This window comes from Ornithorhynchus anatinus, chromosome 13, assembly GCF_004115215.2.
Source record: "Ornithorhynchus anatinus isolate Pmale09 chromosome 13, mOrnAna1.pri.v4, whole genome shotgun sequence".
Taxonomy (NCBI): domain Eukaryota; kingdom Metazoa; phylum Chordata; class Mammalia; order Monotremata; family Ornithorhynchidae; genus Ornithorhynchus; species Ornithorhynchus anatinus.
Window position 1 is genome coordinate 487,196 of NC_041740.1, and position 67,070 is coordinate 554,265.

General features: G+C 57.6%; 4 protein-coding genes across 7 annotated transcripts in view; 2 read left to right on the forward strand and 2 right to left on the reverse strand.

The window, feature by feature from the left end:
- Positions 1-1,946: 1,946 nt before the first annotated feature.
- Positions 1,947-9,077, reverse strand: MYD88 (MYD88 innate immune signal transduction adaptor). Its single transcript, XM_001508301.5, has 5 exons — positions 8,658-9,077; positions 4,488-4,619; positions 3,447-3,627; positions 2,889-2,980; positions 1,947-2,646 (listed from the first exon to the last, which is right to left on the reverse strand). Exons 1-5 carry the CDS (start codon positions 9,007-9,009, stop codon positions 2,492-2,494), a joined length of 912 nt encoding a protein of 303 aa, XP_001508351.3. The 5' UTR covers positions 9,010-9,077; the 3' UTR covers positions 1,947-2,491.
- Positions 9,078-13,772: 4,695 nt separating this feature from the next.
- LOC100083301 (mitogen-activated protein kinase kinase kinase 3-like) lies at positions 13,773-36,778 on the forward strand. The gene is made up of 17 exons (XM_003428648.4): positions 13,773-14,233; positions 22,117-22,210; positions 26,080-26,189; positions 28,370-28,410; positions 29,337-29,436; positions 30,364-30,474; positions 30,718-30,823; positions 30,995-31,128; positions 31,448-31,521; positions 32,048-32,112; positions 32,372-32,464; positions 33,805-34,002; positions 34,227-34,375; positions 34,747-34,878; positions 34,994-35,123; positions 35,358-35,535; positions 35,875-36,778. The coding sequence occupies exons 2-17, from the start codon at positions 22,207-22,209 to the stop codon at positions 36,101-36,103; spliced, it is 1,854 nt and encodes a 617-aa protein (XP_003428696.4). The 5' UTR covers positions 13,773-14,233; positions 22,117-22,206; the 3' UTR covers positions 36,104-36,778.
- A 1,261-nt stretch (positions 36,779-38,039) lies between these two features.
- On the forward strand, positions 38,040-45,957 carry ACAA1 (acetyl-CoA acyltransferase 1). The gene is made up of 12 exons (XM_029077639.1): positions 38,040-38,303; positions 39,230-39,323; positions 39,510-39,567; positions 40,751-40,830; positions 41,190-41,232; positions 41,791-41,889; positions 42,415-42,495; positions 43,771-43,961; positions 44,115-44,294; positions 44,761-44,816; positions 44,933-45,078; positions 45,604-45,957. Exons 1-12 carry the CDS (start codon positions 38,130-38,132, stop codon positions 45,677-45,679), a joined length of 1,278 nt encoding a protein of 425 aa, XP_028933472.1. The 5' UTR covers positions 38,040-38,129; the 3' UTR covers positions 45,680-45,957.
- Positions 45,958-46,113: 156 nt separating this feature from the next.
- DLEC1 (DLEC1 cilia and flagella associated protein) overlaps positions 46,114-67,070 on the reverse strand; it is a 23,401-nt gene continuing 2,444 nt past the window's right edge. Inside the window, exons 3-38 of one of the 4 annotated variants that reach the window (XM_029077636.2) lie at positions 65,547-65,703; positions 64,472-64,585; positions 63,860-64,047; positions 63,106-63,449; positions 62,370-62,451; positions 61,283-61,370; positions 60,578-60,751; positions 60,236-60,372; positions 59,983-60,075; positions 59,708-59,798; positions 58,755-58,917; positions 58,232-58,418; positions 57,755-57,813; positions 56,765-56,927; positions 56,014-56,107; positions 55,776-55,903; positions 54,544-54,702; positions 54,270-54,409; positions 53,144-53,297; positions 52,935-53,045; positions 52,721-52,851; positions 52,251-52,433; positions 52,056-52,120; positions 51,727-51,878; positions 51,233-51,351; positions 50,143-50,213; positions 49,612-49,841; positions 49,222-49,359; positions 48,710-48,832; positions 48,063-48,157; positions 47,887-47,971; positions 47,337-47,531; positions 47,040-47,201; positions 46,797-46,950; positions 46,478-46,601; positions 46,114-46,322 (exon numbers count right to left, since the gene is read on the reverse strand). In XM_029077636.2, coding sequence (XP_028933469.2) covers positions 46,199-46,322; positions 46,478-46,601; positions 46,797-46,950; positions 47,040-47,201; positions 47,337-47,531; positions 47,887-47,971; positions 48,063-48,157; positions 48,710-48,832; positions 49,222-49,359; positions 49,612-49,841; positions 50,143-50,213; positions 51,233-51,351; positions 51,727-51,878; positions 52,056-52,120; positions 52,251-52,433; positions 52,721-52,851; positions 52,935-53,045; positions 53,144-53,297; positions 54,270-54,409; positions 54,544-54,702; positions 55,776-55,903; positions 56,014-56,107; positions 56,765-56,927; positions 57,755-57,813; positions 58,232-58,418; positions 58,755-58,917; positions 59,708-59,798; positions 59,983-60,075; positions 60,236-60,372; positions 60,578-60,751; positions 61,283-61,370; positions 62,370-62,451; positions 63,106-63,449; positions 63,860-64,047; positions 64,472-64,585; positions 65,547-65,703 — 4,977 coding nt within the window. In that variant the 3' untranslated portion in view covers positions 46,114-46,198. Of the gene's footprint in view, positions 46,323-46,477; positions 46,602-46,796; positions 46,951-47,039; positions 47,202-47,336; positions 47,532-47,886; positions 47,972-48,062; positions 48,158-48,709; positions 48,833-49,221; positions 49,360-49,611; positions 49,842-50,142; positions 50,214-51,232; positions 51,352-51,726; positions 51,879-52,055; positions 52,121-52,250; positions 52,434-52,720; positions 52,852-52,934; positions 53,046-53,143; positions 53,298-54,269; positions 54,410-54,543; positions 54,703-55,775; positions 55,907-56,013; positions 56,108-56,764; positions 56,928-57,754; positions 57,814-58,231; positions 58,419-58,754; positions 58,918-59,707; positions 59,799-59,982; positions 60,076-60,235; positions 60,373-60,577; positions 60,752-61,282; positions 61,371-62,369; positions 62,452-63,105; positions 63,450-63,859; positions 64,048-64,471; positions 64,586-65,546; positions 65,704-67,070 lie in introns of all 4 variants that reach the window. The other 3 variants (XM_029077635.2, XM_029077637.2, XM_029077638.2) reach the window with 3 other exon arrangements.

Sequence of the window (67,070 nt, forward strand, 5' to 3'; positions counted from 1 at the left end):
GGATTAAGACTGTGGACCCATATGAAACGAGGACTGTGTCCAACCTGATTACCTTTTATCTACCCCAGTGCTTGGAACAGTGCTTGGCACATAGTAAGCACTTAACAAATACCTCTATTATTACTATTATTAGAAGCCTCGGCAGAGGGCAGTCCAGTAATAATAATAATAATAATAATAATGGTATTTGTTAAGTGCTTACTATGTGCCAAACAGTGTTCTAAGCGCTGGGGGAGAGACAAGGTAATCAGGTTGTCCCACTCGGTGCTCACAGTCTTAATCCCCATTTTTACAGATGAGGTAACTGAAGCAAAGAAAAGTTGTGACTAGCCCAAAGTCACAGAGCTGACAAGTGGCAGAGCTGGGATTAGAACCCATGACTTCTGACTCCCAAGCCTTTGCCACTAAGCCACACTGCTTCCGGTAGCCCTCCTGTGCTCACCCAGCGGCCAGGACAGCGGCAACACGTTGGTGTTCGTCCTTGGGGAATCGTGTCCTGCCATCAACAGCTCCCCATGATCCCACTTTTCCCCTTCCGAGGGGCCGTGGGGGCCAGTGTGGCTGCTGCATCTGCCCCTGCTTTAACGCAGCCGACGTAGAGGCCAAATGTGTGGCCACAACAGGGAGGCAGCTCCATCCCTCCCCAGAGAGCCCGGCGCAGGCACCAACACGAGGGTGCAGGATGACTCCAAACCCTAATCCCAGCTGGCCATGGGGACGGACCCCAGGTTTACCACCCGCCCTGCCCTCCACACCATCCAGCCAAGCTGCTGAGGGTCCTGGTCCCTACTCTTCCCTGGACAAGTTCTGATTTACAAAAGTAAAAACTTTCACTGAACTTGAACTGCCCCTTGGTGAAGGGGATGAGTCAGGCTGGCGGCTCAGTGTATAGTGGCAGGGAGCGGCAGGGAGGCGGGCGGTGCCCCGGTCACCCTGGTTACGCCTGGCCCAGAGGCAGCAGGAGGGGAAGGGCAGCATCTGGGGGAGGGGAAGCAGCTAGGGGAGGGTGGCCCGGGTTGGAGCCACACTGAATGAGGGGCCAGTGGGGAGGTCAGGATGGGGGTGGGGGACCGGGTTGTTGGGGAGAAGAAGCTTAGCCAGGTGGAAAGACCACAGGTCTGGGAGTCAGGAGTTCTGGGTTCTAGCCTCGGCTCTGCCACTTGCTGCATATATGACCTTGGACCAATCACTTAATGGCTCTGTGCCTCGGTTTCATCCTCACGCTGTGAGCCCCAAGGATGGACAAGGACTGTGTCCAATCTGATTATAGCTACCCCAGTGCTTGGCCCATAAGCGTTTAACCAACACCACTGTTACTTTTATCATTACTATTATTAATAATAATAGTAATAATAATTACACTTGGGTCACAGACCATTTCTCAGCAGTCCAGCCTGCTTGAGCTCTGCACTGTCCTGGAATGTTCTGTAGATTGGAAGCATCCTGTTTGGATCTAAAGTGCCATGAACGCAGCAGGGAGTGCACACCTGGGCAGCCCTGACCTGCAATGAACACTCCCCCTCACGCTCCCCCCACACAAACACACACTCTCTCACTCTCAATTCCTCTCTCCCTCTCTCTTTTTCCACCCCCAACCTCCTCTATCAAGAAGAGACCAGAGAATCATCTTGTGGCTGAAGGCTGATAAGGGAAAATCCCACCCAGGGACCTCCGGTATATGGTGGACACCTAAGCAACCAGCCCAAATGGACATAGGGCAGCAGACCTAGGTCACACACCCAAAACCAGGTATACCCTATGGCTTCACTGGAACAGGCCCAAGGTGTCACCCTCCTGTTCAACCCTCGTGGTTTTTGAGGGGTGGGACACGGGAAATAAGATTGTTTTACCCTTTGCGGCCTTGTCCATGTCCTTGTCCAGGGGGTGGAAGGCAGAGGAGCTCCAGACCACAGGAGGGGTTGCATACACAAATGATAGGGATAATCCAGAATACAAAAATGTTTGTTTTTAATCTGGCTATTTTGGGCAAGTGAGGTTTTTACCGACTTGCAATATCTCCATAATTCAACCAAAATGCAGGTCAAGACCATGGAGGGATGGAGCTTATACTGAGAGGCAGCAGCTGGCTCCCCTGTCAAAAATGGGGGTCACAGGGGCTGATCGCTGATGGCCCAGGGGTTCCCGCTGTCCAGCAAGCGAATAGAGGGGGAGTTGGGAGTCCAGAAACAGATCTGTTGCCCCAGCTATCTCCCACTCGCTCCCTCAGCGTTCCTTTCCCCATCCCCTCACCTGTCCACCCAGGGATCTCCCTACTGGCCTTTGGGGGTGGGGGCAGTGCCCACAGGTGACCGGATGGAAGCAGGGGCAACTGCCAGGCAGAACGGGGCCAGTAGGGCAGGTGGAGGTGTACAATGGGACTACAGGCTGGGAGCAAGAGCGGCCCAGAACTTCAGAGGGGTTTGTGGGGCAGAACTGAGGAGGAGATATGGCAACGAGGGGAGAGGTGGAGTAGAGATCCCCTCAAGGCCTGTCACGGCAGGGCAAGAGCTTTGGCGAGTCGAGGCCAAAACCAGGCCTTGGTGCAGGGGTTTGTGTAGTCGCAAACGGTGATGAAGCGGAGGATGCTGGGAAAATCTCTCTTCATGGCTTTGTACTTGACCGGAATCAGCCGCTTCTGGCGAGCCCCTGCAATGACCGGGAGAGGCATTAGGGACCGAGCAGATACCGGCCGGCTGGGACAGAGGACAGGGAAGCCCATCAGGTCTGGCCCCTCCCGGTGTCTGCCCCCTCTCATTCCATGGTCAAGGTGGCCAGAGTCAGGGTAGGGAGAAGGAGGGGGAGAAGGGCTTTCCAGTCTGCCCACAACCCCGCCCCCGGAGCCTCCCACCTCCCCAGCTCCCCGTACCCGGCTTGGCGGACACACTCACCCGGACAGAGGCTGAGCGCAAACTTGGTCTGGAAATCGCACTCATTGCTCTGCAGGTAGTCGTCCGAGATGACCACCACCATCCGGCGGCACCTGGGGACAGGGCAGCTGAGACGCCGGGCCGTGGTGGGGGCCATTGCCCCAAACCCTCGCTGTCCTAGTTTGTGTCTTTCCCCCTCCAACTGCCACCGCGTCACTGCCTATCCCGCCTGCTCCGTCCTTACCCTCGTGGCCCCAGCTCCAGGCCTCCTCCTTCTGGGAGCCCTCCCAGCCTACAGCTCACTCCAAGACTCACTGGTGGCACCAGGTGACACAGGGCCCCCTCTATCCCAGATGTGTGTGTGTGTATGTGTGTGTGCGCATGTGTGTGTGTGTTGCCTCCCATCAGACTGGCAGCCCCACTGTGGCAACCCTTCCACTGTGGGAGGAGGGACCTTGTCTCCTCCTCCCTGTGTCCCTCCCGGAGGGCCCAACATAGTTAACCCTCTTGGTCCAGCAGTAGATCCCTGCCCGCAGGGCCAAGGCATAACTTGCACCCAGAGCTCCAGCCCCGCCGCACCTTTTCTCGATGAGCTCACTGGTGATGGACCAGACGCAGGTGCCGGGGAGGACATCGCGGTCCGACACGCATAGCTTCAGCCCAAATTCGGTCTGCTCCAGCTGCCGGATCATCTCGTGCACAAACTGGATGTCGCTCGGGCAGTAGCAGATGAAGGCGTCAAAGAGCTCCGGCAACTGGCCTGGAAATGGAGCCGGAAGCCAGGGGTCGGCCAGTGGACAGTCAAGGGGATTTCCTGGGTTCCTGCTGCGTGGAGACCACGGGGTCCCGGGCCCTCTCTGTGCTCACCCAGCAGCCAAGACAGCGGCAACACGTTGGGTCAAACACTGCAAACTACCCTGAGTTGGGGCAGGAACTGATTTTGAAATCAGAAATGTCAGGCTCTGGAGGATGTGGGGAGGTCATCAGGTCCATACCCCTGCCCGCAGGAATGCTAGCTGTCCTGCAGGTCAGACTCATCTGCCTGCACTCCAGGCTCTGAAACGGACAGAGGGATATGGAGATATTTTTTTTTTAATGGTATCTGTTAAGCACTTATTATGTGCCAGACACTATTTTAAGTGCTGGGGTAGATACAAAGTAATTAGGTTGGACATAGTCCATGTCCCACATGGGGCTCACAGTGTCAATCCCCATTTTACAGATAGGTTAACTGAGGCCCAGAGAAGTAAAGTGACTTGCCCAAGATCACACAGCTGACAAGTGCAGAGCTGGGATTAGAAGTCAGGTTCTTCTGGCTCCCAGGCCCATGCTCTATCCACTAGGCCATGCTGCTTCAAGATTAATCCTAGACCTAGAGCCAGGGTGGCCTGGAGTGTGAATCACCCCTTGGCCCCCACCTCAGGCCTGTCACAGCCTTGCTCGGCATTCATAGCCCACACAGGCCGGGGTGGAGTGGGGAGCTCAAGCCCAGAGAGGGAAAATGGCCTGAGACACTGAGGTGCTCACCCCTGAGTGGCCCACCCACCATGGGGCTGGAGAAACATGGGGAGGAAGCCCGACTGATTGAGTGATTGATTGATTGATTGATTGGGGGCTCACCCAGAGGGTCATCCCTTGTGGTGATCCCTGAGAGCTCTGCCGTCCTCGGGACGCTGCTGTCCACGGCCGCGACCTGCACGGGCTTCTCGGCCTCTTCTTGCTGCTTCAGAAGAAACTTCTGGCAGTCTTCCTCTGCAAGCCAGGGGACCAGGAGGCAAGGGGGACAGCGGGAGAGGAGGGGTCATCAGGCCGGTAGCTCAAAGTCTTCACTGTCTGAGGAGCTGCACCCTGGACCTCAGCGCGACTCCCCGTGGTCAGTAATATCCACCCCTACACAGTACAGTGCCTGGCACTTAGTAAGGACTTAACAAATACCATTATTATTATTATTATTATTAATACCTGTTCTCCCCTCCTCCCCACCCACCCAGGACATGGCTGCCTTGGGCTCAATAGTAATAACAACTGTGATATTTAAGTACTTACTATGTGCCAGGCACTGTACTAAACATTACTAAGCACTGGGGTGGGAACAAGCAAATTGGGTTGGACACAGTCCCTGTCCCACATGGGGCACACAGTCTCAATCCCCATTTTACAGATGAGGTAACTGAGGCCCAGAGAAGTGAAATGACTTGATCAAGGTCACACATCAGACAAGGGGCAGAGCTGGCATTAGAACCCATGACCCTCTGACTCCCAAGCTTGGGCTCTGTCCGCTATACCGAGTCAGTGCAGCCGGACCTAAGTGTTCGGGCCCCACCAACGTTCGGCCTAGGGATGCTCCAAGTCCAGGGGACATGACTTGCACTACCCCTGGGACCTGACTGAGGGGCATCATGGGTCTCTTCCAGGAAGTCCTCCAAGGTTCACCCTGATCCTGTCCAATCTGGCCCTGATCAAAGGACCTGCCCTTCCTTCCTTTCATGGCTTGGTCTGTCCCGAGGGTGGGAGGGTGCCTATCTGTTCCTCCCCTTGCCAGACAGGGGACCCCAGGGTGCAGGACTGGGTGTATTCAAGCCACCTGCCTTTGCCTGAGACTCCCAGACAACGGAGCTGAATTTACTCGAAATTCTCCATCTCAGCGGATCAAGGATTTTGGATCAGAAAATGTGCTGCCCAACCCCGGCTCCAGACGGAGTATGGCTTAGTGGATAGAGTAGGGGCCTGGGATTCAGAAAGACCTTGTTTCTAATCCTGGCTCTGCCACTTGCCTGCTGTGTGATCTTGGGCAAGTCACTTCACTTCTCTGTGCCTCAGTTATCTCACCTGTAAAATGGTGATTAAGACGGTGAGTGCCATGTGGGACAGGGACTTTGTCCAACCTGATTAGATTGAATCTACCTCAGCACTTAGACCAGTGCTTGACACATAGTAAGTGCTTAACAAATGCCATGATCATCATCAACAGCTGGGCACATGTCAGTTGAGCAGCAGAAGAAGGCTTTTGAAAGAGAGTGTGACTGTGTATGTGGGTCTACTATGGGTGTGCTATGTGTGCGGGCATGTGTGTACCACGACTAAACATCTGAGTGGAGCTGATGTGTTAAGAGTTCGCTCCCTCTCCTTGTGGCCCAGAAAGGGACAAGGAAGGGGCGGGCGGATGAGGGGAAGCAGGTGGGTGAAGGTTTCTGTTCTCAGGAAACCCAGCACCACCCAAAATGGGGAACCAGATTGGAGGGAAGGAGGAGGTGAGCAGAGCCTGTGTGGAGAAAAATCTGGCCAGGAGCCATGAAGGGGAAAGCCATGGCCAGATTTTATAAAAGCAGCTCTCAGCCAGCTGGAATCTGGACTGACAAGGAGGCAGGGCTAGCAGTGGGCGGGGCTGGACAGGCATGGGGTAGCCCCTGAGCAGCGCCCCACTTCCTGTCAGATCGGGTCCTTACAACCAGTTCCAGAAACACTGCGAAAAGGGAGAGGCTTCGGAGGTCCTTTCCCTTTCTTTATCCACACATCCCCTTGTCCTTCTTCTCTGATCTGTAAACGACTGCTGACTCGGCCTCTCCTGCTTGGCTGCAAACTTCTCCCGGGCACAGGCCGTATCTACTAACTGTATCATACTCTCTCAAGCGCTTGTTACAGCCCTCTGCACACAGAAAATAGACAGTAAATACCACTGGTGGATTGACTGACTGGGAAAAGGCAGGGAAGGAATATGCAGTAGAATGAGACCCTCAGTAGCAGAGCAAACCTAGAGCTGAGGGAGTCTTGGCGAGTCGACCCTGGGGCCGAGAGAGGGAGAGAATGTGTGGATGAGAACATGTATATGTGGAGTATGTGTGTGAGAACATGTGTATGTGCAGTGTGTGAGTGTGCGTCTATGTGCATACTGGAGAGAGAACGTAGAAGAGTTAGGGATTTGGGCTGTGAGCAAGGGATTTGGACTGAACAGGACTCGGTGTTGCCCGAATTCACATACAATCAATCAGTGGCATTTATTGAGCACTTACTGTGAACAGAGCACTTCACTAAGCACTTGGAGAAGTACCATGTAACAGAGTTGGTAGACCTGTTCTCTGCCCACAACTATCTTTCAGTCTAGAGCCTCCCCTCTTCCCCAGAAGGGGCAAGAACATGAACAGGCCTCTAAGGAGCCTGGGTGTGGGGAAAACACTGGAAATTTCTGACTCCAGGACTGTAGGTGGAAGTCCCTGGGTGAATCTGGAAGAAATCTGGCCAGAGTTTCCAAAAGGCCTACTCGCTGAAGCTCAGATAAATTGGAAACTAGATGGGCCCCTGAACTGGAGGGGCCATTCAATCCACAGTGCCTGGGGTATTACGAAGATGCAGCATAGCCTAGTGGAAAGACCGTGGGCCTGGGAGTCGGAGGACCAGAATTCTAATCCTGGCTCTGCCACGTGTCTCCTGTATGACCTTGGGCAAGTCGCTTCACTTCTATGCTTCAGTTTCTTCATCTGTAAAATGGGGGTTCTTTATCTATTCTCCCTCCTACTTGAACTGTGAGTCCCGTGGGGGACAGGGACTGTGTTTGATCACATTATCCTGTAGCTCTCCCAGCGTTCGGTTCAATGCTTGGCACATAGTAAGCACCTAACAAATACCACTATTATTGTTATTATTATTATTATTGTTATCCTGTCTCTCCTGACAAACCAGGTGTCCCCCAGGTCAGGACTGTATCCATCCAGCGGGCCACACCCCCAGCCCCATCCACCCTCAGCACAGAGGCACTGCCACAACCAAGTCAGAGAGACCAAGGAGCCCTGGGCCCCAAAGGCAGGGACGGGAGTGCAGTGGATCCTGAACCTAGAACCGAGAAAACTATCCATGGTGGGCGAGGACGCCCCCTCAGGAAAGATCTGACTGGACAATTTACTCCACGATGCCCCGCAACCTGGGAGTCTTGGACAAATTTGTAATGAACTTCACAGTGGAAGAGCACAAATATGTACTGACGCTCCCCAATGGAAGAGCACTCAGGAGGTCATCTCATCCATCCCAGTGACTCGATGTAGGTCCATGCCAGCCATCCCATCTTCTCTGCGTTGGGATATGGGCAGAGCCAGTCTGCCCAGGGCAGAGCCCTGAGCTGGGGAATGGGCCAGAGGGAGACACAGACCCTGCCCTTGAGGGGCTGCCATTCTGATGGGGAGACTAGACACAGACATGCACACCTACACACACCCAAACTATGCTGGGGGCCAGGGGTAGGGCATACAGAGGAGGAGACATGGTCCCTGTCCTCGGGGGCTGCCAGTCTGATGGGGAGACAGTAGCGAATGTGCATGTACACACACACACACACACACACACACACACACAGACCCCAAATATGAGAACACATCAGATCCACCAGGGGCACGGTGAGGGAGGTGCCATGCCGAGACCCCTTGGGAGCTGGGATAAGTAGTAATAATAATAATAATTGTGGTTTTAAAGTACTTACTATAGGCTAGGCACTGTACCAGGTGTTTGGGGTAGATACAAGCAAATCGGGTTGGAAGCAGTTCCCGTCCCACATGGGGCTCACAGTCTCAATTCTCGTTTTACAGATGAAGTAACTGAGGCCACGAGAAGTGAAACGACTTGTCGCAGGTCACCCAACAGACGAGCGGCCGGGATTAGAGCCCAGGTCCATCGGACCCCCTGGGCCGCGTTCTACCCACGAGGCCTCGCTGCTCGTCGGGGAGGGCTTCTTGGAGGTGCCGGGGGCCGATTGGCCTTGGCCGGGGGGGTGGGGGGCCTGGGGCGGGGGGAAGTGTCTCTCACCGATGCTGGGGCCCAGGTCGGAGAGGACATCGTCCCGCTGCAGTTTGGCCAGTAGGGCCAGGAAGCGTCCCACGGTGGCCTGTCGTCCGTGGCGCCCCCAGTCTTCCAGCAGGCAGCCGGTGGGGTCGGGCTGCGCCTGGAAGTGTCGGATCTGCAGGTACTCGTAGTCCAGCTCCTCGGCCAGCGCCGTCCAGTCGGCGGCCACCGGGGTCTGCGGGTTCAGGTAGAGGGACAGCCGCGTCCGCACCTTGAAGTTCAGGGCCACCAGGGGGACGCGGTCCAGGGCCAGGGACGGTCCGGGGGGCGACCCGGGGGACAGTCCAGGGGACGGGCCAGGGGCGGCGCTGGCCATGGCCCGCGGCTACCTCGGCGACGGCTCCCTCGGCGACGGCTCCGGCCACTTCCCCGTCTCGCCGCTCCGCCCCCTCCCCGTTTCCCCTTCCCCTTCCCGGCAGCGAGCACGACCCTGGCCCCGCCTTCACCACGCCTTTGGGCCGGACCCGGGGCCGGGCCCGGGGCCGCCTCCCGCACCTCTCCGGGCCTGTCCTGGCCGGGCCTGTCCCGGCCCGCCTCGGCCCTGCCTCGCCGGCCCCGATGTGCAGCCCGCGCGGGGGATGGGCGAGCTCCACGTCATCGGGAAAACCCCCCGTGGAGCGTTCGTGGGAACGAAAGAGCCCGGGCTGGGGAGTCAGAGGTCGTGGGTTCTAATCCCGTCAACGCCACTTATCGGCTGTGTGACTTGGGGCAAGTCCCTTCACTTCTCTGGGCCTCAGCTCCCTCATCTGTAAAATGGGGATTCAAACCGTGAGCCCCACGCGGGGCAGTCTCATCACCTTGTATCCCCCCCAGCGCGTAGAACAGTGCTTTGCACATAGTAAGCCCTTAACAAATACCACCGTTATTATTATTATTAAGTCGATGAGCCCCACGTGGGACAGTCCGATTACCTTGTAGCTACCCCAGTGCTTAGAAAAGCGCTTGGCACACAGTAAGCGCTTAACAAATACCGTGATTATTATCATCTTGGGGCGGCCGGAGGGGGAGCGGGGTGGAGCGGGGGCGGAGTTTTCTTCTCCTCCTACCCTCGTCACTTCTTCCGCGTGGGCCGTGGAGAAAAGTCAGAGCCGAAGAGGGAGGGGTGAGGGTAGGGAGAGGATTATTATTATAAATCAAGGGGTCTAGGGTTGACTCTCGCTCCAGCCGTCCCAGCCTTTGGCCCTCCTCTGCCCGGAAGGGGCCAAACTAGATGACCTCAGGAGCTTCACTGCCAACTCGATGGGTCCGGACTATCCCCGGGGGAGAAACTCCAGTCTGCCCCTGATCCGGCCAGCTGCAGCCAGCAGGCTCCCCCTGGTGGTGTGTCCCCGATCGAATCCAGACCTTTCCCCGAGTCCGTTGCCGTGCTGACCCTGGTACTGCCAGTTCTGCTGGCACTAATAATTGTATCGAAGGACTTATGCCAGTCTCCCCCTCTAGACTCTAAACTCTTTGTGGGCAGGGGAAGGGCCTACCAACTCTGTTGTATTGCACTCTACCAAGAGCTTAGTACAGTGCTTTAAACACAGTCAGTGCTCAATAAATGCCACGGGTTGACCATCGTGGATTCATTAAGCATTTACCATGTGCCGAACGCTATTCTAAGCGCTAGGGGAGATTCAGCATAATCAGGTCGGAAACAAATCCTTGTTCCACAACGGGCTCACTGTCTCAGAGGGAGAACAGGTCTTGACCCCCATTTCACAGATGAGGAAACTGAAGCACAGAGGAAGTGAAGTGACTTGCCCAGGGTCTCGCAGCAGACAAATGGCAGAGCAGGAATTAGAATTCAGGTCTTCTGACTCTCAGTCCCCTGTTATTTCCACTCGATCTGTGCGCGCATGTGTCAATGAGCCTGTGTAAACATCGTGAGAAGGAGCGTGGCTTACTGGAAAGAGCACGGGCTTGGAAATCAGAGGTCGTGGGTTCTAATCCCGTCGCCGCCACTTATCAGCTGTGTGACTTTGGGCAAGTCACTTAACTTCTCTGTGCCTCAGTTACCTCATCTGTGAAATGGGGATGAAGCCAGTGAGCCCCAAGGGAGACAACCTGGTGACCTTGTATCTCCCCCAGCGCTTAGAACAGTGCTTGGCACAAAGTAGGCGCTTAACAAATACCATCATTAGTATTAAATCCTCACGACGGAATCCCACAGGTTCTGTCCCTGGGGTCCGAACACCCACCTCCCCTGTGGGGTTGGACTGGGCTGCGTGGAATCAGCCCACGGTCTGATGTGCCCTCTAGTGGCCCGAATTCATTCAATAGTAATTGATTGAGCGCTTACTATGTGCAGAGCACTGTACTAAGCGCTTGGAATATACAGCTCCATGACCTCCGTAAAGGTGGTGGAGTTTGCATGGCTATTGATTGACGCTACAGTCAATTAATCAATCAGTCAATAGCATTTGCCAAGGGCTTATTATGTGCAGTGCATTGTACTAAGCACTTGGGAGAGTAAGATACAACAGAGTTGGCAGACACGTTCCCTACCCACCACAAGCTTACGGTCTAGAGGGGGGAGACAGACATTAATACAAATACATAATTTATGATATGTAATTTAAATATATGTACACAAGTGTTGTGGGTTGAGGGTGGGGCGAAAAATCAATAAGCAATCGATAATCAGTCAGTGATTACTCAAGCTGTTGGGGGACATAAAGGAAAATATTTGTCTTTCATATTCTAAGTGGGCTCCACTGACTTCTTCCAATCATCCCTGACTCTTTCTTCTCCATCTCTAACTCTCCCCCAGTGACCCAATACTGATCATCCAACACCCCTAACTCTCCTGTCTCCTCCTCCCACTGACCCTGCATGGCTGTTGGACCAGAGATCAGCATGACCTAGTGGATAGAGCACGGGCCTGGGGGCCAGAAGGAGTTGTGTTCTAATCCTGCCTCCCCCACTTGCTTGCCTGCTGGGTGACCTTGGGCAAGCTACTTCATTTCTCTGTGCCTCAGTCACCTCATCTGACACATGGGACTTAACACTGTGAGCCCCGTGTGGGACATAGACTGTGTCCAACCTGATTAGCTTGTATCTGCCCCAGCGTTTAGTACAGTACCTAGCCCAAAATAAGCCCCTAACAAATACCATAAGAAGAAGGAGGATCTCCCCGATTCTACCTCTGGAACCACTGCTTTACCACAGGTCTTAAGATGTGTAAAATTGCACTAGACTTAAGCTTGTTGTGGGCAGGGAATGTGTCTGTTTACAGTACTCTCCCAAGCCCTTAGCTTTGCACAGAGCAAACGCTCAATAAATAAGATTGAATGAATGAATGGAAGCGGCGTGACTCAGTGGAAGGAGCCCGGGCTTGGGAGTCAGAGGATGTGGGTTCTAATTCCGGCTCTGCCAACTTGTCTGCTGTGGGACCTTAGGCAAATCACTTCACTTCTCTGGGCCTCGGTTACTTCGTCTGTAAAATGTGGATTAAAAGTGTGAGCCCCATGTGGGACAGGAACTGTGTCCAACCTGATTAACTTGAATTTACTCCAGGGTTTAGAACAGTGTTTGGCATTTAGAAAGCACCTACCAAATACCTTAATTATTAAAACTTCCGTTGCATATGGGTGGGTGTATAAATACACAGATGTGAATACCTGACCTGGAGCGAGAGGTTGCATGTGTAGGCGTGGGCAGTCCCTCGGGACAGGGAAACAGTCTGCTCCCGTGGAGACAACGAAGTTCCCATGTCTTGCGCCTTGTCTTGGGTCACTTCCATCCTCTTCTGCTCCACCGGCCCTTGCTCCGGCCAAGAGACATGACGAGAGAGTGTGAACGCGCGCATGCAGGGGGATAAGGAAGCCTGCATGTGCGTACGTGCATTAGATCTTGCATGTGTGTGTGTGACTGGGTTCGGCCTGGCTGGCGGCCCCTTCCTGAAGGTGCCAGGGCTTTTAGCTCCAGATTGAGTTCCAGATGGAGCCCGCCCCTCCCACGCCCAAACCGGCCCGCTCCGAACTACCCAGGGGCCACAACATTAGCCGGGCTGGGGGCCCTCCCCTTCCGCGGAGGGAGGGGCGGGGGTCCGGCTGTCGCTCCCCCTGCCCACCGGCCCTGGCCTCAAGGAAACTCACCCTCTGTCCTGCTCGGCCTTCTCCGGGGTCCCTCCCTCCCCTAAAGCTCTGCACATGAGCCCCTCCCTCCCCAAAACAGAGCTCCCGCATCCGAGACCCCCCTCCTCTCGTCTCACCGCCCCCCTCGCTAACCAGGCCGGGAGCTCCAGCGACTCCGGACCGCCGGGTGGGGGTGGGAAGGGGCGGTGGTCGATGATGGCCCTTCCCCCTCTATTCCTCCTTCACCCCCTCCAGGAGGCCTTCCCAGACTGAGCTCCCCCTTTTCTCTCTGCTTCCCCCCCCACCCTCCTCTTTCCCCTTCCCCTCCCCTCAGCACTGTGCTCATTTGTATATATTATTTATTACCCTATTTATTTTGTTAATGAGGTGTTTATCTCCTTGGTTCTATTTATCTTGATGTTGTTGACTGTTTTGTTTCGTTCTGTTTTGCTTGGCTGTCTCCCCCGTTTAGACTGGGAGCCCGTCACTGGGCAAGGGTGGTCTCTATCTGTTGCCCAATTGTCCATTCCAAGCGCTTAGTCCAGTGCTCTGCACATAGTAAGCGCTCAATAAATACTCTTGAATGAATGAATCCAAGGCTGACCTTCACCCCCACCCTCCAGGAGCTGACCGACCCCCTCCCCGCGCCCCTCCCTCATTTTTTCGGGGCGGCGTGGTGGAGCTGGGGCATCGAGGCCTCCCCGCCCTCCCCGCCACCCCCCCCCCCCCAGGGTTTGGCACAGAGTGGGAGCGGGGGAGAAGGGCTAATCTGACGACAGAGGAGGAAAGCTCCCAGGGCCGACCCTCGGCACCTGGCTGGCCGCGGCTGGACAGAGAGGGAGGAGGGAGAGGGGGAGGATTGTGTGTGCGGGGGAGTGGGGGGGTCCCGGGGCCGGTCCCGGGGTGGGCGGGTCTGGAGGGGAAGGGGCGGGGAGGCCCACCGGGGGCCCCCGGCGCTGCTGATTGGTCGGGTTCCCCCTTTGACGTCAGAGTTTCCTGCGGTCTGGGGCCCGAGCTTCGGGACTCGGCGGCTGGTCCGGAGGCTCCAGCTGTGCCAAGCGCTGGGACTCCCCTTGGACGGACGGGACGGACCCCGAGCCTCGCCCCCCGAGCCTCGCACCCCGCGCCTCGAGGCGCCCCGCACCCAGCTCCGGAGTTGCAGAAATCGGAGCTGGAGTGGGAGAGTCGGCCCCGGGCGCGGACTTTCGGCTGATTCTCTGGGCTCGGACACGGGGGTCCCCCGGGACCGTCCCGCCCTCCCCGCCCCGTCCTGCCGTCGGAGGGAGTCCAGCCGGGGCTGCAGGACTGCGGAGGCCGGTGGGGGGGCCCCGAGGCGTGGAGAGGGTCGTGCAGGGGTTGGGCCGACGACCCCGCACCCCCAGATCCGACCGGAACGGGCCGGACCGGACAGGACCGGACGGCGGAGCCCGAGATGGAGCGGCCGCCTGCCTAAGAGCAACCAGCCCCCTACCCCCCGAGGTGAGTGAGTGTGGCCTGCGGGGGTCTCCCCGCCCCAGCCCCCTCCCCGGGGGGCATCCCCCCACCCCGGCTCTCCGGTGTCGCCCCCCCGCGGGACCGGTTTCCTGCTGGAGTCGGTGTGAGGGATGCCATGAGATCGCTTTATCGGGTGAGGGGAGAGGGGGCTGAGCTGAACTGTCTGCTGGGGAGGGGGCCGCCGCCCTCCGTTGGGGGTCCTGCCTTGGCCAAGGTCTGGGGGGGGGGGCAATGCTGGGGATTCATTCGATCGAATTTATTGCGCGCTTAGGGATTCATTCGATCGAATTCGTTGAGCGCTGACTGCGAACAGAACACTGTACTAAGCGCTTGGGAGAGTACAATAGAACAGCAAACAGACACATTCCTGCCCACAATGAGCTCACAGTCCAGACGGGGAAGCTCGCAGTCTAAAGAGGGGGTGCGGGGCAGACACCCCCCTCGACAGGCCGGAAACTCGGCTCGACGAACCGGGGTGGGCTAGTCCGGGGGCTGGGGGCTCCTTCTCTCTTCCCCGCCCTCGCCCGTCGCCGCAGCCACTTTCACTCTCTCCTGGCAGGAAGAAGGCGGGTGGGGGTCTCGGGGAGGAGGGATGTGCCTGCCGGGATCGGGCCGGGGACGCATTTCCTTTGAGATTAAAAGTGCTCGGTAAAACCCGGCTCCGTAGGTCCCTACTGGCTCAAGTTGGGGGATTGAAGAAGAGGTTTCAGATACTCGAGTCCAGCACCCTGCCTTCGGCCACGGACTGACCCTGGCCCTGGGGAGAGCAGGCCAACAGCCAAATGGCTGCTACCAGGGCCTGGAGAGGGGGAGGAGGAGGAGGGGGAGGAGGAGGACGGGGTTCGGGGCTGGTCCTGGTGGGGCCTTAAATGGGAGTAAAGGGTGAGGGTGAGCATAGCCCTGTGCAGACACAAGGGTGTCAGCTGTTGGCAGGGGGACAGAGTACCCGATCTGGGGTGTTTCCAGCCCTTCTCTGAGGTCTAGGATCCAGTCAGAGATCGGAGAGTCCGGCCCAAACAACAGAAGCACCAAACGTTGGCCTCGCCTCCACAGCTGGAGTGGCCCAAAACTTGGTATAAACACGTGATGTAAACGTTTACCACGCAGGGTGCCTATGGGAATGTGTGGCCCCACATGTATTTATGAGGGAGGACTTGTGGATGCAGTGAGCGCACGCGTACACGTGCAGGAGTGTGTGTGGGTGTGAGCAGGCGGACCCTCAAGCCTGGGAGCCCAAAGGGCCAGGGGCGTCAGATGGGGTGGGGCTGACTGAACTGCCGCCACCAAGCGTGACGCAAGGCCATTAGGTAGGTTGCATGTGTGTGCGTGTTTGCCCACATAAACAATTTGTCTGAGCCAGGGGTCTGGGTCTCTGTGTCTGGAGTTTTGGGCCTGGTGCCGAGCAGGTCAGGGCTGGGATGAGCCAGGATGCAGTGAGGCTGGGGTTCATTCCCCAACCTCCCAGCCAGTCCCACTTCCACAATCCCACCAGTTCCGTTTTTGCGGCCCAGGGAGGGCACAGAGCCCATGTCCAGTAGAGACGCAGCCGCGGCCATGGACCAAGGCCAGACTGGACGCGTGTTCTGAGGTGTGGGCCACACCAGGGTACGCACCAGAACCCACACCAGGACCTGCGCTAGAATTAATTCAATCCATTCAATTGCATTAATTGACTGCTTACTGCAGAGCACTGTAGTAAGCACTTGGGAGGGTAAAATAGAACAGTAAACAGACATATCCCCTACCCACAATGAACTTACAGTCCAGAGGGGGAGAGAGATGTTAGTATAAATCTATAAATTGCAGATAAGACATAAGTGCTGTGGGGCTGGGAGAGGGGATGAATAAAGGGAGCAAGTCAGGGTGACACAGAAGGGAGTGGGAGAAGAGGAAAGGAGGGTTTAGTCAGGGAAGACCTCTTGGAGAAAATGTGCCTTCACTAAGATTTTAAAGGGGAGGACCCACACAGACCCATACCAGAGTGCACAGTCCCAGTCATTGGACCCCACTTATAGCTAAGGGCTCAGCAGGGCTGGCCAGAGCCATGAGCCACTTCTGCAACTGAGCGGGGCTCAGTGATACAGTTTTCCTCCAAGGGAAATTCCACATTTCCTGGGAAAATGGTAGCCATTCCATTCAGCCTCCTCCCCCGCTAATCTCTGCTCTATTCCCCCAACTCCAACCCCACCGCCTTCTCCAATCAGTCTGCCCTCCCTTCCCCTTCTCTGGTTATGAGGAGTTTCACTGTCACTGAACAGTGACATCTGGGGAGCCAGGGTCCTCTGCAGAGCTCGGAGTGAGGGAAGGGGCTGGCTGACCTGTCCCGAGGCAGAGGGATGATCCAGATGACCTCAAAGGATCCCTTCCAGCAGTGTCTCCCGGCACCTCCCAGCATGCAGTGGTGGAGGGGGGCCCGGGCGGGGTCTTGGCGAAGCATCTGGCCGCCTCTTCTGAACATCTGGCCTCACGGCCTGCAGTGACCCCCTCAGGCAGCTGGGCCAGGGACAGTGTCATCCTAGTCTGTGCTGGGCAGCTCCAGAGCCAGGAAAGGCTAGAGCCCAACCCGGGGGTTTCTGTGGTGAGGGGGTCACAGCCCCCTGAACTCCCACCCCCAGGGAGTCACCATGACCAGGAGCAGCAGCAACTTAAACCAATAGCTTCCTGAGGGTAGGGATCTACAGGGTTAAAAGTGCAGGAGAGATTGGAGGGAGATGAGTTTTGTTATTTTTTTTTTAATATTTGTTAACTGCTTACTGTGAGTCAAATACTGTTCTAAGTTTTGGGGTAGATACAAATGAATTAGGTTAGACAAAATCTCTGTCCCTCATGGGGCTCACAGTCTAGAACTAATGCAGGGAGATGTTAAGTGATAGGACCAAGGTCACACAGCAAGCATGTGGCAGAGCGGGGATTAGAAACACAGGACTCTGACTTCTAGGCCTATGCTCCTTAAGGCCACACTGCTTCTCCAGTTTTTCTAAGTTTGACCTGAGTCCTAGTTAGGCACTGGGGACCCCTGGGAGAAAGCAGGCACGGCCCCATCCTTGGGGAGTCCCCAGTCCCCCTCTGAAATCCCAGCTCGGCATGGGGAGATGGGATGGACACGGTACCTCCTTTAGGTGCTGGCTTTCTTGACCTTAACATAGCAGCAGCATCAGCAGCAGCAGCATGAGTTCCACCTATCTTCTGGCTCCTTTCTGTCCTCTCCCCACAGCCTTCACTTGACCAGAGCCTTCATGACCATGGTCTGCAGAGGCACTGGGAGAGGCTGGACACACCTCACCCGTGCAGCAGCACTTGTAGGAATAATAATAATGATAGTATTTGTGAAGCGCTTGCTATGTGCCAAGCACTAATAATTGTGGTATTTTTTAAGCGCTATGTGCCAAACACTGTTCTAAGCAGTGGGGTAGATAAAAGGTAAGCAGGTTGGACACAGTCCCTGTTCCACATGGAGCTCACAGTCTCAATCCCCATTTTACAGGTGAGGTAACTGAGGGCACAGAGAAGTGAAGTGATTTGTCCAAGGTCATACAGCAGACATGTGGCAGAATCAGAATCAGGACCCACATCCTCTGATTCCCAGGTCCGGGGTCTTTCCACTGGGCCATGCACTCGTGGTTGTTGGGGTGTGGTTTATCCTTCTCCCACCTGCCCCCTCTCATCTCATCCCTGTTGGTAAGCAATCCCCTCTGTGTCACACACACACACACACACACACACACACACACTGGATAGAATGGGAGGGAAGAAGGAAAGAAGAGCAGAAACTCAAAACCAAACCCCACAGCTCCTTTCAGCAGCTCTGAAGGGTGCAGTTTGGTAAAAGGAGATATTTGGACTCTTTGTGGGTTTAAATTTTCCAGCATGTGCCCCCACCCTGTTTCAGGCTGCAGATAATTGAGCGTTAGATGGGCAGACTGGTCAGATTTCAGAAAACCAGTTGGAGCGAGTCCTTCTGCTATCTTGGGAATCCCGGGGTACCCTCTGATGACCCCAAAAGTTTTCCATCTGAAAAGCTGCCCTGTGGCCCTCTGGCCACCACCGAGAAGTCCAGGCCACCTCCTGTAGGGGCTGGGGAGGCAGGCCTAGACCACCAGCTTGAACAGGTGAACTGAACTAGGCCTCGGGCAGCTCAATTTGGCAGTCTCTGTTCTCTGCAGGATTTGGGGGCCACGGGGTTTGGCTACCTTCCACCCCCTTCCTCTGGTCTCAGGATCAGGATGCCTGGTGCTAGGCATGCCCAGACAGTTGCTGTTATCAGAGCATTGGGGCTCTTGGCCCTTTTTTTCCCCTAATTCATGGGGAGGGACAGAAGGAGGAGACTCCGTCCTGCCCTTGAGGGGCTGCCAGTCTCGAGGCCTCAGATTGGAGACTGCAGATTATTGTGTGTCCCTCACCCAGCTCCTTTAAACACTCTAAACCATTTATGTGTGTGCACAGGGATGTGCTCGTCCCTATCTGAGTCTTTGTCCCATCCTCCATCCCTCCCAGGCTAATATGGTCCAGCCTGGGCCGGAGTCCTGGAGGCCATTATGATGTTTTATAAATTGCGGCCAAATTCCCCATCCTTGGGGGCACCAGGCAACTCCTTGACTGGGGAGCCACAGGGTGGGAGTTGAGGGTCCGGTGGGGTGACATTACTCCCCAGGCCGGGTTCCGGTTCCTCTCTGCCATCCCACGGCCTTGGACCGATGCCCGCTGCTCGCCCAGAGGTGTAGCTCCCTCCACGACCCGCGGCTCCAATGGTGCCCCATGATTCGGCGCCCTCATTACGCTTCCTAGTGGTCAGCCACGGTCTGTCTCTTGCTTCCTCTCTCCACCTCTCTCTATCTCTGCTTTTGTGCCTAGGTCTCTGTGCCCATCTCTGTCTGCCCCTAGGTCTATGCTCATCTCTATCTCTACACCAAAATCTCTGTACCCATTTATGTCTCTGTGCCTAGGTCTCAGAGTCTAGGCCTCTGTGCCCATCTCTTGTCTTCATAAAAATTTATTTAATGGTTTTTAAGCACTGACTATGTGCCAGGCACTGTATTAAGCACTGTGGTAGATACAAGGTAATCAAGTAGGACACAGTCCGTGTCCCACAGGAGGCTCACAGTCTTCATTCATTCAATGTATTTATTGAGCACTTACTATGTGCAGAGGACTGTACCAGGCGCTTGGAATGTACAATTCAGTGACAGATAGAGACAATCCCTGCCCAATGACGGGCTCACGGTCTAATCGAGTCTAATCTTAATTCCCATTGTAGAGATGAGGTAACTGAGGCACAGATAAGTTAAGTGACTTGACCAAGGTCACATAGCAGCCAAATGGCAGAGCTGGGATTAGAACCTAGATATTTGCGCCTACGTCTCTGTGCCCCTCTCTGTATCCACCTCTATCTCTGCATCCATCTCTGTCTGTGACCCTGAACATGTCTGTGTCCATCTCTGTTTCTGTATCCACTTCTGCATCCCTGTCAGTGTCCATTTCCATTTCTATCTCCGTGTCTGTCTCTGATCCCTTCTCTGTTACTCTGTCCACGTCCAGCCCAGTCTCTGTCTTGGAGTCTATGTGGGTCTCTGGCAGTCTCTGTATCTCCTCCTGCTCCAGGTCCCGTGGGATGGCCGGGTGCACAGAGGCCGCGCTTCCCCTCCCCCGCAGCCGGTGAACCCCAACGGGTGGGCGGGCGGGCGGCCCGGTCCAGCTGCCAGCTCTGAGCTGAGGAGGCCCCACTGTTTGCTGGAACTTCAGCGTAGCAACGCTCCACAACAGTGCGGGCCGTAGGCCCGGAGGGCGGGTCTGGGGAATGGATGGGGAGGAGGCGGGGATGAAGGCGGGGATGAGGGCAGACTGGAGGGCCCGAGTGGTGGAGCTGGCCCGGCAGAGCCAGAGAAGACATCCTAAGGAGCCTGGAGGGTGGGCTGCCATTCCTCTGCCCCTTCCCTTCTATCAATCAATCAATCAATCAATCATATTTTCTGTTTTTGTTTATGGTATTTGTTAGCGCTTACTATATGTCAAGTACTGTTCTAAGCCTTGGGGTAGATACAGGTTAATTAGATTGGACACAGTCCCTGCCCCACATGGGGCTCACAGCCTAAGGTAGGAGGGAGAACAGGAGCACTGAGGCACAGAGAAGTTAAGTGACTTGCCCAAAGTCACACAGCAAGCAATTGGCAAATTCGGGATTAGAACCCAGGTCCTCTGACTCCCAGGCCCATGCTCTTTCCACTAGGTCATGCTGCTTATTGAGTGCTTACTGTGTGCAGAGCACTGTACTATGTGCTTGGGAGAATCCTCTTCCCTACCTGTCCCCCTTCCCCTCCTCCCTTCCTTCTCTCTCCCTCCCCTCCTAATCCTCCCTCCTCCTTATCCTCCCTCCCTTTCTCAAACAATCAATAGTATTTATTGAGCACTTACTGTGTGCAGAACTCTGTACTAAACACCTGGGAGAGCACAATAGACTGTACCTCTAGACTGTAAGCTTGTGAGGGGCAGGGAATGTGTCGGCTAATTCTGTTTTACTCTCCCAAGTGCTTAATATAGTGCGCTGCACATAATATGTGCTCAATAAATGTGATAGATTGATTGATACGGTACAACAGAGTTGGGTAGGTATGTTCCTTGCCCAAAACAAGGCTACTGTCCTCCTCCCTCCCTTCCTATCTTCTCTCCCCTTCCCATTTTCTCCCTTCCCCTCTTCCCTCACCCATGCCTCCCCACCCCTCCAGCTTCTCCAGAGTTTGTGCTCTGGCCCTGGGATCTGCAGCAGAATCTCAAGGTCCAGGCCCAAGTTTGGTGGGCTTTCCCAAGACAAGAGACCCCTGCTGGGGAGAGGACCAGGGCACTGTGGAGATGAAGTCTGGATCAGATCCTTGGTCAGAGAAACAGTCCTGGGAAAATTTCAGCCCAGAGGCACAGAGGGTGAGGGATGTTCCCTGGGTCACAGAGCACAGCAGGGACAACCCCACAAACCTCAAAGTGTCCCTCCCTTCACCTCCGGGCGGTCTCATTTATCCCGTTACCCATCCCTTGCCAATGTCCTCCCACTGGCCCGAAATTCGCTCCCCCTTCATATCTGACAGTCCACCACTCTCCCCACCTTCCGAGCGCTTCTAAAATCACATATTCTCTGAGAAGCCTTTCCCGACTAAGCCCTCAATTTCTCCTACCTGCCCTCCCCTCTGTGTCATTTATGCAGTCAGATCTAAACCCCTTTAAGCACTTGATCTTCACCCACCTTCAGCTCCACAGTACTTTATGTATACATCTTTAAATTACATTTTATAAATTACTTATTTATTTATATTATTGTCTGTCTCCCCATCTAGACTGTAAGCTCATTAAGGGCAGGGAACATGTCTGCTAGTTCTGTTGTACTGTACTCTCCCAAGCACTTAGTATAGTGCTCTGCACATACTAAATGCTCAACAGATACCATTGATTGATATCCTTGCACTCTGCCATTTCCCCTATCTAATTTATTTCTAGACTATGACCTCGTTGTGGGCAGGAATGTGACTGTGATATTGTACTCTCCCAAGCACTTAGTGCAGTGCTTTGCATACAGTAAATGCTCAAAAAATACAATTCAATGAATGAACAAATGAATTTCGTTATCTTCGTCACCCTGTAGACTGTAAGCTCCTTGTGGTCAGGGATCCTGTCAACCTATTCTATTGCACTGCACTTTCCCAAGCACTCGGCCCAATGTTCTGCACACAGTAGAAACTCAATAAGTACCATTGATTAATTGAGTCCCTTCCCCTCCCACCCGCCCACCCCGGTCTGGAGTTGGCTGCTCAGGGAGGGGAATAGATCACTGGGTCCTGAGCGATAGGATCCACCCGACGCTCACATCTCGCTGCCTGTGATTTCAGGGTGGACGCTGACCTCCAGAAGCCAGGGGTGGACAAGCTTTGGAGGCCGGTCCGTGCAGCTGGGAGTCCGGCCTGGATAACGGTGGCACCATGGGTAAGGGCCCCACGGCCATTTCTGGTTTCGATTATTGATCTCTTACCTCCCATGGTGAGGGGGAGTGGGGAATCCGAGAGGAAGTTGTGTGTGTCCACGAAACTAGGCTTTTTCTTCCCCCTCTATGAAAGCGGAGCTTGGTGGGAGGCCCGTGTCGATGGGGGGCCGAGGGGGCCGGACCCCCAGAGAATTGACCCAGACAGCTGGTCGTGAGCGTCACTGGGGTGGGAAAAGGGGGGCAGGACCGGCGGGACTCCTGGTTTCTGTCATTCCGACCCCGCACCACCCATCCCTGCTCCCCCTCCCTTCTCTTCCCCAACCCGGGTCTCCCCCTCCCCTCCCCCGGCCCGCCTTCCCGGACCCCGACCCTCCCTCCCCTCAAAAATCCCGGCCATTTCGTTCGATGTTTACTGTCGGGTTTCCTCTTTTGGCCTCTGTCGACGCTGCGGAGGCCAATTGTCTCCGGGACGGCCCCCCTCGCGGGGGAGAGGGGCGAGGGGGAGCCCGGCGGGGGGACGTGGGACGTGTTCCCGGATCTCTCCGTGCGAGGCCTGAGGGTCCGCCCTCCAGACCCCGCCAGGGCCCCGCCCGGCCAGGCCTGGAATGGAGTTCCGGGAGGCTCGGGAGGAAGGCGGGGATCAGGGAAGGCTCCCTGGAAGAGCGAGCGCTCGAGGCGTCCAGGAGGGGCGGGACGGTGCGGGGCGCTGGGGACGGGGGGGTGGGCAAGCGCTGGGGGCCGGTCTGTGCAGTTGGGAGTCCGGCCAAGGCTTTGGGGCGGGGAGGAGGAGGAAGGGGAGGGGAGGAGGAGCAGCAGCAGCGATAGGAGGTACTGAGCGCCCCCTGGCAGCGTGGGGCACCGAGCGCCCCCTGGATGCACTGCACGGTACCGAGGGCCCCCTTGTGGCAGTGCACGGTCCCGGGCGCCCCCTGGGTGCACTGCACGGTACCGAGCGCCCCCTGGGAGCAGTGTATGGTCCCGAGCGACCCCTGGTGGCAGAGTACGGTCCCGGGCGGCCCCTGGGTGCACTGCACGGTACCGAGCGCCCCCTGGGAGCAGTGCACGGTATCGTACGCCCGCAGGGTGCAGAGTAGGGTCCCGAGCGTCCCCTGGAAGCAGTGCACGCTGCCGAGCGCCCCCTGGTGGCAGTGCACGATCCCCGAGCGCCCCCTGGTGGCAATGCGCTGTACCGAGCGTCCCCTGGGCGCGGAGGACACTGTACCGAGCGCCCGGAAAGTACAGCCGAAGCCCTACAGTCGTTCGCAGCCCGCCAGGAGCTTCGACTGTAACGGGGAGACCCACGTGCAGGCTTACGAAGGTTTCCAAGCAGTGAAACCAGAGTAACTAAAATGGACGCACTGACGCAAGTGCCGAGGACAGGCAGGGACAAAAAAGGAGAGCAAGAGGCGGTGGGGGGGATCTCGTTCTGGGTGTCAGGAGCACGGTGGGGTGGCAGGGGTGGGTGGCCGGGCGTGCCCGGAAAGTCCAACAGACAGTCCAGTCCCAGTGGGGGTGCGGGACAGCAGGAGGGCTCAAGGTATCCCTGCTCAGAGGCAGGGGGCCGGATGGCATGGCCTCTCCCAACCCTGTCAAACGGCCCTTGCTGGGGCATATTGAGCTAAAAGGCCTCCTGCCTCCCCGTTTCCCCTCTCCTGTCCTCTCTGCTTCGCTCTCCTCCCCCGCACCCGGCGAAGGTGACTGCGAGGGCCCCGCGCTGGCCCCGCGCCCGGACTGGCCGAACTGTTAATGCGGAACGGGAACAGAGAGGGGCGGAGGCCGGGGCCGGAGGGGGAACGGCTGACCTCTCCACCGCTCGTCTGAGGGTCCGCTGGGAGGCCGAGGGCGACAAAAGCTACGCGAGGGGTGGACGGGAGGTGGTGGGATGAAGTAGGGGGGGCTGCATCTCTTGGACAAGTCGCTTCGCTTCTCCATGCCTCTGTTCCCTCATCTGTAAAATGGGGATGGAGACTGTGAGCCCCACGTGGGACAGGGATTATAATAATAATAATGTTGGTATTTGTTAAGCGCTTACTATGTGCAGAGCACTGTTCTAAGCGCTGGGGTAGATACAGGGTCATCAGGTTGTCCCATGTGAGACTCACAGTTAATCCCCATTTACAGATGAGGGAACTGAGGCACAGAGGAGTTAAGTGACTTGCCCACAGTCACACAGCTGACAAGTGGCAGAGTCGGGATTCGAACCCATGAACTCTGACTCCCAAGCCCGGACTCTTTCCATTGAGCCACGCTGCTTTATTATGTGCAATCCGATTATCTTATATCTAGTCCAGCGCTTAGTACAGTGCCTGACACATTCATTCATTCAATAGCATTTATTGTGCGCTTACTATGTGCAGAGCACTGTACTAAGCGCTCGGAATGTACAATTCGGCAACAGAGAGAGACCATCCCTGCCCAATGACGGGCTCACAGTCCAAACTGGGAGACAGACAGAAAAGCAAAGTAGTAAGCGCTTAACAAATACCATTATTATTATTATTATTATCTCTTCTTTCCCTTTGGAAACTTTCTGGACGCGACGTCAGCCGCCTGCCTCGTTGTCTCGGCCCTCGCCCCTCCGGGCTGGGAGCGAGGGAGGGAGTTGGGCGGAGACCGAGGGCCTCGGCCAGCTGACCCTGCAAATGGCCCTCCGCTGCCCGGGGGTTCCCCCTCCCCCCGGGACCTCGGGGCTCAGCTCAGGCCCGGAAACTTTCCTTCTGTGCGAATAATAATGTGCGAATAATAAGAAGAAGAATGGTATTTGTTAAGCGCTTACTATGTGCCAGGCACTGTACTAAGCGCTAAACTCGTCCGCCGCCCGACGGGGTCCAGGCTGGCTGGGGGAGGGGCAGAGGGAGGAGGAGGAATCGCGATTCCTACCCTCCCCCACAGCCTCACACCCCTAGGGACTCGCCCCCCCCCAATTCATTCAATCATTCGTATTTATTTTGATGACTTTGTCTTGTTTTGTTTTGTTCTGTTTTGCTTTGCTTTGCTGTCTCCCCCGTTTAAACTGTGAGCCCGTTTTTGGGCAGGGATTGTCTCTATCTGTTGCCGAATTGTAAATTCCAAGCGCATAGTACAGTACTCTGCATATAGTAAGCGCTCAATAAATACTATTGAATGAATGAATGAAATGAATGAATTGAGCGCCTCCTGAGCACTGTACTAAGCACTTGGGAGACTACAGTACAACAATAAACAGACACATTCCCTGTCTACAATGAGCTTATAGTCTAGAGGCAGGGGAGACAAAAATTAATAAATATGAATAAATTACAGATATGTACATTGGTGCCGAAGGGCCGGAAGCTTGTTGTGGACAGGAAATGTGTCTATTTATTTGAGCACTTAGTACAGTGTTCTGCACACAGTATGCACTCGATAAATACGATTGAATTGAGAAGCAGCGTGGCTCAGTGGAAAGAGCACGGGCTTTGGAGTCAGAGGTCATGGGTTCGAATCCCAGATCTGCCACTTGTCAGCTGTGTGACTGTGGGCAAGTCATTTAACTTCTCTGTGCCTCAGTTACTTCATCTGTAAAATGGGGATTAAGACTGTGAGCCCCACGTGGGACAACCTGATTCCCCTGTGTCTACCTCAGTGCTTAGAACAGTGCTCTGCACATAGTAAGCGCTTAACAAATACCAACATTATTATTGAATGAAAGAATGACTCAACCCTCCCATCCCGTCCCTACCTCTGCCATGCCCGTGTAGAAAAACCTGGCTTTTCCTACTAAACTCCTTCCCCTCCTTCCCCCCTTTCTCCTTCACCCCTCCCAAGTCCCCATCCCCTGCCAGAGGGGCAGGGGGTACTTCTCGAAGGAGCCAGACCCCTGACTCCTCTCCCTCCCCTCCTCCCCCTGCAGACGAGGAAGAAGCACTGAACTCAATCATGAAGGACCTGGCGGCCTTGGGCAAGCGCGGCGGCCTCCTGGACAGTGGTCGCAACAAACACCACTTCCCTGCCCTCAAACAAGTGAGTCCAGACCGCCCCCACCCCCCCATATATCCACCAACCCCTCCCTGGGAAGTGGGGGGACTTGCTGGAAACAGCCCCAGCCCATTTATCTGAGCTGAGAGGTGAAGAGAGAGTTGAGATACCAGTTCTAGTCCCAGCTCAGTCCCTACCGGTTGTGGGACCTTGGGCAAATTGCTGAACTTCTCTGGGCCTCAGTGACCTCCTGAAGGAAGAATAACAACTGCCTGCCTCTGCCTCCCTCTCAGGGGTACTAGGAGGACAGAATGACTTAACCAAGGTGAAAGTGCTTGGCAAATCCCAGCGATGGTGATGAAGGGTCCAAGGAGACCACAGACAACTGATAATATAATGATCAAATAACTGATAATTTTCTGTGTGGATTGAGCCACCCCTCCTGTCATATGCATACTTTTCTCACAGCTGCCCACAGGAGCAGCACAACTCTCCCCCTCCCCTCCCCCCAAGCCCTGGGGTAAAGACACATCCATGCATGGATAATCCATGGATAATCCACACATTGGTTAATCGAGTCTGTGTTTGTGTCCTGGACTTTGGCTCAAAAGAGAGTGGAGGCAGGCAAGAAAGTTACCACTAGTAATAGTAATTATGGTATCAATTAGTAGATATTGCCAGCCTGAAAAGAAGGTGATTTGGTTTGTTTTTTAACCATCACAAGCTCTTTCCCCACACCCCATCAAAACCAGACCATTGAACACATGAGACTGTCTCAGCAGGCCATCCTGCTGGCCGTGGGCCGGCTGGCTAAAAGCTATCAGCAAGGCTTCATGAAAAGACGATTGGTGTGAGGTGAACTGTCCGCCTGTCTGCCTGTCCTTTTCCAAATCTATCTCGAGGCCACAGGGGACCTGGGGAGGCCCAATCACATATCGTGGGGACCGTGTCACAGATCAGTCACGGTCATTGCCTTCACCAAGCTGCCTGTCTCATGGAAGAGATGGTTCAGACACACGGACAATCCCCAACAGACACACTACTGGTGGGTGGGAGCCGAGGTGAGGGGTATGATCCAGGGTGCCATAGGGTGGGGGGTAGGCAGTGTGAGTAAGGGAAGGCTGCCTGGAGGAGGTGGTCTGGGGCAGGATGTGCAGGAGGAGGGTCCATTGCCGGAGTAGGGCCTGGGAGATGGGAAAGGGGAGGGTGCTCCCAGCAACTCCTGGGATTGGGTTGGGGGATGGGTTAGACAACCGTGCCTGGGTCCCAGCTGAGGGGGCCTTGGAGCCTGGGCACTCAGGTTCCAACTGTGTGGTTGAAGCCATTTTGTCCCCTCTGGCATCGGTGTCTGGGCTGGACTCCAGTTTCATTCTCCCGGGGTCTCCCACCAGACCCAAAAGCATCTGGATAGGCCCCAAATAGGGTGTTTCTACCCCATTCGCTCTGTGCAATGGCCCCCCTCCTGCTGACCCCCTAGTTTCCTCTCTCGGGAGGAGGGGAGAGGTCAGTGAGGTCTGATCCAGCCTCGACCTCCAGCTCTGAGCCTGAGCACATTCCTGGGGTGAGGAGAAGCAGGCAGGAAGTGAGAGCAGAGAGTTATCGGAAAGGAAACAGCCCGAGATTACTGCGGGGGAGGGGCGGGGGGCTGGGAGGGGAGCAGAGAAATCTGGGGGGGGGACAGAGGCGCCCCGCTGGCAGAGAGGACTGATAATAATAATAATAGTATTTGTTAAACGCTTACTACGTGCCAAGCACTGTAATAAGTGCTGGGGGGTGGGAGAAGTCAAGAGGGGTGGGGCGGTTTAGAGATCCCCGCAGATTCTTTGTTGAATGGGCAGGACCGAGATGAGGGGGTTGGGGTCACGGAGCGCTTAGAATAGTGCTTTGCACATAGTAAGCGATTAACAAATGTCATCATTATCAAATGTCAATTTGTTATATTATCTGGGGTTTCTCGGGGGGCCGGGGGTCGGCCGGTCCCGGGAGGGGACCGTCCTCCTGACTGGTCTTGGAAAAGGTTCGGCCCAGGACGTCAGAAGAGTTGGGGAACCCCAAGTAATGGACCCAGGGCTCTGGACCGGACTCAGGTGACCCCTCCCCAAGGATGTCAAGCGGGGCTCCCGACCCACAGAGCCAGGGCCCCCAGGGGGGTGAGGCGGGGCTGGGGAAGGGGCTTGGCCTCAGAAGGGGCCTTAGGGGTCTGACTGGCTGCCGGTTTATTCCAGAGAAGCGCCCGGATCAAGTTCGAATACGAAGCTGAGAAAAGGTGGGTGAGTTCGTCCTGGGGCCGGAGGAGGGGGACGGCCGGATTGGGGGGGTGGGAGGAGCCTGAGAGGAAGGCCTTTCTGGGAAGCAGCATGGCCTACTTGGAAAAGCACCGCTCGGGAAAACAGTAAACCTAATCTCTAATCCTGGCTCTGCCACTCTTTTTTTCTGTGTGTGGGGGTGATATTTGTCAAGCACTCACTGTGTGCCAGGAACTCTACTAAGCACTAGGAATTCTACTAAGCACGGGGGTAGATTTAACCTAATCTGGGTGGACACAATCCATGAGGCTCAGAGTCCCATTTTACAGTTGAGGTAACTGAGGCACCGAGAAGTTAAGTGACTTGCCAAAGACCACAGAGCAGACAAGTGACGGAGCCGAGATTAGTTCTTCTGACTCCCAGGCTCGTGCTTTTAACCATTAGGCACTTTTCTGCAGTGTGCCTCAATTTCCTCATCTGTAAAATGGAAAATCGCTGTCTCTTTTCCCTCTTATTTAGACTGTAAACCCCATGAGGGACTGTGTCCGACCTAATTATCTTGTATCTATCCCAGAGTTTAGTGCATTGCTTGGGACATAAACACTCAACTATCATTATTGGGGAGGGGCATCTGGACCCTACTGTGATGGTCACTCTCACCTGGGGAGGTTCAGGCCCCTCAAGAGCCCCCTGAGAGACTTCCGTATTATCCTTGCAATCACAGTCCATTCATCTGCCTGCATACACACTTTGAATAGTAAGACAGTGGGACTGTCAAGTCCATGAGTGACTGGGTATTGGAGCTGTCCAGGCTGTGAGTGATCAGGCACTGGGTCTGTCCAGCCCGTGTATGATTGGGTTTTGGGGCCATCCAGCCCACGGGTGTTCGGATGCTAGGTCTGTCCGTCCCATGGGTGACTGGACACTGGGGCTACTCTTTTTGCAGGATCATCCAGTTCCCAAGACCCATCAAGTTCCGGGAGCTGTGGCAAAAAGCACAGGATGCCTTCGGGCGGGCTGTGGACCTTCACTATCTCAGCAACGAGGTCCTGGAGAGGCTCTGAGCTACCCCCATCCCCATCCCTGCCCCCTGTATGGGTCCCCACACCTCAGGCTGACCTCCTGCACCAACCACACCTCTCCTCTCACCCTGGGCTGGGCAGGCATGGCTTCCTGTGGGCCACCTCCTCCACTGCCCAGAACCCTCCTCCCAGACACTTTTCCTTCACTGTTTCCTCTTCCAGCCCCCAGCCCAGCTCCCAGCTCACAGACTCAGCCTTCACCCCTAGCCAAGGCCCTAGCTCCAACCCCCAGCCCCAGCCCCAGCTGCCACCCCCAGTCATCTCCCCCAACCTCAGCCCTTGCCCAACTTGGGCCTTGCCCTGGGGTTCCACAGCTTGATGGGCACGGCTGGGGCCATGGACACAGTGTGGGTTCACACTGAGGTTCCCAAGGCCTCAGAAGGGCCAGTAAGATGCTCCCGGGTAGCTTAGACAGGGTTGGGGGCCTAGAATTGGAAACCACCCCCCAATACGAATGCCATGGAGACCTCTGGCTTCTACCCCAGGTTCCCCCTATGGAGGAGGAGGGGGCCACCAACTCCCGACACTGCCCGCCCTTTGGCCAGGAGCTGGTGGTCAGCATTACATCCCTAGGCACCTGGCATGGAGTGGGCTGGGGATAATCGGCACTGCCCCCAACTGGGGTCCTGCTGAATGGGTGATAGAGATTTCTCAGCGAGGGTCTCGCCCCACCCTTATCGCCCTCCCGGTTGCTTGGCATTAGGGCTAATCAGCAGGAACTGGACTGGTCCCTCCTCTTCCCTGCTGGGTGCCTGGCTGGGGGAGGGTCAGGGGAGGAATTGAGGCTATTCCCAGCCTCCTGCCCTGCCACCTGAGTCCTCAGTTATCCTGGCTTCTCCACACCCCCTCCCACGCTGTGATCTCATCCTAGCTCCCCCACCACCCCCATAGGTCCTGCTCCCGCTGGCCTGCCAAGAGGACCTAGACCGAGCCCTGCAGGTTCTGGACCTGAATCCGATCACCAGGAGTCTCCGCGTGCTGGTGACAGTGTCCACGGCCAATGTGAGTTCAGCGTGGGACACTCAGGAAGAGGGCTAGAGGTGGTGGGTAGCCTGGTGGGGGTACTGGTAGCTGGAAGTAGTGGGGGGCTAGGGAGCCTCCTGGGCTCTCAAGGTGCCAGGGGGCACGCTGGGGCTGAAAGGGGAGATGGTTTGGACATGCCAGCCATCTGGCTCCTCAGTTCCTCCCATGCCTCTGGCCCCTTTCAGCCCCCACCCCACTCATTGGCTTCCCCTGGGTCTGCAGCTCCTGCAGCCAAACAGGCAGCCGGACCTACGTCTGTCCAAGTCCACAGGGGACATCCTGGGGTGCCTAGACCCCAGTGTGCAGAGGGTGCGCAAGTCCTCCACAGGTGAGTCCTCCCTGCAGGATACATCTGCATGCAAGGACATACGTGTACACACACACACACACACACAGTGTTACCTGCTGAAGTCCTGGGCCACACTGGGGACAGGAGGACCTGCCAGAATTGGGGGTTCAGGACACCCTTTCTCCCTTCTCCCCCTCCCCCCCGCTGCAGGCTCCCTGCACTCGGGGCGCAGCTCTCCGCCGCCGGGCAGCGTGCCAGAGGAACAGCAGCAGATCGCCCGCCAGGGCTCCTACACCAGTGTGCATAGTGAGGGCGAGTTCATCCCGGAGGCTGTGGACCCCAGTGTGAGTGACCGCTGGCCGAGACCCTGGGGAGCCCCCATCGGGACTGTGCCCCCACATCCCTCTGACATATGATATACAAAGTGGGGGAGATGAACCCAGTCCTCCACAGGAGGCACCCCAGGGCCAGGGTGCCCCCTCCTGCCGGAAAGAGCCACCCCTGGGCTTCCCAGGGGTTGGGGTTGCCCAGGCTGCTGGATTCCTTGGCCCGCTGGGCTCTCTGGTCCAGAGGAGGGTCAAGGGAGCAGCCAAGCTGAGTCTAGACAAGCAGTGTGTCTCACCTTCCCTCTTCCACCCCCTTTTCCCTTGTCCTTGCCCTCAGCTGATGGAGCCATATCTCAGCACTGACAACTCTGTGTCCGGCAGCTGCTCCTCGCTGGATATGTCCACGGACAGGTTAGTTAGGGCTGTCCATGGGGGAGAGAGAGAGAGAGAGAGAGAGAGCGAGAGAGACTGTAGTTAAAGGAGGCTGTCTCAGTGTATATATGTGTGATTAAAGGGGCTGCGTATGTGTGTGTGTTGTTAAAGGGGACTGCCTAACTCTGTGTGTCTGTGAGAGAGAGAGAGAGAGAGAGAGAGAACTCCCACAAGGGAGATGTTTTTGAGGCAGCAAAAGCTGTCCACAGTTGGGGCCCAGGGACTGAGGTGCTGAGAATTGGGGTGCTGGGGGACACTTCATTAGCTAAATGGGGATCCTTCAAGGAATGGGCAATCTTCAGCTCAAGGCACTGTGACTGGCATTTGGGTAGCTGTGTTGGGGTTATTCAGACAGACCCCTGAAGCCACCCTGTGTCTCTGTTTCCCCCGCTGGGAAATGGGTGCAATGGGGCAGCCCCAGGTCCTAGGGCCAGGGGGGAGTTAGCAGGTAGAGGCACACAGGAAGGGGAGCCCACAGGCTGACAAGGTTGGTCTTCCCTGTCAGCCCGACCTTTTCCCAAACCATCGTTACGCGGAGGAGCCGGCACACAGACAGCCCCGAGACCTTGGGTATGGACCGGCGGATGTGATGGTTGGCTGGGTGGTGGATGGGCAGCGGGTGGACGGGCATGGTGGGTGGGCAGTTGGGAAAGTCTGGTTCAGCAGTCTGGGGCCTGGCAGAGTCGCGGGGACCTTTGGGAGATAGAATATCTGGGGCAGTCCAGAATGAGTGTCTGTGTTGTTTGTTTGTGTGGGTGTGTGTCTGTGTGTGTGTGTACAAGTGTACATACACACACATAGTGGGGGATTAAACTTTTCCTCCTCTCAGACTTTGATTCAGCATTCTGTGAGCGGTTTGGGAGAGGGGGAACATTTCCCCGCCAGTTTCACCTTTCCCAGAGCCGGAGGGACGACAATGATGGTGAGCTGGTGGGAGGGAGGGGGCGGGCAGGGAGGAAACAGGACCTACGGCTCATGTGTCCACTGGGACTGACAGCAAAATTGAGTGGGTAAGTCAGTCAGTCAGTCTTATTTATTGAGTGCTTACTATGTGCAGAACACTGTACTAAGCGCTTGGGAGAGTACAATATAGCAATAAACAGGCACATTCCCTGCCTACGACAAGCTTACATAGTAGAGGGGGAGTCATAGAGTTATTGGCTCCCCATCTTCAAGGGGATCATCCTGGGGAAAGGGCCTCATCTCCTGGCTAGATGACTGTCCTTTTATGCCTCAGTCTCCCCAGAGTTGGCAGGGCCAGGTCATGCCTCCACTGCCCAGACTCCTGGGACCCAATCCCCATCCTCTGGGTCAAGGGTGAGGTGGTTAAGCCGGGTTATGGGGGCAAAGGGTCTGAGACACTCTCACCAGGCACAGGGGCTGGAGAGAGAGTAATGGATAGAATTGAAGCTGTATTGCCTAGGGGATAGAGCGTGGGACGTGGACATCAGAAGGACTTGAGTTCTAATCCCAGCTCTACCACTTGTCTGATGGGTGACCTTGGGCAAGACACTTCACTACTCTGCTTCCCTATTAGCTCATCTATAAAATGGAGATTAGGACTGTGAGCCCCATGTGGGGCATGAACTGTGTCCAACCTGATTAACCTGTATCTACCCCAGCGTTTAGTACAATGCGTGGCACATAGTAAGCACTTAACAAATACCATTTAAAAAAAAATCAAACTACCTCGCTGTAGCCTAGAGCCCAGTCTGCTTCCCCAGATCCGTTCACCCAGGCACAGGACATGGGCTGGAGTTTCCGCCCTTCTCAGTACCCCTGCCCAGGGAGCAGAGAGGGGGAGGAGCAGAGCAAAGGGCCCTGGATAATCCACAGCCTTGAAAACTCTGCCCTGGAAAATTGAGAGTGGATGGCAGCTTGGGGGCATTGGGCCACTCCGGACAGGCCCAGGGTGGGTCTGACAGTGCCAAAGAGGGTAGAGGCCAGTGACCCCATGCTCTGGGAGGGAGAGCATGGGGATTTCTGGTGGGAGTCATGTGGGATGGGAGGGGCCCCCACCTCCATCCTCCGAGCTCCCCACCCTCCCTCCATCAGTCACTTGGCAGGTGGTGTGGTCAATTCTTGTTTTTCCAGGCAGTGTACTATCCGGGTCATTTTGTTGCCCACCCCCTTACCAGAGAAGGGCTAAGAGAGCCAGGATCAAGGGGGGACAGAGAAGAAGGGGCAGGGTGTGGGATTGGAGTGCTGCCCCTGCCCCTTCCGCCCCCACCGGACACGCTAACACCCATGTACCCTTCTCAGGCCGTCGTACCTTCCCTCGGAGTTGTGCTCCCCATGGGCATCGCCGCTTCCAGCTGCTCCCTTCTAGCCGCACGGACAGCTTCCCTGGGGATGGCCAGTCAGGTGGCCTGGAGCTGCATAAGTGCCGGGCTCCACGCAGGCGTCACTGGGACACTGGCCAGTGGCTCTTTCCTGGGGCCCGCGCCCAGCCCCGAGCTGGTGAGTGATCATCGGGTCCCAGCCCCACCCTCTGCACCCTGGCCTAGGCCGATGCCCTCCTTGGGTCAAGCCCCCAGGGCCCCAAGGGGCAGCCAGCATGGCGGCAGCGGCCACAGGCCAGGGAGGGACTAGATTGCCATTTGGGGATCCCCCCCCCCATTCCCATCCCCTCGGCCCCCGCTCAGTGCCCCCTTCCTGTCCTCATGGGCCCCCCTCACCCGCAGTGGATCCGGCCCCAGTGAACTGGCGCCTGGGGAGGCTGCTGGGCCGGGGCGCGTTCGGTGAGGTCTACCTGTGCTACGACGCTGACACCGGCCGCGAACTCGCCGTCAAGCAGGTGCCTTTTGACCCTGATAGCCAGGAGACCAGCAAGGTGAGGGTGTGGCATGGAGCAGGGCTAGGATGGTGGTCCTCCCACCATGATCAACCTGGGTGGTGCTGGGCCCCTAGGGGTGGGGGTTGGGCAGCTCAATCAGTCAGTTAATTAATGGTATTTATTAAGCACTTACTGTGGGCAGAGCACTGTACTGAGCACTTGGGAGAGTACAGTACAACAAAGTTGGTAGACAGGTTCTCTACTCATTATGGACTTACAGTCTAGAAGGGAGACAGACATTAATATAAATAAATTATGGATATGCACGTAAGTGCTGTGGAGCTGAGGGGCAGGAGGGAGCTCTCTCAGTGGGAGGGGGATGAGGCGCAGGGCTCTGGCCCACTGACCGCTCCCCTGCCCGGCCACAGGAGGTGGCTGCCCTGGACTGTGAGATCCAAGTGCTGATGGCCCTGCGCCATGATCGCATCGTCCAGTACCATGGCTGCCTGCGGGACCCCGAGGCTCGGACGCTGTCCATCTTTGTGGAGTACATGGCGGGGGTGAGTGGGTGTGACTACGGGGAAGCTGAGGTCCCAAGGACCGGGAGTGGGTCACAAAGGCAGGCAGGCAGCCTGAGGCCCAGGGAGACCCGTGCCCCTTGCCCATTTCTCCCAGGGTTCTGTAAAGGACCAACTGAAGACATATGGGGCGCTGACCGAGAACGTGACACGCAAGTACACACGGCAGATTCTGCAAGGGGTCAGTTACCTCCACAGCAAGATGATTGTACACCGGGACATAAAAGGTACGTGGACCCAGTGAGGGATGGAGGAGGCCGGTAGACAGGCGTGTGGGCAGGTGGGCCGTAAGGGGCCTGGGAGGGCCGTGGAGGCAGCAGGCCAAGGCCTCCAGTGAGGAGCTATCAGGAGGCCCCAGAGACAACAGTTGGTGCTGATGCTGGAGGATTCTCCCCTCTGATCTCTCCTCGGGAGTACAGGCTTTGTCAGCCTAGTCGTCTTTCTGTTTCTCCCCACCCTAGGGGCCAATGTCCTGCGAGACTCTGCGGGAAATGTCAAGCTTGGTGACTTCGGGGCTAGCAAACGCATCCAGACCATCTGCAGGTCTGGCACAGCCATGAAGTCCGTCACAGGGACGCCCTACTGGATGAGCCCCGAAGTCATCAGCGGGGAGGGCTACGGCCGAAGGGCGGACGTTTGGTAAGCGCAGTAGAGCCGGAATCTCGCCAACCCTCCTCCCCACCCCAAATCCCTCTCCCACCTCTCCAAATCCTCCTCCCACTTCTCCAAATTCCCCTTCTCAAATCCCTCTTTCCAACCGTCCTCTCCCAAAATAACTCCTTTCCCAACCCTGATCCTCCCTCCTCTTTCCCTAAACTCCCGCTCCCAGCATCCTAGATAAGGGCCCGCCCTTTTAGGCAGCCAGTTTGGGGGAGTGTGTGGAGGGCAGCCTCCCAGCGTCAGGGTGGCTGGACCCTGAGCATCTGCCCCCCGTCCTCTCTCTCTCTGCCTTCCCTCCATCCCTCCTCCCCTCCCCAGGAGCGTGGGCTGCACGGTGGTAGAGATGCTGACGGAGAAGCCGCCCTGGGCTGAGTTTGAGGCCATGGCTGCCATTTTCAAGATCGCCACGCAGCCTACCGAGCCGCAGCTCCCTCCCGGGGCTTCTGCCCACTGCCGGGACCTACTGAGGCGCATCTTTGTGGAGGAGAAGCGCCGGCCCACGGCTGAGGCACTGCTGGCTCATCCCTTCGTGAGTGGGGGCCTCTAGGTGCCCGGGCCCAGGGAAACCCCATCCCCGAACCCCATAAAATGGGCCCGGGGATCCTCTTTAGCACGGCCGCTCTGGATCAGGGAGGAGCACTGGACAGTTTGCCTGAGCCCAGGCGTTCTCAGAGTGAGGGGGACGGCTGGGGGGTGGCCGGGAGGAGCCTGATTCCCGAGCATCTCCACTGAGACCACACAAGGAGACCACACAGTCCCAGATCAGCTAGGAGGGGGTGCTTGGGAGATGGGGTAGAGATTCTGGGAGTGGGGTGCTGATGAGGAATGGGTGGGGTTGCCTGTAGGGTCTGGGGAGTCTGCTTGCCTTGCTGGGACTCAGCGCTCACCTCCCAGTGGGAGGCCCCTCTCTCGGTTCTTTTTCCTTGGGGCTAGGGGGTGGACCCTCCCAGACTCCTGGAATGATAGAAATGGACTCCATGGGGGAGGAGAGCCAAGAGCTGACGGGAGCACAGTGCTGGGCCACGAGGATACGGCATGGGGCCGTGTGGACGGCTGTGGTCACGGCCCCTGCACGAACCTCGGGGGGAAGGTTGGAGAGGCAGCCTTCCTGCAGAACACTCGGGACTGTAAATAATGGACCATGGGCTGGCTAGGACCGGAGGCCGTGGCCACGGGGTCCGGCTTCCTTGTGTGTAAAATAAAAAGATCCTTTTGTAACGAACCCTCGTTTGCTGACCTTTCCTGCGCCGGCCTTCACCAAGGGGGGCTCGATCCCCCTTGATATGAATAGGGGCCGGTCCTCCAACCTCCCCTGGCCAGAGCCTGTTCCTTTGGGCAGTTACTGTTCTCCACTCTATTCTCCTTCATTCGTGGCTCAGTAGAAAGAGCCCGGGCTTGGGAGTCAGAGGTCATGGGTTCTAATCCCGGCCCCACCGCTTGTCAGCGGTGTGACCTTGGGCAAGTCACTTAACTTCTCTGGGTCTCAGTGACCTCATCTGTAAAACGGGGTTGAAGACTGTGAGCCCTACGTGGGACAACCTGATTACCTATCCCAGTTCTGCCACTTGTCAGCTGTGTGACTGTGGGCAAGTCACAATGTTTCTGGGCCTCAGTTACCTCATCTGTAAACTGGGGATTAAGACTGTGGGACAATCTGATTACCCTGTATCTACCCCAGTGCTTAGAACAGTGCTCTGCACATAGTAAGCGCTTAACAAATATCAACATTATTATTATTACTGTACCTACCCCAGAGCTTAGAACAGTGCTTGGCACAAAGTAAGCGCTTAGCAAATACCAACATTATTATTGTATACCTAACCCCCTCTTCCCTCAAGTGTCTAGCCTCCATCCCTCCTGCTGAAGTTGGACACCGTCTTTCCTTCTGTTGGGAGGGTCGCTTCCAGTCTCTCAATACCTAATCCGTGCCTCAGTATCCCCATCTGAGGCTACCCTAAGCCTCCTCAAAGTTGGGGAGAGGGCACGTTAGAGGTTAATCGGCCCCCCACCCCCACCCCCCGCATGCTGCAGAGCCTAGACCTCACCTCTAGGAGGCGCGGCTCCCCAGAGACGGGAAGAGCAGAATAAGGTCTTCGAAGGGGTCGCCTCACTTCTCTGTGCCTCAGTTCCCTCATCTGTAAAATGGGCATGAAGACCGTGAGCCCCACGTGGGACATCCCGATCACCTTGTATCCCCTTCAGCGCTTAGAAGAGTGCTTGGCTGTGTGACTTTGGGCCGGTCCCTTCGCTTCTCTGTGCCTCAGTTCCCTCATCTGGTAAAATGGGCGTGAAGACTGTGAGCCCCACGTGGGACATCCCGATCACCGTTTATCCCCCTCAGCGCTTCGAAGAGTGCTTGGCACTTAGTAAGCACTTCCCAAAGGCCATCATTACTAGGGCGGTGGGCGGGGCCTCCGCTGGGCCGGCGTGTATGGTGTCGGCGGGCGGTGGGCGGAGCGGGCCGTGGGCCGGGCTGGCGGGCGGGCGGCCTTTGGGGCGGAGGGCCCGTCGGCCGCAGGGGCTGAAGTGAGGAGGCCGCTGCCCGGGCCGGGGCCGTCGTCGCCGCCCGCACGATGCACCGCCGCCTCCAGGTGGTCCTGGGCCACCTGACCAGCGGGGCCGAAGCGGGGCCGCGGGCCGCGCCCTGCTCGGCCAGCGCCCGCCGGAGCCCCGACCGTGACGACGACGTCGTGGTGGTGCACGGCCGGCGGACGGCCATCGGCAAGGCGGGCCGGGGCGGCTTCAAGGTACGGCCGGGAGGGGGATCCTTCTCCCACCCCCGCCCCGCCCCGGACCCGACCGGACCGGACAGATCCTCCCCCAGGGCCTGGACCGGACCGGACCGGGCCGGACAGATCCTCTCCCCAGCCCCGGACCGGGCAGATCTTCCCCCGAGCTTCGGGCCGGACCGGATAGATCTTCCCCCCGGGACCGGACCGGACAGATCCTCCCCCTAACCCCGGAGCGGACCGGACCGGACAGATCTTCCCCCTAGCCCCGGAGCGGACCGGACCGGACAGATCCTCTCCCCAACCCCGGGCCGGACCGGGCAGATCTTCCCCCGAGCTTCGGGCCGGATCGGACAGATCCTCCCCCCAGGCCTGGATCGGATCGGACAAATCCTCCCCCCAGGCCTGGATCGGATCGAACAAATCCTCCCCCCAGGCCTGGATCGGATCGGACAAATCCTCCCCCCAGGCCTGGATCGGATCGGACAAATCCTCCCCCCAGGCCTGGATCGGACCGGACAAATCCTTCCCCCAGGCCTGGATCGGGCCGGACCGGACCGGACAGATCCTCCCACCATCCCCAGGCCGGACCGGGAAGATCCTCCCCACAGCCCTGGACCGGACCGGACCGGACCGATCGGGACAGATCCTCCCCTGAGCCCCAGACCAAACTGGACAAATCCTCCCCCTCCCAGCCCCGAGCCGTACCGGACCGGGCAGAATTCCCCCCTCCCCCTGCCCAGGGCCTAACAGTTCAGATCCCCCCCGCAGCCCTGAGCCGAACCAGGTGCCCTATTGACCCTGGCCCTGGCCAGTCCTGCCCCGGGGGATGGGTCCTGCCAACTTACCTTCATCCATTCCTGTTCCCCACTGCCATCCATCTCCCAAGCCCCCTGGCAGTATTCGGGTTCTCACCTCAACACCTGTGTCCTTCTGTGCACCAGGACACCTCCCCGGATGAGCTCCTGGCGGTGGTCATGACGGCCGTCCTCCAGGACTTGCAGCTGAGTCCAGACAAGTTGGGAGATATCTGTGTGGGTGAGTAGGTTTGGGCTCCCACCCCTTGGGGAAGCAAGGAAGGAACTCTGGGTCCTCACGGGGCAGGAGGAGCTGGAAGAGGCCCGGGAGAGGTCAGGGTTGGAGGTGTTGGGATGGTCGCACACCAGGATAAACCAAGGCCCTACCTGCTGGCGGCCTGTCTGACCATGACCCCTGCGCCCACAGGGAACGTACTGCAGCCTGGTGCAGGAGCAGTGGTAGCACGCATTGCCCAGTTCCTCAGGTAACCACAGCCCCAACACCGGGCGGGACGGGAAGGTCAGAGGGGCCACCGGTCACTGGCTGATGAATGTGGGCTTGCTGTCAAGAAATGGGTCAGTGAGGAAAAATAGAAACCAGGTGGTAAGGGAAAAATGATTTCCACTGAAAGTGGCCCCTCCTCACTGTGAGCACCGTAGCCTCCCCCTCCCACCACAGTGGGTCTTTGTCTGTTGGAGGGGGTGGGGCAAGGAGGGTACAGGGATGGAAGGGGTGGGGGGCAGGTCAGGGCCAGGGAGAGGCAGAAGAGGTCTTTCTTCCCGACTCCCAGGGCACTGAGCTTCACACCAGTGGACCCTGAGGTACAAACATGGTTGGGGCCTTTTGAAGAAGTCTCCTTTCCCACCCAATCCCCAGTGCCTTGGGTCCCTGTTCCCTCATTCTCCCTTTACCCAGCAGCCTCCTGGGCAGAACTGTCACGAGGTGCCTGTGGAGTCCATGGTTGACCTTTGCCCAGCCTCTGTGTCCCAGCTCTCCTGAGCTTGCGCAAGCCTGCTCTGACCCTGACTGGGCCCTTTCCCCTAATGGGCAGGGGAGCCCATGGGGTTGTGAGCCAGAAGGAAGGACTTGGGGGCCCACAGTTGCCCCAAGAGTCAACTCTGAAACATCCCCTTCCCCGCTCCCTTCATCTCAGGCTTCATCTAGGGGGAGGGGGTGTCGGTGTGTGTGTGTGTGTGGCGTGGTGGAGTTAGCTGGGAGGAATATGATATGAGCACCCCTCTTTCTAAACCAGCCAGATGGGGAAGAGTTAGCTGCTGAGGAGCCCTGGGAGTAAGGAATGAGGGAAAACTCCCCAGATGGTTCAGAGCAGGGCAGAGGTCCTGGTTCACAGCCCCCAGTGTGGGAAATCTCCCCACCTACCCTGGTGCCTGCTTCGAGTTGGGGCAGGTGGGCACACTCAGCTGTGGCATATAGGCTGAGTGATTTCAGGGCAGAGCTGGAATTTGAGGTGGGGGGTGTGTGGGGGGGTGTGAGAGTGAGAGACACGGTGGCATTTGGAGGGAAGGGGGTTGGCACACTGCAGGGGAGAGGAGTCCCTCTTTGCAGCCCCCTGCCCGCTACCACCAGTAGTTTTACCTTTGACCACCCTGGGCTGGAGGGGAGCACTGTGCCCAGCTTAACCCTCACCCTCCTACCCTCCACTGCAGCGGGATTCCAGAAACTGTGCCTTCAGGCAGCGTCAACAGGCAGTGCTCCTCTGGGCTGCAGGCTGTCCTCAACATTGCCGGTATGGATGTGGGGGACAGCTCAAAAGGGTATTGGTAGCACAAGGGTCGGGGGAGGGCGGCACCCTGGGAAGGGGGGTATGGGATAGTGGGTAGGAAGGGCAGGTGGGGTAGTCCTAGGGTATTGCCCAACCTGGCCATTCTTCCTTTCCCTTGGAGCTGAGGGGCAAATTATGGGGTAGAGTGTCTATCTATGGGTGGCACTGGGGAGGGTAATTAGGACCCTCAGAGCAGAGTACATGGGGAGGGGGGCAGGGAGCCACACTGGTCTCTTGGAGGGATCGCTGGGTGTAGAGACCAGTGTGGCAAGCTGGTCCCTGCCCTCTGCGGGTGCAGGGAGAATCAGTTGCTCCTGTTGCAGGTGGCATCAGAAATGGCTCTTACGACATCGGCCTGGCCTGTGGGTAAGAACCGCCAAAACCTGTCCTGGCTCTTCCCGCCCACCTGTTTGCACCACCCCAACCCAGCTGTCTGGCCACTGTGGCATATGGTACCCTGCACACCAAGATTCAGCCATTTGCTTGGCAAGCCATCCCCCCCCCCCGCCTTCCCTTCCCCCTTCTCTACCCAGCCCTACATAGTGGGGCGTCCCTGAAAAGTCCTTCCCTGCCTGCCCCCACCATCGCCCCGGGGGAGGGAGGTGAGGACAACAGGAAGGAGAGAGGATGAGAGGAAGGAAAAGGAGAAGAGGAGGCACTGTTCCCTTTACAATTCTTGTGCAATTTTTCATTGTGGAGTTGGCCCCCTTACCCTCACTGACCCCACTGACACTCACTGCAGGGGCCGACTGGAAGCCCTATGACCCTGAGCGGTCTCCCTGGTGCCGCTCCCCAGCCCTCTGTCCTCTGAGGAAGCTATCCAAGGATCTCATGGGGTGGGTGCCTAGGGCATGGGGAAAGGGGCCTTCTGTATCCCCCGGGTGGCAGGGTGAGTGCAGGCTGGCCTTGTGCCCTCCCCTTCAGCGTGGAGTCCATGTCTCTTGCTGAGAGGAGCAATCCGGGAAATGTGACCTCCCGTTTGCTGGAGAATGAAAAAGCCCGGGACTGCCTCATCCCCATGGGGTAAGTGCCCGGCTCCTCTAGGAGCCATCCTCCACCCCCACCCGTGCTCCTGCCTGTACCCCCCAACCTTCTACAATTGGCGTCCAGGACCCAGCTGCATCTTGGGACTCTGTCAGCCTGCCTGGAGCTGCTGCCTCCTGGCAGTCAGATGCTGTGAGCGGGGACCCTGGCCGCCCCCGCCCTCAGTGAGCTGTGGGTGTGAAAGGGGCCGGACTGTTTAGACTTTGTCCAAGGAAAACAAATGGGCAGACCCACTGATAAGTGGGGAGGGCAAGCATGTGGGGGCCCGAGTGCTGGTGTGCATGCCAGTGTACATGTGTTTGTATGTGTGCACGTGCGCATGTGCATACACAGCCGCTTTGGGTAGGCCCTGACCATGGCACGCCTCAGCCTGGACAGCATTCATGTAAATCCCCAACCCTTGGGGGAAAGCTTGCTCCCCACCGGTCCCCGCCCCTCCTCTCCCTGCCCCCCCGGCCAGCGCTGTGGCCACAGGTGGCGTTCTGACCGCTGCCCGGGCTGCAGGATCACATCGGAGAACGTCGCTGAGAGGTTCGGCATTTCCCGGCAGAAGCAAGATGCTTTCGCTTTGGCTTCTCAGCAGAAGTGAGTCTACTCACCTGCCGTTCCGTCTGCCCCCCAACCCATTCGAATAGCATCCCGTCCCTCCCCTCTTTCTCCTCCTTTACCCGCCGTGGGCTTGCGGGTGCCCCAGCCAGGCCCACCAGTTTCCAGGCCAGGGGAGATTTCAGGCTCCTTCCTCTGGAGTCTACCCATCTGTTCTGACCCAGGGGGAACAGAGGATCCAACAAAATCTCCCATCCTCTCATCCCATCAACCAGCACCCACTGGCGGGCATATATGACCCTGCTAGTTCCTTGTGCTGTTGTGTCCAAAAGAGAACAACTTCTCATCTTCCCAACCAAGCCCTGTCCTCTCCAGACTTTCCCACCAATACCACAACAGACAACACTACCACCGTCCCAGTTTCACATACTCTGAACCTTGGCATTATCCTTGACTCATCTCTCCCACAACCTGCATATTCAGTCTTTCACCAAATCCTGTTTCTTCTTCCTTCACATCATCTGTAGAATCCCCCCTACCTCTCCATCCAAACTACTTCCACAATGATGCAAGCACATATCATCTCCTGCCTTGACTACTACATCAGCCTCCTCGCTGACCTCCCACCTCTTTTTTTCTGTCCAGTCCATACTTCACTCTGCTACCCAAATCACTTTTCTAGAATAAATTGTCAGTATCTTCCCACTCCTCAAAAACCTCCAATGGCTGCCCATCCCCTTTCACATCAAGTAGAAATTCCTGACCATCAGTTTTAAAATCAATCAACTCGCACCCACCTATCTTACCTCACTGATCTACTGCAACCTATCCTGCCCACTTCACTCTTCTAATACCAACCAACTAACTGAACCTCGATCTCATCTATCTCACCAACCCCTTGTCCATGTCCTCCCTCTGGCCTAGAACTCCCTCTCCCTTCACATCCAACAGACCAACACTGTCCCCGTCATCAGAGCCCTCCTAAAGTCACATCTCTTCTGAGAAAAGTTCCTTGACTCAGCTCTCATTTCCCCCTCCCAGCCATCTCCTCTGTTACCTGTGCACTTGAATCTGTACCCCTTCTTCACTTGATAGTCACCCCATCTCCATTCTTGTAGCACTTATTTCTGTATACTCTGCCATCTCCCCTAGCCGTCATTTATTTTAATATCAGTTTCCCCTCTACACTATAAGCTCCTCTTGGGCAGAAATCATGCCTCCTTAACTCCATTATATCGAGCTCCCCCAAGCACCTAATTCTGAGTTCCGTGTATGGTCAGCCCTCAATTAATATTGCTGTGGATTGATTGGCAGGGCGGCCCGAGCTCAGAGGCAGGGTCTCTTCAAAGAGGAGATTGTGCCAATGACCACCACGGTCCTGGACGAGCGGGGGCAAGCACAGAAGCTCACGGTGGAGCAGGACGAGGGCATCCGGGCCGCCACCACTCTGGAGGGCCTGGCCAAGCTCAAGCCTGCATTCAAGGAAGGGGGCTCCACCACGGCGGGTCAGTGGCCCTCGGTACGCGGATGGGCACCCGATGGCTATGGGGTCCCAAGAGCAGCGGGTGGGGAGTCCTGGCCCCAGACCGTCTGGATGTCGGTGATGGCCACCCCGAGCCGTACCCGTCGTGCTGATGGTGCACCCCATCCATCCCCAGGTAACTCCAGCCAGGTCAGCGATGGGGCGGCCGCTGTCCTGCTAGCCCGGCGGGCTCGGGCCCGGGAGCTGGGCCTGCCAGTGCTTGGGGTGCTGAGGTCTTATGCCGTGGTAGGCGTACCTCCTGATGTCATGGGCATTGGACCCGCATATGCCATCCCGGCTGCCCTGGCAAAGTTGGGTATGTACAAACTGAGCTGGCACCAAGTCAGTCCAGATCCCAAAGTCCAGGGGCATGGTGGGGCAGGGTCTTGGGAACTGCCAGTTGACCCCCAGGGGCCTAGAGATCCGATGTTGCTCTCAGCATCTTGGCCCTTTCCCGGCCTAGCTCCACCTCCCCTAGGGCCCAGCCTCGTTGGGAGGTGGCCAGAACCTGCATTGGCTGGTTCTTGGGCAACACCGAGAGTCCAGATTGGGCATAGAGACCAAGGAGCAGCTGGGCCAGGGAGGGACTGGGAGAAGCTCGACTATCAACTGCACTCTAACTTTGGAGAACTCACCTCCTGCATGGAAAGACCTTACCACCGTCTCTGGGAAGGGAGAGAATCCGGGGGAGGGAAAAGAGCTACCTGCAGTCTGAGCAGGAGGGGCCACGGGGAGTGAGGTCATGTTTCCCCAGCAGTGACTGTTGTCGCTCCACTTCCCAGGGCTGACGGTTAAGGATGTTGACATCTTCGAGATCAATGAGGCTTTTGCCAGCCAGGTAGGACTGCCTTTCTCACCCTCCCCCAAACCCACAGGCCCCCTCCCACTCCAATGGGATATGCTGACCCCTTTACCCAGAGAACCCCTCTAACCCTCCTGCCCCTTCCCCCACAGGCTGTCTACTGCGTGGAGAAGCTGGGGATCCCCCTGGAGAAGGTGAACCCCCTCGGAGGCGCCGTGGCACTGGGGCACCCCCTGGGCTGCACCGGGGCCCGCCAGGTGGTCACGCTGCTCAATGAGTTGCGCCGCAGGGGGAAGAGGTGAGGAGCTGGACCTCTGCTTGTGGCTGTCTGCCTGTCCCCCCCCCCCCTTCCTCCCCTCTCCTTTTTCCCCCCCTCCTGTCCATTCCAGGTGGTCAATGAATAGAAATCCAAGGCCAAGAGGTAGGTGGGGTGGAGAGCTGGGAGCAGTGGCCAGAGAAGTCAGGACTGAAGGAGAGACCATGCACATGGTGCTTGGGCCTTCCCTTCACCTGTGGCATAGAGGGCATTAACCACTTGCCCACACTGATGGGTGGAGAGTGCAATGAACCTGCACTGGAGCAATCACGGGCCCCATGCCTCCTTCCCTCCTCCCGTATGTGTGCTGAGCCAAGACGGGGTGGGGTAGGGCCAGGCCCAGGGCAGCCTTGACTTCAGAATGCCAGGGCAGTGTGGGTGGCTATGATCCCGGTCACCTGGTGTTGGCTGGGCTTGTTTTGATCCTGCCTCTGCCCCGAGCTGTCAGGGAGCCAGGACTCCTGCTCCGCTCTCTGACCCGAGCGCACCTGCAATGTCCTGACACAGGGCCTACGGCGTGGTGTCCATGTGCATTGGAACTGGCATGGGGGCCGCTGCCGTCTTTGAGTACCCGGGAAAGTGATGCCCGCTCCCCACTGCCACCATGAAGGAGCGTCAGCCTTGGCCTGGCACTGCGCACATTGGCACTGGAGTCCAGCCTGATCTTTTGGCCCAACTGAGATATGGCTCCCTTGGGCTCAGCCCTGGCGCTACCACGTGGGCTACCAACCGCCTGCCTGACCCTGCCCTGCTCTGGTTCAATCCAGCCCAAGCTGCAGGGCCACCCCCTCAATAATAGTTCTCCCCTTGCTGTGATGGTTTGATTTTAACCAAATAAACTGAGCTCTGAAGGTAATTACACATGCTATTGCCCATTGGCCATGCTCCTGTGGCTGGGTCCTCAGACATGAGCCACCCTGGGGGCTGACATCAGCCTGGTGTCCCTCCTCCTGTCTCGGGCACTCATGCCTCTCCAGCCACCTCCCAACCCTTGCAGCCACAGGGAGTGAAGCTGTGCGTGTTTCAACGGAGCTGTTTAATTCTCAGCCGCCCACTCAGTCCTGGTGCCCACTCCTGCCATGGCTCCCGCCCAGCCTGACACTCAGACCTGGTGCTCAGCCAGGAATCTCTCATCAAATGAGCCCTGACCCCAGAGGCTCAAGGTACATGGCTCCTCTCCCAGCATCCCATGAATGGTCACGGTGGCTTCGTACTTCCTGTTGTCCCTGTCAAGAGACATCCAGAAGGGGACTTGGCCAGGGTCAGTGCCTCCCTGCGGCCGAGAGGGAGAGAGGCCCAGTGGGGACCACCCTCAACACCCCACAACCGCCCCACAGCTCACAAAAGGGGCCGCTGCATCCCCAACGACCCGTGGCTGTACCTGGCAGTGAAGAGCAACTGCAGCGTGGCCATGGATGGGGGTCCGCAGGTGTGGCGGGCCGCGATGCTGCCATGGCCAGGGGAGACCCCAAAGGCAAGCTTCTTGTTGTGTCGCCCTTGCTTGTCTGCATTGGCCAAAAGTGGGGCCCACGGCAGCTCAGGGTGGAGTCTGGAGCCCCCTACCCCCTGGTCCCACTAGCTGGGGCAGAGGGTGGTCCCAGGCGGCTGGATCCCAACCCAGGGTGAGGCAGCTCAGGGTCTGTCCTCCAACCTGGCTGGCCCAGAGGGTGGAACTGGAGAGGCGCGGGACCGGTACGTACCCAGAACCGCCGTCCAGTAGCTCCGACAGCTGCTGTGGTTCATTATGAAGATGTCTCGGCTCCGCGGCTGGCCCACAAAGCACGTCCCAAAGTCCACGCTGCTAGTGGAGAGCCGCAGCAGTGGAACAGTGACCGACGCCAGCACGGGCACGAGCTAGGGGTGCAGGCCAGGGGCACGGTCAGCTTGCCCTTGCTAACCTGGCCTCTGGGTCCCCGCACTGTCTGAAGCCCAGGCTGCCCCACCTGCTGGGATGGGTTCCCGAAATCAAGGACCAGGCTGTCGCTCACATCCACCCGTTTCTCGCCATCCGCAGCCTGCAGCACTTGGACCCTGGGGTGCTGGCAGTCAGAGGGAAAGCTCTGCTGCTCCAGCAGCTTCAGCGAGATGGTGAAGGCCAGCGTCACCTATGGGCACAACCCCTCAACATGGGGAGCGTCACCGCCACCCCTGCCAATGGCTGCCTGTGACCACCGTCACCGGCCCCGGCCCTTCTCAGCAGGAAGAGCCCTGCCCTTCCGGTCCCCTAAACCCATGCCTACCAGCATGTTCTGCCCCGGGGCCAAAAGCAGCTCGCCTGGTGGCAGGGGACCTGTATCGCTGCCCCGGACTCGGGCCCCACGGGGGTCAGTCGCCCAGACGGAGAAGGGGGCAGCCAGTAGAAGGCGAAAGCGGAGAGGGGAATCGCTGCAGTTGGAGAGCTTCAGGCGGCGGAGGGTTATTGCCTCAGTCAGGATCTGCAGGGCCCCACAGGGAGGCAGGTCAGCCCTGACTCCGGACCCACCCTGAGACACTCAGGCCCCTGGAGGGAGAACTGGCCAAGTCTGGGGTTGGGTGGGAGGGGTAGTAAACATGAGTCCTATGGGTCCCCTCCCAACATTCACCCGTGGGGCCGAGACCACGAAGGCACCCCCGTGCTTCTGGTTCACGTTCCGAGGAATGAACAGCACCTGCCCCTAAGGGCCTGTGGCCCCAACTCCATCCAGGAAACAGATATCCCCTGAGACTTGTGCAGGGTCTCGAATGGGGTGAGTGGTCCTGAGGTGCTTCTCGGGAGGCAGGGGGGCTCCACAGGGAGCTTTGGAGACTCACTCGAGAGAGCAGGGAGTCCGGGATCAACTCGCTGGCGGTACAGCGGAAGTGCACGCCCCCATTGCTGTCTCCATCGACTTTCAACCTGAGTGAGGGAGCAGAGCAGACCCGTCTGGCTGGTCCACCCAACCCCAGGGTCGGCCTCCCCAAGGGCCCACCAGAAAGCTGCCACTCACAGAGCAGGTTTGACAAAGGCTTCCAAGTCAATCCTCAGGGGGCCCACGGCGAAGTGTTGCAGGCGTTTCACTTTCCCCGAGACTTCCTGGTCAACCTGGCAGCAAGGAGAGGGCACAGTCAGAGATGGAGAGGGGAGAGTCAAAGCTGTTAATGTCCCTGCTGGGTCACTGGGGGAGAATCTGGGGTGTTGGATGGTCTGTGCAGGGTCACTGGGGAGAGTCAACAGTCCATCCCTAAGCATGAGAGGGGGTATCTGGGAAAGCATCCAGAACACTATGTCATGAGGTGGACAGGCCAAGGGGGCTGACCCGAGAAGAATCACTGAAGGGCTGATTATCTTGGGCCGAACAAGCTCAGCCTGGCAAAAAATGAATGGGCCTCATCCTTTACTCTGGGCCAGGGGGCGTTGGGTCAGCCGCTTGGGGGTTGAGGTGCCAGGGAGATTGCTTGCCCCCCCCCTTGGGATTAGGAAAAGCATGGGCAGGGCTGGTAGCAGCTGATGCAGCCTGGGACCAGGCCCTGGCCTCTTGAGGGAGCTCTCTGCATGGTCCCCAGGATGGCCTGGAGTGGCGGTTCTGAGGGAAGCTCTCCCTGGGGTGCACCGAAGAAGGCCCCCATCCCAGGGCAGGGGTGTGGCAGGGCCTACCTTACGGTCTAGACTCAGGTAGCCTAGTGCGAACCCTGGACAGGGCACTCTGCACAGAACCTCAGGTAGGAGCAGGGGGGTGAAGGACAGGTGGATCGTGGCGCTGCCCCTGGCAGGAATCGTCTGGACCCCAAAAGAGACCCATCGGAGAGAGTGAGCCTGGGTGGGGCAGGTCCCCTGCCCCACTGGGAACATGAAGGGAAGAAGGGAAGCTGAGGAGCGGGAATCTCTCCCAGAGAGTTGGGCATCGGTGGGCGGGTGGGCATGGCCAGAACAGGCCTACTTCACCCAGACTGTCGGGCTGGACACTGAGACCACACAGCCAACACTGGTTTGGCCAATATCTGCTCCCACTCCCTCTTTCATTGACGCAACTGGGAACCACTGCTCCCTCCTTGGATGGGGCTCAGTAGTTTAAAGGAGTGGAGGCCAGGGAGGCCAGCACTGGCTCCTTCTGGGGATGTGGTGTGCAGGGCCGGGCAGGTTCTCAGCCGCAGTCCCCAGCCTCTCACCATTTGCCGAGGAGTGATGCCGTAGGGATAGGCTGAAGGGATGCCCTCCCGGGGTTGCAGCACGAGAGATAGAAGCTTCTGGGCTGGCTCAGGACTCGGGGGGCCTGCAGCATCACTCCCTTCCGCTGTACTCGGAGGCTGGCGTCATAGAGACTGTGCTGAGCCAGGCAGTCGTGGCCCGAAGCTGCCCAGCCTGCCAAGCCTCCATATCCTCCACCCACTCCCCAGGGTCCCAAGGTTGGGATGAGACCAGGACCCACTCGGACCCTCTGGCCACTGCCCACTGGCTTAGGTCCTCATGAAGCGTGGACAAACTGCAGGAGCCTGGGAGTGATGAGAAGCTAGGGTAAAGCCTGTGGTTCGGGTCCAGATGGTGACTGCACTCATTACCATGCCCTCTGGGCTGCCTGGAGGGAGGCCGGGGGGTGGGGTGGATCCCGGAATAGTCGTTGGGTGGTCCTGGTCACCGGGGCCCCAGGCCCCGGGGCATCCATCGCTCGGTTGGACCTCGCTGCCATCATGGTGGCGCAGGGGGAAGGGCGTCCCGGCAAAAAGCAGCAGGTCCAGCAGTTTGGCCTTGTCTTCCTCGGGGTTGTAGGTCTCCCAGTCCATGCGGATATCTGCGGGGGTGGGTACATTAGCCATGGGGCTGGGGCCATGTCCAAAAGCTGTGAAGTCGGAAGGTTCAGAGGGAGAGGCGGGTGGATGGAGGGAGGAAGAGAGGGTAGGGTAGGGGGAAGAGGGGCAGAAAGGGGCCCGAGGAGCCACACAGCATGAATGGGCATGGAGCTGTTAACTCCTCTGTCCTATCCTGTGAGAGAAGATGGGGCAGGGCCCATTCTTCCCAATACTCTGGTGGGGGAGAGCAATGGGAGGGATGGGCCAGACGGGGCCATGTGAGCCTTGAGGTGCCAGTCTTACCGCAGGGACTGGAGTTATTCAGCCGCACAGCACGGGAGACTGTGTCCCCCCCGGACACTTGAGTTCCAAATCTGAAAAAGACAATCACCCCATCAGTTCCCTCCAGGTCTCCCCATCATGGTCACCCAGTCCTGCAGTCCTCGGGATGGGGTTGGGAGTGGTAATGGGGGGAAGGGCGGGGGCATCTGCCTCCGTCCACTTCCTGGTACTCTATAAGTTGGCCCGGGGTGCTGACCAGGCTTGGGCTGTGGCCCAGCAAGTGTGGGAGCGAGCGGAGGGGCCAGAGACTCCCATGGGACAAGGGAATAATGCCAAGAGGTGGGAACTGGATTGGGAACACACATGTGTAGCTGTTCCAGGGTGTTTGACCCTGAAGTGTGGACTTTCTATGATCACTGAACTCAAGGGATCAACCATGGCCTAGTGGAAAGGAGCAGTGTGCCCTAGTGGAAAGAGCAACGGGCCTGGGACTCAGAAGACCAGGGGTCTAATCCTGGCTCTGCCACATGTCTGCTGTGTGACCTTGGGCCAGTCACTTGACTTCTCTGTGCCTCAGTTATCTCATCTGTAAAATGGGGATTAAGACTGTGAGTGCCGTGTGGGACATGGACTGTGTCCTGATTATCTTGTATCTACCCCAAGCACTTAGCGCAGGGCTCTGCACATAGTAAAGCAGTCAATAAATACCACTGATTGATCGATTGATTGATTTGGGGCCAACTAGCCAGCCACTATAGATGAGACTGACAAGGGACCTTTTGGGGTCCAGGTTCTCTCAGACACTCTCAGGTCTGATTGGAGACCCAGGATGAGAGAGGGTGGAAGTGAACCCAGACAACTGTAGGAGAACAATGACTACACCTCCACAGTTAGAACCCGGGGACACCGCCTCCATTATCCCTATGAACTGGGAAGCCTTAATGGGCACTTGGTCTCTGGCTCAGATTGCCAAGCCCAAGGTGCAGTCTTGCTGTCGGGAAGCCGCAGGGCCCAGGTGGGAGAAGCTAGGAGACAAAGCCGATTCCTGAGCAATCAAGGCCCCCTCACCCGCCCACTCCTGTCTGTGCCCAGCCGCTGCCCTGCATCCTACCTGATGACGGCTGGAATGCTGGCCTGTCCTCCAAGCTGTGGCCCGACCATCTGCAGCGAGATCGGGCAGCCCACCACGCCCATCCTCACGGGGACCACTGTGGCTGGCAGGTCTCCCACCTGTAACCCAACGTGGCTTTGCATCGCTGTACCCACCTGGAGGGGCCTGTCCCTGTCCCTTCTTATGTATTTATATTATATTTCCCTCTCCCTCCATAATGTAAGCTCATTATGGGCAGGGAATGCATCTATTACATTGTTATATTGTACTCTCCCAAAAGCTTGGTACAGTGCTTAGCACACAGTAACCGCTCAATAAATACAATTGACTGATTGACTCCCCTCCCCATCGTTGATAGCATCAGCATTTAGTGAATGTTGGCAATACATATGTGTTCGCGCGCACACACACACACGTGTGCCCAGAAGAGGGAAGTAGAGGGAGCCCATTAAAGTGGGTGGGGAGGAGTGGAGAATGCTGGGGTCCAGACGCACCCTACAGAACAGGATGTCGCTATAGGACCCCCACATGTTGCTGTAGGCCGTGACGTCCACGCAGAGCTGCTGGAAGGGACCCAGAGTCCCCTGGGCTGGCTGCACCCAGAAAGCCGCACCTTTCCCCTGAGACAGAACCGCTTCCTCGAAGGCTGGTGGGACGGATCGGAATGGAGAGACCCCAACTCCCGGTGGCTGCCTCCCCCAGATCCCGTCCCCAAGAACTCTGGGCTGAGGGTGGGCCTCAGCTTCCCGGCTGCCTGGCTCACACCCCCAGCCCAGCTATTCAGGCTCTCACTCCCATCCCTTGGCCAAGCCCAGGCCCTTACCCTGCTTCTCCTTCCTGGCCAGGGCCTCTGCCAGCCGTGAGGTCATGAGGGCAGGTAGCCTGGATCTTAGAAACATGGAGAGACCCCCAAGCTCGGCTCCCATCCCCAACCCATCCAGTGTCCTATCCCCTCCACCCAAGGACTTGAGGCCTGCGAGTTAGGCCTTGAGCCCCTAGACCCCCTTGGGCCACTCACGTAGGCGAGGGTGGGCCTGAGGCCAGGGGGCCTCCCCCAAAGTATTCCAGCACCAGGGTGAACGGAGCTGTGATGGCCGAGTCGTTCGTCAAGAGCAGCTGACGCTTCACCGGGCTCCCGAGCACCACGTCGGACCCAAAATCCAGTTGGAGGGGGGCTGGGCTTCCAGGGAGCTGCTCGCTGCTGTGGGGCACATACTGAGCCTGTTCCTAGACCTGCCATCACCCCTTCTAGGCACCGCCTGCCAGCCAGTTCTACCCTCACTGCTCAGTAGCCGCTGGATGTTTGGGTCGGGCAGGCCTCTCCCATGGTAGACTCTCCCTTGTTGTGTGGTCCTTGTTCGCTGGCCATCACCAACGAGCGGGATGAGTCCCAGGTTGTGTGGAGCCTCCACAGGGGGATTCCCTCTCCAAGCCAGGGACTCCCAAATCCTCCCCATCTCTCCCCCTCATCCCCAAGCCGCCACTCACCTGCTCTGTGCAGGGTCCCCAGGCACTGACAGCGTCACGTGCAGCCCTTGTGCTCTCCCCGAAATGGCCAGGATGAGGGGCTCCCCCATCCCTGACACACGGCAGGGTAGACCCAGTTGACTCAGCTCCTCCTGGCAGGGGCACAGGGTCAAGGTTGCCCATCTTGGGGCCGGCTGAGGCTGGAGAGATGGGGCTCAGCAGGGCGGGGTCTCACCAGGGTGTGGGCTGTCAACTCCACCTGCAGCTCCTTCTCTTCCCCGGGTCCCAGAAGGCCCTTGGTGGGGTGCACCGTGGCACAGCACAGGGAGGACTGGCTCCCAAGTAGCTGGAATAAGACAGAAAGGATACCAGGCATCCCTTTGGGGGTCCTCCACCCCCACCTTACCGCAGGCTCACCCCCCTCCCCCGCCACTCACAGCTCACCTGCCCCCACTGGAATCTGGCTGGCAGGAGACTGTGGTTGGCGAGCCAGACAGCGGCCTGGGCGGGCACGCCGAGATAAAGGTCCTGGAACACCAGGGAGCTGGACAGCAGGCTGACGATGGGGCACTGGATCTCGGCGGACACGGGGATGTAACTGCAGGGAAGAAGTGAGCAGGGGGTGGCAGGTTGGGAGCAGCACCATGGGGAATGAATGGAAGGAGAGAAGACGGATGGGCAAAGGAGGGCGGGGACATTCTACGGTTTAGTTAGGATGGTACAGAGCCCCACCCAACAGGGAACAAGTACAACCTGAACTAAGTCCTGGGGTGGCTGACGACTGGGCAGTGGGGTCAGTGAGGGAATGAGGAGGTGGGAGGGGGGACAGGGAGGGGTGCAGTGAGCGAGCACAGGCTTTCCGCTATTTCCGTGATGAATGTGCATGTCCATTGTACCCTTTCTTCCTGACCTACTGGTCAGGAGGCCAGGGTAGGGGCTTCTGGTAGGGAGCTTGTGGTGGCCAGAGGGGCCTGATGGGGTGAGACCATCCCTACTTGAATGAGGTTATGCGGGTGGAGGTGAGACTTTCCCAAACTTTTCCAGTCGTGATTCTTCATGGGACCTTACAACCACAGCAGCAGCCCAGGGGAAGCAGGCATGGAGGGACATGGTGAGACACAGGTGGGGGATATGGGGAGATGCAGATGGAGTGGGGAAACACCCTCTGGGTTGAAGGGAAGGATATGCAGGCTCACATATTTTCTCTCTCCACCAGGCAAGGGAGGACACTGATGACCAGAGAGGGTGACTTGCCCTAGGTCACCCGGCAGGTCAGGGGCAGGGCAGGGACCAGGACTCCTAGTCTCCAGCCTCCCAGTCCTGAACTATGCCCACAGCCCATGTAGAGACGCGGGGCCCCTAGCCACGGAGAACTGGCCCACCTCGCCACATGAACTGAGCTCTAAGGGCTCGGCTGTGACTTTTGACCTTCAACTTGACCTGGACTACACTAGCTCTCCTCAGGCTCCAGACCCCTGTTCCCAGATCTTGGGGGGCTTCAAGGGAAAGAGCCTGAAGGAAAGTTAATTGCATCCCACCCCGTCCCCACGAGTGTCCTGGCCGGCCTCACCTCGAGTCTCCGCCCTCCACACTCAGCACCAGAGCGGTGCGCAGGCTCTGGCAGCGGGAAGCCATGAACAGGACAGTCACATGACACTCCCCCAGAGGACCGATCTTGCCGTCAGGAGGCTCCATGCTGAATGGGGACTCCTGCATGCAGAGGCAGAGGAGTGGGAGGGAGTTCGGGGCCCCGGATCAGCTCCGGCAACTCACTACACAGGATTCAGGGTCCACATAGGTGACGAACAGCTGGCCGGCCCCACAGGTGGCCCCAACGAACGCACCTCCTCGCCCCGGTCCTGCAGACACTGCTGGCTCTCTTGAAGCTGCCATGAGGCGGACAGAGGGCTGCGGTTTTCTATCCAAAGAGTGCTGACTGTCACGTCACCCGCCCTAAGCAGACCCAGATTGAGGGCCGCCTCGTTGACTGTGAGAGCAGGACCCTAGTCAGATGCAAGAGTCAAATCAATCCATCGGTCGATGGCATTTACCGAGTGCTTACTATATGCAGAGTCCTTGGGAGAATATAGTTGAGTTGGTTATAGAGGATCCCTTCCCTCAAGGGGATTTTTCAATCCGCCAAGGGAGGAAGGCAGACCTGAATGATTTACAGGCAGATGGAGGGGGAGGGAGACCCCGCCTAGTGCAGGGGGCCCCGGGCCCGAAGCTGCCAGAATGGACTGGCTGAATCAGAAATCGCATGTCTAGTTGGATCCACATCTGTTCCTAGGTGCCTGGGGAGAGGTTCGTGGGCTGGGGATTAGTCCTCCTGGAGAAGGTGGATTTTCAGAAGGCTTCAAGGAAGGAGAATTGGGTGGTATGGCAATTTGTGGAAGAGGACACTGCCGGCTGGGGAAAAGGGTGAGCGAGGGGCTGGAGGCAGGGAAGTCGGGAACGAGTCACAGGGCCAGAATGAGGTGCTGAGAGAGCTGGTGGCTAGTTAATCAGTTAATCAATTATTATTACTACAAATAGTAATAATAATAATTGTAGTATTTGTTTAGTGTTTACTATGTGCCTGGCATTGATCCAAGCACAGGGGTGGAGGCAAGCAAATCAGGTTGGACACACTCCCTGTCTACATGGGGCTCACAGTCTCAATCCCCATTTTACAGATGAAATAACTGAGACCCAGAGAAATGAAGTGACTTCCCGAGGTCACAAAGAAGACAAGTGGCAGAGCCGGAATTAAAAGTTATGACCTTCTGACTCCCAGGCCCATTCTCTATTCACTATGCCTTGCAATTAATCAATAGTAGTTATTGAGGCTGGTGGTGCGAAGGTTACTGTTAAATTGTACGCTCCCAAGCACTTAGTACAGCGCTCTGCACACAGTAAGCACTTGATAAATACTATTGAATAAATGAAATAAGGAATCGGTGAGACCTCCAGCTGCCCTGCTGGGGGTGTTCAGTCCTGGGTCTCCCAGGTCATACAACCGGGAGGGGCAGTGGTATGCCTAGTGGGGACCAGCGGGCCCGGGAAGGAAGCTGCCCCACGGTCCTGCTCGGGTCACCTGGAAGGCAGCTTGGATGTGTAGGACCACAGGCTGTGGCAAATGCTCGATAGTGCAGCACAGGCTGATGCTGAGGACGCCCGGGTTCCCGCCGGTCAAGTGCAACTCCAGGTCAGTTCGGGCGTCGGCTTCTGGCGGGAAGGCTGCTGTCAGGAGGGCAGGCACGGGGGCTCTGGGGGTGGGGATTGCCTGGCTTGGGGGGCTCCAGCGGGCAGGGAGGAGGTGGAGGGTGCGGTACCTAGGGTGCCAGTGCACGGCGTCACTTCGATGACGTGGTCAGCGATGACGCTCTCCCAGGAGAAGCTGATGGCAGACTGGCTGGTGTTCCACATCTACAAGATTGACAGACGGACGGATTCAGTTCAGTTTCAATTCAGTAGTATCTATTATGCACTTACTGTGTGCAGAGCACTGTACTAAGCGCTTAGGAAAGTACAATATAACAGTAAAGAGTGACAATCCCTGCCCACAACGAGCTCACAGTCTAGAGAAGGGGAGACATCAATACAGATAAACAGACATTAATACAAATAAATGAAATTACAAATACATGCATAAGTGCTGTGGGGCGGGGAGCTGGGGGGAAAGCAAAGGTAGCATGTTAGGGTGATGCAGAAGGGAGCGGGAAATGAAGTGGGGCTTAGTCTGGGAAGGCCTCTTGGAGGAGAGAGGACTTCAGGAATTGTCTGACAGAATTGAGGAGTGAGGGTGTTCTAGGAGTGGGGTGGCAGGGAGAGGCTGCCCCAACTAATAATAATAATGACGCTTAAGCGCTTACTATGTTCGAAGCGCTCGAGTAAAGACAAGGGAATCGGGTTGTCCCACGTGGGGCTCACAGTCTTAATCCCCATTTTACAGAGGAGGTAACTGAGGCACAGAGAAGTTAAGTGACTTGCCCAGAGTCACATAGCTGATAAGTGGCACAGCTGGGATTAGAACCCACAATCTCTGACTCCCAAGCCCGTGGTCTTTCCACTAAGCCACGTGACCTGAAAGGTCCTCCGGACGCTGATGCCGGTGAAGTTGGCCCCGGGGATGAGGATGGCACCCGGCTCCAGGACCACCAGTGGCGGCTCTGCTGACCCCTTCACCTCGATCCCCAGGACGATGGCCGCGCTGTCCCCGACGCCAACCCCTGTGCTGTCCTCCGGGCTGCAGGGAACCATGGAACAACTGAGCGGCCACCTCTGCACCGCGGGCCCAGATCTGTGGGGAGCCCCACGCCCCATTCTCTTTCCACCGGCACAATATGGCTTGGGGCCGCGTGCCTCGCCCACTTCCTCCAAACTTCTCCAGGCCAAACCCGCCTCAGCCCAAGTACCCTGGTAGTAGTCATGGAGGCCTACTCCTCTCCCCACAGCTACGGGTACAACGAAGGAGAAAAAGCCGCAGGGCTGCGTGGGGACTCGATTGCCACCATGTCAGGGGAAGGACAAGGTGGGGACAGGGACAGGCCGCCCATGGTAGATGAAGCGTGGGACCGAGTGCTTGGGAATGGGATGTGTTACAGACACGGCCCCTGCCCCTACTGCCTTATAATTTAGTGGGGAGACCCGGCATCCCACATTGCCGAGAAAGCAGGAGGCATTAGAGTTAAAGAACATCAATACCAAGGATAAAACGTGAAAAAACCTTCCATAAATGATGAGTCAATCCAAGAGGTGGTGGCCATCACCAAAATGGACCAGCTGATGGGCATGGGGAGGCCAGCCAGGACCATCCCACGTCGGTCCTTGCTGATGATGGCAGCTTAAAGACCCTGCGAGCCACGGACGCTGGATGGTGTCACCCCTGGGGTCCTGCATGGCCGAAATGGACCGGACCAGACCAGACAGGGCGAGCATAGGTAGGTGTGGAGACAGCTTCAGTTTGCTCCAAGTGGAGACTGGAGAGGGGTCAGTTCGGTCAACAGATTGGATTTAAAACCCGCCCCTGACTCGCCCCACCCCTGCGCTGGACCAACCCATGGGTCCGCTTACCCGGGGGATCCAATGGCGTCTTCTAGCACCATCTGCAGCACACTGTGGTATTCCTGGGGCTGAGAGGGGGGAGCCAGGAATAGGAGGCCCATGAGCATCGGGAGAGGATCCCTGGGCCTTGCCTCCGCTGTTTCTTTAAATTGGTATTTGTTAAGCCCTTACTACTGCTCCACACTGCTCTAAGCTCTGGAGTAGATACAAAGTCATCAGGTTGGACACAGTCCACATCCCACGTGGGGCTCATAATCTTAATCCTCATTTTAGAGCTGAGCTGAGGTGCAGAGAAGTGAAGTGACTTCACTCAGCAGACAAATAGCGGGGCAGGGATTAGAATCCAGATCCTTCTGTCTCCCAGCCCGTGCTCTATCCACCAGACCACTCTGCTTCTCAGGCTGCTCCCCAGACGCCCACCCTGAGCCACCCCCGCGAGCGGGAGCTAGAATGGCTCAGACCCATGTGGCCCCAGAGGGCGGGTACCTCTTGGGGCTTGAAGGTGAGCAAGAACTGGGCGACCTGGTGGGCCTTCAGGACCCCATGGTCTGGGGAGACTGCAAACGCCGACCCCGGATCCGGGTGGTCCTCGGCCGGAGACGGGGCGGTTCTGGGGGTGTGCGGCCGCAGGTTGGGCTTCATCGTCCGCCAGTGGAAAGGCAGTTGCAGGTGCCTGCGGAAAGCTGAGCTGATCGGGGTGAGCTCCCTTTCCCCCTGCCTTGCCCCAGGAGAGAATGAAGCCTCCTTCCTTCCGGAGCGGGACCCCAGCCCTGGGGAGAGAGGAAAATGGAGGGGCGGGGGCGGAAGGCATCCCCCTACTCTGGGGGATTCTCGGCACTGGCCAGCCTGAGGGCGGGGGTGGAGCTGCTCTGTACCCGATGGGATTGAGCCCACAAATGTCCTCTGCTTCCTGGGCCTCCCTCATCCCATCCCCAGTCCTCACACCGAGAAGGTCCCTCGAGTCGCCCCCGGGGGCTAGGCGGGTCAGCGGGGGCTTCGGGACACTCACGAGCAGTTTCTGACCAGCAACTGCTTCTCAGCCATCACTTGCGGGTTCTGGGGTCCGAAGCAGACAAAGTACTGGGCTGCCGGGTCCCTGGCCTCCCCGGGCAGCAGCTGGCTCTCCTCGCCGGAAACGTGCACCAGCTCCACGGCAGCCAACTCCCCCATCCCTGACAATGACATGGTGGCAGAGGCGGGGAATTCCTTTGATAGCTGGGTGCGAGGTTACTGCCCCGGCAGCTGAAAGCTTCCGTTTACCAGTCCATCCATGAGCAGTATGTACTGAGCTCCTACTATGTTCAGAGCCCTGTGCTGGGCGCTTGGGAGAGTGTCGGTGACTTGCTGTCAGCGTGTGGGACCACTAGCCCAAGTGCTAACACCTGGCTACGACCAGGCAGAAGCTGGAGCCACTGCCTCGGGCACCAGATCCTCCCCCAGCTTTCCTGCCCTCCTCCTCCATGAAGCCTTCAAGGAGTAATGGGAAGGGAGCTAAAGATTGGCTGGCGCCGCCCTGGGTCGGGCCCTGACCGGACTGCTCCATCAGCTCAAGAGCCTTGACTTTCCCTCCCATTCCCCCGCTCCTCTCTCAGTGCATCACCTCTACTGCCCAACTGCTAAGTAATCAATCAATCAATCAGTTGTCCTGTAGCGGCCTGCGGGGATCTAAGGGGCGAATGCCCTCCAGGGGAGGAAGACTTAGCCTAATCCTAGGGCTACATTGGGCGGGGTGAGGAGCAGGAGGGGAAAGGCAGGAGGACTGGGTAGGAGATAGGGTGAGGGTGATGGGGAGGAAGAGTGGGTGCCCAGTGCAGAGCCCAGTATGACACCCTGAGTGTGGGAGGCACCTAGCACAGTGCCCCGTCCCGCCCTGTTGACAGTGAAAGCTTCTGAAACTGTAGCAGAACAAAAACCTCTTTGGAGAAACCTGGGGCCTGGGGTCCCCAATTCGGGCCAACCCACCTGTAATGGTGACGTCACAGATCTGGCAATTGTCGCATACAATGATGAATGTTTGTGCCCACGATCCCAGTTCAGTTGGGAAAAACAGGACCTGATTCCGAGACAGGGAACAATGACGGGCCAGGGCCACCCGCCTGCCTCTCCCCTACCCCAGCCCTCCACCTCCCGTGCCCCAGGAAACCCCTCTTCCCGCTGGCCCCATCCATCTCATCTGCTCCTCAGGAACCCCCACATCCTCCTGGCCCCCCGCTTGAACCCCAAGAAGCCCGGCTGACCTCGATGGTGACCGAGTCCCCGGGCCCAAGCTCGAACAGGGCCGGCAGGATGGTGAATGGGGCTTCTTCCACGAAGGCCCGATGGGCCACAGCCTGAAAAGAGGAAGGGAAGGGTGGAGGGAGAGAAGGAAGAAGCAGATGGCCCTGGGGGCTTCGGAACTCAGGAGTCCAGGCTTCTGTCTCGTGGACGATGGTCAGGAAGCCCCTGCTCCGGAGGGGGCCAAAGCAGGCCTGACGTGGGCCCGCCCCTCACCTTGAAAGTCGGGGGAGGCCAGTCTTTCTGGCGCATGATGCAGAACCGTCCTCGGCTGAGGCCGTAGTTGGTGCACAGGAAGCACAGCAGCTTGATGCCGCCCAGCAGGCAGGCGCCGCAGTCCAGCCGCCTTGGCCCTGAGTCCACCACCCGCCCACAGACAGAGCGGAATGGGTCGGGGACAAGGGGAGAGACCGGGGAGAACATGGGCGAGAAGGGGAGGGAGTGGGTGAAATAGGGCAGGCTTGGGGAAGATGGTGAGGGAGCAGGTAACCCACGACCACCCACATCTCCCCTCACGGGCAGCGCGCCCCCCCCCCCCACTCTGTACCCGTCACTCACACGTTAGCATGGGAGGGGGCCTCTTGGCCTGGAGAGGGACCAGGAGGGAATGCTCAGCTTGGGTCTCCACCAGCAGGAAATCCTCGTAGTCGGCCAGCGAGTCGGGAGCGAAGCGGATTGGGAATCGACAGCTCATCCCAGGGGCCACTAGGCCTCCTTCCCCGGGAAATTGCCCTGCCAAGACAAGCACGTGAGGAGGGCCAGGGTAGCCACAGAGGATGGAGGGGAGGACAGTACTCAGCTGGGAGGCATGGAAAACCAGCGGGGCGGGAAGCCAGAGCACGACATTCTCCAACCCCACAACCCCACAGATCCAAACATTCTCAGTCAGTCAGCTAATAGTATTTTTTGGGTGCTGTGTGCAGATCGCTGTACTAAGTGCTTGGAAGAGTATAGTATAACAGGAGCAGAGGAACCTGGGGAGCAGCAATTCTAGGGTGCTCTGGTTTTGTAGACTCCAACCCTGCCCCCTCCCGACCTGCTCCTGTTGGCTCAGACCACCCCGTGCCCCTGCCCAGCCCCTGACGGACCCCCCGTGCCCTATCTGGGCCCCTGCTCTGGCCAGGTCTGCCTTGGATGTGGGTCAGGAGAGGCCTGGGTCGGGGGAGGCCTGGGTCTCAGAGCCGCCAGCCCAGCCCTCCCAAAGGGCTCTCGGGGCCAATTTACGTGGCATGCCGTCCCACCCCGGGGCCGGGCAAGGCTCACCCAGGCCCACAGAGAAGAAGCGCGTGCTGGGCGGGATGAGGCGCAGGTGGCGGCTGGAGGCCGTTGTGTTCTGCAGCTCCACGATCATCTTTGCCGGCCAAAGGAGAGGGGGAGGAAAGCAGGGCTGGAGCCGGCTCCGAAAGGCATATCCCGTGCTCCCCCATTGGCCCGGCCCAGGGCTCCTTAACTAGCACGGGACCCCTACCCGCACAAAACACACAGGGGATCACCCAGTACGGAGCTCTAATAATAATAATAATAATGTTGGTATTTGTTAAGCGCTTACTATGTGCCGAGCACTGTTCTAAGCGCTGGGGTAGACATAGGGGAATCAGGTTGTCCCACGTGGGGCTCACAGTCTTAATCCCCATTTTACAGATGAGGGAACTGAAGCACAGAGAAGTTAAGTGACTTGCCCACAGTCACACAGCCGACAAGTGGCAGAGCTGGGATTCGAACTCATGAGCCCTGACTCCAAAACCCATGCTCTTTCCACTGAGCGACGCTGCTTCTCAACACACAACAGGGACCCAGTAGCTCGGGCAGCCAGCACCACAGCCCCCCAGGGCAGTGCGGCGCCCACAGCAGGTGCTCAGCACAGCGTTCCACACCCAGCAAGCACCTAGTACCCAACAGGCGATCAGTACAGCGCTCTATAGCTAGAGGGCAACCAGTACAACGCTTTACAGGCCTCCAGGGGGCGCTCAATAAACACCCAGGATGATAACGACAACCCGATTCCACTTGTACCCTCCCTAGCGCTTAGTACAGTGCCTGGCATACAGGAAGCGCTTAGCAAACACAATTATTATTATTTTTATTACTAGGGAAACTCTGATCCCTGAGACTTTCGATCATCAGAGCACTCTATCATTCAGTCGCTTTTAATGGGTGCTTACCATGTGCACAGCACTGTATTAGACCCTTAGAAAGTACAATGCTCCTTCCCTTCCCTCCCGCAGCATTTCTGTATTCCGCGCTGACCCCATCCGGGCCGGTGTGAGTGAAGGCGGTGGAGGGAAGGGGCCGGTCTGGACCGGTCAAAGACGGCGGCTGGACCAGGATGTGCCCTGCCCGGTGCCCTTACCTCGTAGACCTGTCCGGCCTGGAACTCGGTGAAAACCACCACTGGCGGGTTAGGCAGGAACACGGGCACATCGTGGGCGGTGCTGGGCACGAGGAGAGGAGAGAAGACCTGTCAGTTTTCGTGGCTATAGGAAGGGCACCGCCTTTTCTCCCAGCTGGGACAGAAGGGGTCATTTTCCCGAGAGAAGGGGCCTGCAGGGCTTCTGCGGGCACGCGGGGAGCTGAGGGTCCCCGGCCCATATAGGAACTCTTAGGGCCCTGGGGGAGATGGGGTCGGGGTTCATGGCCTCCGGGGCCGAGCTGTGACCTCAGCGCTGTCCTGGACGAAGCTGCACCATCAACTGGGGTGGAACTGGGTTGTGTGGTGCATGGGAGGAGGAAGAGGAAAGAGAGGGTGGGGGAGGGGAGAAGTTGGGGGCCGGTCATGGGGTGGGTGCCGGCTCCCCCGCAAAAGGGTTGAAGCGCTGAGCAGGAGAGTCCTGGGGTGCTGGGATTCTCCCCCTGATTCAGGGAGCCCCCAAAACAGGCCTGTTTGGGGTGTTCCCAAGGGGCAGGGCCCTGGAGTGGATGCCCCTTCAGCCAACAGTGCTCAGGGCTGGACCTGGGCCACAGGGAGGAGAGCCCGTGGGGGGAGACCCAAAGGCCAGGAGGGGAAAGTGCAGCCCCCCCCCATCCATCCACCCCCTGCAGTTCCCAATAGCATAGCTCAAGATGAAGGTGCTCATGGCTGAACCCACCTGCTGGACGGGGCCACTGCACTCTGACCCCGGCCCCGGCTCTGTCTCCGGCCCCGAATGGCCCGTGGGGAGGGCACGAGCAGAGATGCGCCCCCAGGCACTGTGTTGGGTGGCAAGAATTGGGGGTTTCTCAGAAAGTTGTGCCGCATCTCCAGCCTGGCCAAGAGGTTCCGTTCCCGCACACGCTCCGCCGTTGGCAGGTGATCCATCCATGCTGGGCTCCGGGCTGAACTCCAGGCTAGACTCTGGGCTGGACTCTGGGCCGCCCGCCGCTGCTCGGGCCCACGCAGCGGCCACCGCTCAATGCCCATCCAGGTATTGGCCGGCAGCAGTGCTGGACTGGCCTAAGGTCCAGACAGACACAAGCCAGACACACACATCGACGAATTCATACACTACCAGAGTGATGGTGGAGCAGGGTGGATGGGGGCAGATCTCCCCACCACTGTGGAAGTGGCGAGGGAGGCACCCCAGACTGTAATCTCTCAACCCCAGGTCCTGCCTCCCTGTGCCACTGTGGCTCTGGTTCAGCTGCTTTGGGTAGGGCAGGTAGCCTGTCTCTCCCCACGCTGATACTGTCTCCTCCCAGTCACCACCCCCACAACCCTATGGGTCTTCCTGCATATATGATGCTTTCATGGACTGCCCCCCACCTCGAGCTTCACTCCCACTCCCTTGCTACCCCATTTTGGCCTGCCCCTATCCAAGACCCTACTTGTTCTGCCCTAGCCCTGCCTGTTTGGCCCTGCCAGACCTGGGGGGTTGGCTTGTCAAGGTCCTTGGCTTCAGGGGTCGAAGGCTGCATCACGCTGGTCAAATACTTGCCCACCCGAGCCACTGGATGCTTCTGGCCATGAAGGAGTCGAGCCAAGCGCCAAGGCGGCCATGCCATATGCTGCTCATGGCTAAAGTTGGATCTGATGTGGTCAGGACCAAATCCATCTGCAGCCCAAAGCAGAAGTGGATGGACATGGTAGTCAAGAGGGGTGGCCCAGCCTAGGGCCTCGACTTTTGACCCTGGAGCAGCAGGCACCCTCTGGACCCCAGCGCATCATTAGATGCTGGGCATGTTTCCCCATGCAGGCTGCAGGCTGCTTGCAGTTCCCTCTGCCTCCCAGGCCCAAGTCCCCAGGAAGACCTAGCCCATCAGCACTAGACAGGGGGCCAAGCGGGAGAATGCGGAGAGCAGAGAGGGTGTGGCATCAAGGCCCAGCTGGGGACTTAGGCAGAAACCATTACTCTCAGGGGATGACCGGATGGTGGAGGATGGAGGAGGATGAGGACAAGGACAAGGAAGAAGAGGAGGAGAGGGAGGAGGAAGAGGAAGAAGAAGAGACAGAGCTAGAAAATCTTTGGGGAGAATTACCTTTTGGGGCACCGGAAAAGTTGGCCTTTTGAGACAGGAGATAGTCCTCAGGGCAAAGCAGGTGGTGCTTCTTCAAGAGTTTACTGTCCTCCACCCACCTGAAGGGGACCGAGCCTGTGGGCAGAGAGGGAGGGGTGCAGATGCCTGGAGGTGGATTCTCCCTTGCAGGTAGCCTCCCCAGGACCCTCCTCCTTTGCTGATATCTGGTTCAAGAAGGAATCATCAGGCCTCCTGCGCTGGCCCCATCAGCTGGAGGGGCAGCAAGGGGGCAGAGGAGAGGCTGCTGCCACACAACTTGATGGCACCATGGGAGTTGCAGAGGGCTCTGTAGGGGGCTGGTACCCCAGGGGTACAGGTGCCAGGGCACAACCCAGAGATTTGGGCTCTGAGGGTCTTCTGGCCCAGGAGTCCAAAGTTGGCCAAGTCTGATTGTCCTTTTCCCCCCTCTATCCATAGCCCCCAAATAATAACACCCCTCCCCCAACCCAGGGTCAGTGCCCCTCCCCCTGCCCACATACATGCGCCATTGGCCTGTCCAGCTCTGACAGGGACCCAGGACCATGGGAGCAACTGGATGTTAGTCTCTCTCCTGGAGACTCACCACCAGAGTTAGAGATTGACTATCCAACCCTCTGACTCACCCCGCTGTGATCCAGCAGAGATCAAGCCCTGACTTTCTATCCCTGACTGTCTCCCAGTGACCCAGTGCAGACCAACACCCCCAACTCTCCCCTCTCCATCCCTATCTCCACCAGTAACCCAGAAACGACCATTCCAAACTCCTGACTCTCCCCTCTCTATCCCTGACTCTCTCCCAGTGACCTAGCGTGGACCATCCAACACCCCTCACTCTCCCCAAAGTGTTGCTGCCTGACCCCATACAGACCTAGCATGGATGCTGGGCTATGGATCTCCCCAAAGCCCTCTGCACCTGCTACTATGCCTGCCCCCCCCCCCCCCACACACATAGTCACAGATTCGCCGGACCCCAGGACTACCCCTGTGAGCTGGCCATCAGAAAACTCTGGCATGGAGCTAGCCCAGGAGGTTAGCGGTAGGCCCAGCTGGGCCATACCTGAAGGCAGCCTGATGCCGCTGAACAGATCTCCGGTGTCTGTTTTTGCCCTGCTGCAGACCCTCTCTTCCTCGGTCACAGTCCGGGCTCGGGCCTCAACGATGACCCTTTCCACCATGTCGGCCTCTTCCAGGCGTCGGCGGTGATCCCGGTGGAGCTGGAGAAGGTGAGGGAGATGGGCCCCAGCATCAGATCAGGGAGGGGGACCAGAACAGGGAATTGCAGCCCCGCTGAATGGGCGACACCCCAGCGGTCCTGCTCCCCACCTCTCCCGAGCTGCTTTCTGCCAGGGCAGGGTCTCCCGGGGTCTCCTGGTACTGCCAGCCATGGAGGTCAGACTCTGCCTTCCCATGCCCCCTGGCCTGGGAGGGGGCCGAGGCAATGAAATTTTCATTCACACATTCAATCGTATTTATTGAGCACTTACTATGTGATAAGGACTGTACTAGGCCCTTGGGAGAGTAAAATAGAACAAAAACAATAAAATCAACAATAACTTTAGTCAATTTCATTAATGAATGTGCCCAATCAGGCGCCTCATGGTGACTGATGACATCGGACTCACCCGAGGGCCAAAGTTTTTAGGATTCGGTCACAATAATCACAGTGTTATTTGTTATGTGCTTTCTATGTACCAAGTACTGTAGTAACTGCTGGGGCAGACACAAGATAATCAGGTTACACACTACAGACCTTGTCCCATATGGGGCTCACTGTCTAAGTAGAAGGGAGAACAGATATTTAATCCTGATTTACAAGATGAAGAAACTGAGGCTCAGAAAAGTTAAGTGAATTGCCCTCAGTCACACATTCATTCATTCATTCAATAGTATTTATTGAGCACTTATTATGTGCAGAGCACTGTACTAAGCGCTTGGAATGTACAAATCGGTAACAGATAGAGACAGTCCCTGCCCTCTGACAGGCTTACAATCTAATCGGGGGAGACGGACAGACAAGAATAGCAATAAATAGAATCGAGGGGATGACAGAGCGGGGATTAAAACCCAGATCCACAGGCTCTTTGCTCTAGGCCACATTGCCCTATTTATGGTATTTGTTCAGCATTTACTATGTGCCAGGCACTGTACTAAATGCTGGAGTAGATACGAGATAATCAGGTTGGACACAGTCTCTGTCTCACATAGGGCTGAGAGTTTCTCAGATAACTGAAGAACAGAGGAGTTAAGTGACTTGCCCAAGGTCACTCAGCAGGCAAGTGGAGGAGCCAGAATTAGAACTCAGGTCTGCAGACCACCAGGCCAGGGCTCTTTTCACTAGGCCATGCTACTTCACTGCTTCAACCCTATCCGTTTGTGTGGGTGGTTGTGGGAGTGATCAAAGTACTCTATTTGTACTTTCCGCCCTGTGGCCATCGCCCTGGCATGGGGGACTGCTGTGTGATGGAGTCTGGTCACCAGACACGATCCAGACCTTTGGCTGCTCCAGACCTCGGCAGACGTTCCCCTCTGCCGGCGGCCCGAGGACCTGTGGCTGCGGCCTTACACCCCACCTGCTTTCATT

Excerpts from the sequence above, each read along its gene's own strand:
- ACAA1 (XM_029077639.1), top strand. The coding sequence starts at position 38,130 with ATGCACCGCCGCCTCCAGGTGGTCCTGGGCCACCTGACCAGCGGGGCC. Across the intron at positions 41,890-42,414 it reads GACTGCCTCATCCCCATGGG|GATCACATCGGAGAACGTCG; the intron begins GTAAGTGCCCGG and ends CCCGGGCTGCAG. Across the intron at positions 43,962-44,114 it reads AGGGGGCTCCACCACGGCGG|GTAACTCCAGCCAGGTCAGC; the intron begins GTCAGTGGCCCT and ends ATCCATCCCCAG.
- MYD88 (XM_001508301.5), bottom strand. The coding sequence starts at position 9,009 with ATGGCCAGCGCCGCCCCTGGCCCGTCCCCTGGACTGTCCCCCGGGTCG. Across the intron at positions 4,620-8,657 it reads CGACCTGGGCCCCAGCATCG|AGGAAGACTGCCAGAAGTTT; the intron begins GTGAGAGACACT and ends CCTGGCTTGCAG. Across the intron at positions 2,647-2,888 it reads TGCGCTCAGCCTCTGTCCGG|GGGCTCGCCAGAAGCGGCTG; the intron begins GTGAGTGTGTCC and ends CGGTCATTGCAG.
- LOC100083301 (XM_003428648.4), top strand. Across the intron at positions 32,465-33,804 it reads CCGGAGGGACGACAATGATG|GCCGTCGTACCTTCCCTCGG; the intron begins GTGAGCTGGTGG and ends TACCCTTCTCAG. Across the intron at positions 34,003-34,226 it reads CCGCGCCCAGCCCCGAGCTG|TGGATCCGGCCCCAGTGAAC; the intron begins GTGAGTGATCAT and ends CCTCACCCGCAG.